Source organism: Apium graveolens, chromosome 11 (genome assembly GCF_009905375.1).
Source record: "Apium graveolens cultivar Ventura chromosome 11, ASM990537v1, whole genome shotgun sequence".
In the NCBI taxonomy this organism is placed as follows: domain Eukaryota; kingdom Viridiplantae; phylum Streptophyta; class Magnoliopsida; order Apiales; family Apiaceae; genus Apium; species Apium graveolens.
In genome coordinates, this window is record NC_133657.1 from 32,352,974 (window position 1) to 32,425,062 (window position 72,089).

Sequence of the window (72,089 nt, forward strand, 5' to 3'; positions counted from 1 at the left end):
TGAAATTGAGATGGGAAAGTCTCTTGTGCCATAGCCAACTCTCATCTGACGATGCCTTTGCATAGAAACAATTGACTTCAAGATTGCTTCCAGAGTTCATGTCAGCTACGAACAGATTTCCTTTCCGGATTCCCATTAAGGAGGGTTTTTTCACTTTTCTTGTGCAGAATCTGACACTTCAGCTTGTCGAATAAAACATTGTATCCGTTGTCACAGAACTGACTAATGCTAAGCAGATTGTATTCAAGTCCTTGCACAACATATACATTTTCAATGATAACATTTCCAGCTTGCAAACAGCCATATCCCTCCGTTAAACCTTTGCTGTTATCTCCAAAGGTAACCACTGGGCCAGCTTTCTCAACCACATTTGATAGCAGGGCTCTATCTCCGGTCATATGTCTTGACGATCCGCTGTCAAGAATCCACACTACCGGTTGTACCTGTTTAATGCCCTGCAATACAAATGGATTAGAACTTCTTCGGAACCCAAGCTTGGCTGGGTCCGGCATACTTGTAAAATTGGCCTTTATCAGGCAAAACAACATTCTTAATTTCACTATTCTCAACATTCTCAATGACTGAACATTTGACCTTTAAAACAGCCTTATCAAATTTCTGTTTAGGCTTAGGCATAAATGTCTCCTTTCTAGCTTTAGGAGGACTAGCAGTCTTAGACCTATCATGCTTTCTATTATTCACATGCTGACGAGGAGTAGTCTTATCATTAGAAACATGCTTACCATTAAAATAAGCAAACAACAGATTAAAAGCACAAGACATACAATCAGGAACACCACGTGCTTTATGAGAAGGATTAACAATAGGCAACTTATGCATGGTAGACATGGCATTTGTGTTATCCAACTCATGTGTGTCTGAGTTAGTCTCAGTTGCTTTCACAACCTTGACTGGAACTTTTGACACACTTGACTTGGAGACAGCTTTCCCATTAGCATTATCTTCAGCACGGATTTCTTCTTGAATAATAAAAGAGGTCTCATCAAATGGTTCAGCAATTGATTCTTTATAGAGGGGTTCATCAACATCCTTAAGCACATGTGGTACTTCCCTGCCTTTAGCACATACATGAGGAGGGGAGTTTATGCCTAATTTTCCAATAGCAGCATTGTAATCATAACCTATTCCATGTGTTTGATTAACAGCTTGCTTATTGTAAAACTCTTTGGACTTCGAACAAGAATTAAAGTAAGCTTTAACCTTAGCCTCAAGACCGGTGATCTTGTCTTTGAGAATAGTTTCGAGTTGTCTATAACAGTCAACTCTATTCTCTAGAAAAAATACTTGTTCTTTTAGTTTATCTTGATTAATGTGCACAAGTCTTAATTCATTGACCTCTTTCTCAAGGTCTTTGATTTGTTGATTTAACAATTCATTATCATGACGAGCACAATCTAAGTTACCTCTTAGATGATAAACCATTTCAGCATCAGAAAGTTTTACCTCTTTTCTTGACGATGAGGTGCTTGCATTACTAGCCATGAGAGCAAGATTCCCAACTTCTTCATCTTCACTGTCAGTATCATCCCAGCTTCTTCCCTTTGCCAGGTACGCCCTTTCAGATTTACTCTTCTGATTAGAATCGTAAGAGTTCTTTCTAGCTTGTTTTGGCTTCCTGCATTCTGTGGCAAAGTGTCCCAACTCATTACAGTTGAAGCATCGAATGGTGCTTCGATCAACCATCCCTGTTTTATACACACCACTGCTGGTGTTAGAGGATTAAGATCCACCTTTCTGGAATCTGTTGTAGTTGGACTTGTACTTGAACTTGGGATTCCTTTTGAATCTGACATTTGAGAATCTCTTGACAATCAGGGCCATTGACTCATCCTCCAATTGCTCCAGTTCTTCCAAGGAATAATAATCATCTCCTGATTGATTTGTAGTAGGAGAATCAAATTCTGCTACTATCACATTATCTTCAACCTTGGAAGACTGTACCATTCTTTCTGACTGTTGAGATTGTTGTTGATATTGTGGTTGTTGTTGTTGTTCATCAGCTACTAGAGCAGTAGACGTGCTGACCACTCTTCCTTTCCCATAAACTTCCTTCTGCTGAATCTGTTCCAACTCATAAGTCTTCAACACACCATAGAGCCTTTCCAAAGAAATCTCACTCAGATCTCTTGCTTCTCTTATGGCAGTGATTCTATGTTCGAGATGAGTTGGCAGTGTTAAAAGGAACTTTTTGTTGACCTCCCTAATGGAATAGTATTTACCATTAATGTTCAGGTTGTTGATCAATGCATTGTACCTCTCAAACACTTCAGTGATTCCTTCTCCTGGATTTGATTTGAAATATTCATATTCAGAGGTTAGGATTTCTAGTTTGTTCTCCCTAACTTCCTCTGTGCCTTCATTAATAATCTCAATAGTTTCCCAGATATGTTTGGAATCTTTACAATTCATCACATGTCTATTCATCAGGGGATTAAGGGAATCTACTAAGATTAATTGAAGGCTAGCATCCAGGGAAGCTTCTTCTATTTCAGCAGGAGAGAAGTCCTCAGGATCCTTCACATAAGTTCTCGCTTTGGTGATCACCACATCATTTTCTATTACCTCTGGTTCCATAACCATAGGAATTTTGGACCCTTCTTCAACACTTGCAAATATTTGGGATTAGCAACCTGTAAAAACAGTAGCATCTTCTTCTTCCACATAACATAATTTTCTTTATCGAAAAGTGGAATTTTAACGGTTCCAACTTTTTGTGTAGTCATTATGAATTTTTTTGAGTGAATAAAAAATTCAAGAAGTGAAAGAAACACAAAAGTCTAGGATCTAGATTTGTACGTTAATCAGAAGGCTCTGATACCAATTGTTAGGTCCCAATTTGTTTGTAGAAGGGGGGGTTGAATGCAAACAATACCGTTTAGTCGAATAAAATGCGGAATAAAATTGTGAAACAAAATTCAAGTTAAATAAAACTTTTATTAAACTTGAAAGGTGTTACAACTACGGTATCGGTTACAAGGGATTAATCTCAAATCAATTATTACAAATTTAGAATAAATTCGACATGAACTTTTTCTATTTTTGTAATTAAAAGATCAAATGCTAAAAGCGATTTGAGATTAAGTTCTAGGGATTTTGATCCGCTAGATTGTTACACAAGAACAAGAGAGTGATTTCTAGTTGATTGGATTTAACTTTACAAGCTAGAAATTGTGATCTTGAATTAGCAGATAAGATGAAATATTTGGCTGCTTTTTCTCTGTTTTGTTCTTGGCTTCTGTTTGATTGCTTTTTCAATGTTTTTCTGTAAATTGGATGCTTCTGCTTCTTTTTAATCAACACAACCGAGATCAAATGAACTGGTATGACAATCCTTTGTCCAATAATACTTTCGGTGTGACAATCTTTTAGAGCTAGCAAGACAATTAAAATGAACTAGCAAGACTTTCGGTATGACTATTGATTGTCATACCGATTGTCCTATTAGTTCAAATGAAATTGTTTTACTGAATTAATAAGTGATTGTAATCTAAATAATAATTCTATCAAGATAATCAACTGAATTAGCATGACTTTCGGTATGACTATCAATTGTCATACCGATTGTCATACTAGTACAATCAGTTGTCTTTTTAGAATTAAAACAGATTTTAACCAATTAAAATTCTGAAAATCCTTAATATTAATTCTAAATTAATTAATTAATTTAATTCAATTAATCAATAAATTAATCCTTGCAGATATAATTTATTTTCTTAATTAAATTATATGACTTAATTAATTAATAGAGAATTAATACTAACCCTGAGCAGCATCCATTCTTCTGACAATCTTCTGAAAGTCACTGAGACTTATGAATCAATTCCGCCACTTCAATGCTGACACTCGATGTACTGTCTGGTTCATGAGTGACTAACTTTCGTGACGTTTCTTCATGTCTTGACTTTGTTGTTCTGATTGAATCCTTGTAATAAATGATACCTTGATGAGATCTCTGTCATTTGATTAAATCCACGATCTTGATTTATATCACTGAGGCATGATCAAATTCTTGAACTTCTTCCAGTGAATCTTCAAGTCTGCAGATGAATAATGTTTCTTTATTCTTTGACAGATGTTACTTTGTGAGATCTCTCTGATGATAGATCCACTATTTACTTATTACATTCTTATTTGAGTTGAGTTAAATACTCGAATAAACGAGTAGGCTATGCCATATGCCTTTCAATAGCCTATTGCAATTAGATGACATGTACAAAAGTATAAATATTTGATACACTCACACATGGTCAGGATTGCTCTAATGAAGTAAGGCTCCATTTTGGATAGATGGCTTTAAGTAGGTCAATAATTCCAGTAACATAAGGGCATGACATTGAAGTGCCTGATACTACTTCAGAGTAAGAAGCTAGTATGGATAATCATAGTGCAGTAATAAGCAAGCTGAAAAAATATCACGAACAATATCACCAAAAGTTCACACAATTTAAGCAAATCCTCACTACTCTTCATTTGAAACCTATTGAGTTGTTTGAAAAATCCTCACCACTCTTTATTTGAACCTATATAGCTTGCAAGAACTGCTAAAGTAGTACATAGAGCACAGAAATGTCAGATTATATTGGTAGAAGATATCCAAAAAATAAATTAATAAAGATAGTTGGAGGAAAAAGAATATTAATAGAAACACTAATGTTGTCGGAATAAGCTAAACATCTTTCTATTACCAAAGTTAAATTTCATAAAAAAAGCTTTACAAAAAAAGTAAATAGAACCAACAAGTTCCCAAAACTCAAGAATGGCATATGACAAACTTATAAAAAAACTAATTGCTTAAATAAATAAAAAATAGAGTAAATAACATTAGGGTAAGTAAGAATATCAATAAATATGTGAAGTATCATTTATTATTCTAATTATAATATGTCTCATCAAATTATCAAGGTCACCGTCAACATCATAATTTATGAGTAATATTATTTCTTAATATTACCTCTTAATCCTGACAATCAGCAAACTCAATGTTGTTGGTTGAAAATATGGCATTCCGGTTTTCAGGCTTGGAGCAATAAGAAGAAAATAACTGCTCATATTCAGACCTAGAACTCAGGCCTCCGAAATTTGAGATATTCCTGCAAAACCCCATGTTTTTTTAGCAAAATAATAATAATACCCACTAAAAATTTAACACAAATGAAGTAAGATTGAAAATGGGAGAGAGGGAATGATTGACTAATTTGTAGTCCTTGCAGTGACCTGTGTTGCTCGTTTAGGGATGCTTGGATATGTACTCGCTTTCTTGCTATTAGTTTTTTTGACTTATTTCGATATCATTGCAGCATCATGTGGTCGAGCCGGAGAAATAATTCTCAACATAAATTGACAACCACTTTAAGTTGATGTCCTCTTCCGACATTTTTCTGCATAATAGACACAAAGTGCGGCTGGTAATTTATTGTTACGAATGTAAATGAACTCATATAAAATACTTTTATATGTTAAAAGAACAAAATTTTAAAAAGAAGAGTGATGCACACATTTTCTAATCAACAACTTAAATCCCATACCTCTAAATAATGCAAACTAAAAAATATCTACCCATACTTTTACACTGACAATAAGATATATACAATAGATCATACAATTTGGCCTACAAATGAGTTCCATCTCTGCTAAAAAGTAATATGATAAACTAACAAAATACAAAGTTAAATAAATTGCTAGTTTGACCAATGACTACATAATTTTTTTTATAAAACAACATAAAGAATATTAAAATCAATTTCATCTTCGCTTAAAATCAATTACAATCATGTAAATGCACAACATTAATACTTTCGAGTTAGGATCAGAAGCATTTCAGTAAACCTGATTTGAGCATTTAGTCAAACACGAAATATGTGAACTCTCAATCCTAAAACTAAAAACTCCAAGAACTATTCATCAGAATGCAATATTACATAAAAATTATGTATTTATATTTCCGCCATTAATCTCACATTCATCAATATACAAAACTCAATCCAGAAAAACATAAAAGCATATAGTTTGTATTATAAAAACACATACCTCCATTGACGATTTTGTAAATACTGCTACATAATTCATCAACATATCATAATTTTCTGTATAAATCGAAACAAATCTAAGTAAGAATATTTGTTCAATCATATAAAATCATTACCAATATCAAGAAAAATAGAAAAAGAAGAAGAGAGAGATAAAGAATGAGATGTTAGATATTTAAATTTTGAGAAAAAAAACGTATTAACAATAAAACATAATATAAAGCATTAATAAATACTTAAAATGGATTAACAACAAAACGTAATACATAGCGTTAATAAATACAGAAAACAGATTAACAACAAATAGATATAAATAAGTTAAAAATTTTATACGAGATTTAATCAAACAGTTGGTTTGCGAACCGTGTGTAAGATTAAAACCGAGAAATCTCTTTTATCTCATATTCAATATCCTGCAGAGCACAAAATTAAAACATGATTAGATAAAAATCAAACATGATTAGATAAGACTTGAAATTGGAGTTTATAAAGAGAACACAGTATGAGAGTTCTGTAACTTGCAAAAAATAGAGTAATAAAATTAGATTAGTTGTATGAAAATTGTATTAGATAATACAAGTATAGATAAAATTAGAACATGCTTTGTTTACCCCACTCTAACCCATCTAATATTTGACTAATAAGCTGCTTAATAGCCGGTTCTAGTTTAATATTGAAATAACAACTATGAATTCTAAAATCATATCACTTTGTAAAGTAATTTTCACAACAGCAGCAAATATGCTTGAAAAACTTAATTGTCACAAGCACAAATGAGCTTACATCTGATTTCACCTGCATAATTTATGCTAATCAGCAGCTTAAGAATGGAGAAAAATATGCAACTCTAATGATAAATTTGTATATGTTATTTTATATATTTTCAGCTTGCAAGAACTGCTAAAGTAGTACATAGAGCACGCAAATGTCAGAATATATTGGTAAATATATCCAAAAAACAATTTAATAAAGAGAGCTGAAGGAAGAATGATACTAATAAAAACACTAACACTGTGAGAATAAGCTAAACATCTTTTTATTACCCAAGTTAAATTTCATAAAAAAAAGCCTTACAAAAAAGTAAAAAGAACCGGCAAATTCCCAAAATTCAAGAATGGCATATGAGAAACTTATAACAAAACTAATTTCTTATATAGATACATATAGAGTAAATAACATTAGGGTAAGTAAGAATATCAGTAAATATGGGAAGTATCATTTATTATTCTAATATAGAATGTCTCATCAAATTATCAAGGGTCAGCATCAACATCATACTTTATGAGTAATATTATCTCTTAATATTACCTCTTAATCCTGACAATCATCAAAATCAAGTTATTGGTTAAAAATATGGATTCCATGCTTTCATCTTAGAGCAATAAGAAGAAAACAATTGCTCATGCTCATACTTAGAACTCAGGCCTCCGGAAACTGAGATATTCCTGCAAAACTCCATGTTTTTTCAGCAAAGTAATAATAATACCCACTAAATATTTAACACAAAGAAAGGAAAAGAGAAAGGAGGAGAGAGAGGGAGTGATTGACTAATTTGTAGTTCTTGCAGTGACCTGTGTTGTTGGTTAAGGGATGCTTGGATATGTACTCGCTTTCTTGCTATTAGTTTTTTCGACTTATTGCGATATCATTGCAACATCATGTGGCGAGCCGGAGAAATAATTCTCAACATAAATTGACAGTTACTTTAAGTTGATATCCTATTCCTGCATTTTTGTGCATAATAAGAAAACCGAAAAAGAGAGTCTAAACTTTCTATATATATACACAAAGTGCGGCTGGTAATTTATTGCTAGGGATGTAAATAAACTCATATAAAATACTTTTATATGTTAAAAGCATAGAATTTTAAAAAGAAGAGTGATGTACACATTTTCTAATCAACAACATAGATTTCGTACCTCTAAATAATATAAATTAAAAGATATCTACCCATTCTTTTACACTGACAATAAGATACATATAATAGATCATACAATTTAGCCTACAAGTCAGTTTCATCTCTGCTACAAAGTAATATGATAGACTAAGAAAACACAAAGTTAAATACATTGCTAGCTTGACCAATGACTACATAAAGAATATTTTTTTTGAAACAACATAAAGAATATTAAAATCAATTTCATCTTCGTTTAAAATCAAATAAATCAACTATAATCATATAAATACGCAATATTTAATACTTTCAAATTAGGATTAGAAGCATTTCAGTAAATTTGATATGAGCATTTAGTCAAACACGGAATATGTGAACTCTCAAGCCTCAAATTAAAAACTCCAAGAACTCTTTATCAGAATGTAACATTACATAAAAATTAAGTTTTGTATTTCTACTATTAATCTCATATTCATCAAAATGAAAAACTCAATCTAGAAAAATATAAAAGCATATAGTTTGAATTATAAAAACACATACCTCCATTGACGAATTTGTAAATATTGCTGCATAATTCATCAACATATCATAATTTCCTGTACAAATCAAAATAAATCTAAGTAAGAATATTAATACAAACATATAAAATCAATACCGATGCCAATAAAAAAAAGAAGAAGAGAGAGATAAAGAGTGAGATGTTTGATATTTTAATTTTGATAAAAGAAAACTGATTAACAACAACATAATATAGGGCGTTAATCAATACTTAAAAACGGATCAACGACAAAACGTAATACAGAGCGTTAGTCAATATATAAAATAGATTAACTGCAAAAACATAGAAATAGTTACAAACTCTATAAGAAATTTAATCGAACAGTTGGTTTGTGAACCGTGTGTAAGATTAAAACTGAGAAATCTCTTTATCTCACATTCAATATCCTGCAAAACACAAAATTAAAATATGATTCGATAAAAACCAAACATGATTAAATAAAACTTGAAATTGGAGTTTATAAAGAGAACAAAGTATGAGAGATATATAACCTGCAAAAAATAGAGTAGTAAAATTAGATAACTATCAGTACAAATTATATTAGAATATACAGTCTAATGAGACATGTATAATGTAATCGATATTAGGTATTTGTGAAAAATGTATACGATGCGTACGTGATGATGTCTTATGTTCGATTCATTGTCTTGCTTTCACAAATGAAACCTGGTGAAAATTCGTAAAACACGTGTAATCTGCAAAAAGAAAGAGAGGATAATGAGATTACTTAATTTGAAATTTGAGAAAATAATACTAATTGATTATACATACGTTTGAGTTGTAATGGTGGTCCATGGTGAAATCTACAGTCAATCGAGAGAGAGATGGAGAGAGAGAAGGGGGGAGAGAGATGTAACAGACCGGAGATAGTCATGCATGATTTGATTTGTTTAAAAAAATTCCATAAATAGCTTTTTTTTGAAATTTAAAAAATAACCATATTAATTAAGATGGGTCAAAATTAAGTTTATTGTATAGTCCATATATCTAGTAAAATGTATAGAAATTGGGTCGGGGGTAAAAAATTTTACTCGTGGATAAAATAAGGAGTAGTCATTAGGTATTATAGATATTTTTTGAGAAATTACCAAGACTAAAATCTTTACGTAAATATAATTCATGATCTTGTTTTACAGGCCCCACTTACATGTATTTCTCTCATCATTTTTATTTTCACTTATTTAATTTCAAGAAAAGTACTACCCTATTACCGTAGCCCCATGTATATATACTTAACTTTTATAATCGAGTTGCTTAAATTTAGTATATATACATATATAAAGGAGAGAATACAGGACATTTACGTGGAACTCTCAAATCATCTTATTCTATTTTTTTTAATTTTTTCATTTTTTGAGTTAATAAAAATCAAAAAATACAATTAACTTATATTCTCCCAAATATATTATCATCATTCTTAATATTCTCCTAAAGATTCTATAACATCTTTCATTAAATTTTTTAAAATAAACTTGACATCTTAATATTTTCCTAAAACTTCAATGTTCTCTTTAAATAAACTTATCATCTTGATATTCTCCTAAATTTCTTTTTTAATATTGTTTCTTCTCCTTCTCCTAAAATCAACTTACTATATTATATTTTCATAAATTTTTACTTTAAAATTTTTGGATTAGGAAAATATTATAAAGACAAGTATATATAAATATTTATCATCATTCATAATATTCTCCTAAGTTTACTACAACATCTTTCATTAAAATTTTAAAATCAACTTATCATAATAATATTCTCCTAAAACTTCTTATATCTCTTTAAATCACCTTACCATTAACATTTCTGCAAAAAAAAAAACTTACCATTAACGTTTTAATACTTCCCTAAATTTCTTTATTTAATACATTTTTTGCTCTTTCTCCTAAATAACTTACTATATCATATTTTCCTATTTTTTTAATTTTTAGTCAATGAAATATTACAAAGACGAGGTCTCTAAATTTGTACTCTTAAAATTTTAGAATCATTATATCATTATATTATATTATACTTATGTAAAGGAGAAGACGGGGACGGTAAGGTGGCACCTCTCATATCGTTTCAATTTATTTTTGTAATATTCTCAAAATTTTATGATATGAAATATAAAATTACTATATTCATTATTAACTAATAAATAATATAATTTTATGATATTAGATTAATGAATAATGAGAGAGCGGCTCACGGAGTAAACATGATTAACAAGAGAATGGCTTTCTAAACTTCTTGATCTACTATATTTATTTATTATTCAAAATTTCAAAATGACCAATATTAGATAAGAAATATAAAAAATTAATATTATTTTCAAAGGCCCCTGCGAAGCGCGGTTAAGTAAACTAGTTTTTTTAATATTGTTGTATAAATTAAAACTTTTAAATATTTTATAAATATATTATAAAAAAATATAGGAACAAGGTGTTTTATAAATTATATATAAATTGTATTATAAATGTTTAACGAAAACTTAATAAATTTAATAGATACTTAAACTTTTGATGGACATATCTAGATTTAAAGATAATATGTTATGCAATAAAGTTGACCAATTTTATTTGGAATCTAGTCTTGTTGAATTCAAATGAAAATATTTTTAAAATGCACATATAGCATCAAAGAGAGACCTTCACTACATCCAATGATACTCAAATATGCCATCAAAGATCTACTTTTTGTTGCATATATCGCCTAAAATAAAGCCCAATAAACACGATCAAAAGTACTCCTCTGATACCAACTATTAGTCCCAAAATAGGGGTTAATAAGTTAGAAGTGGGATTGAATAACTTAAAACCTTTACAAATTCTAGAACTTGTCTTTTTTAACTTTTCTTTACCGTTTAAAATTCGTTACTTGTGAGCAAGTAAATCGAGTGCGGAGAAGTAAAGCGGTAAAGAAATAGAGTACGGGACAGTCAATTTTATCCTGGTTCAGGGTGGCTGACTGCACAAACGGAGTCCACTCACCCTACTAGACTAATCTTGGAACATAACTCCCCGCTACTTCCTCTTAATCTAAGTGGAACCACTGCAAACTTGTCTTGGAACGTAACTCCCCGCTACTTCCTCAAAACTTCGCAATAACCCTTGCGTAGATTATATTACTCACCACTTTGATGATTTTAGATCTTAGGTCTTGGATCTTGGATCTTTTCTCCTTCTTCACGGTGCAATAACACTTAACCCACGTCAACGTTTTAAAGACTTAGGTCTTGGAACGAAGGATCACCTCACCTCACTTCACCTCACAACAAAGTCTAGATAACAAATCTTACGAAAAACTCCCGTTTAAGAAGAAAAGATTTGTTTAGACGAGTACATAATAGTACAAGATGAACACAATATATATATAATTGCCTTAAGAAAAGATATATATAAAGGTGTGTGGGAGAAAGGTGTGTGTCTCCACGGGTATACAAATATACAAGTGTTGTGCTAAATAAAAGCACTAACAAATGCAAGCATATAAGTTCACACTTTAATTATAAATGGCCGAATATAAATAATTAAATGGTTGAATATAATTAAACACGGTTCAGGAAAAATAATTTCGTTAAATGTGAATATTTTTTTTAATGGAACCTAAGTTGGTTTACTTCGAGAATTAAACAAGTAAGGCTCGTTTATAACTAGTGTACATTTTATACGAGAAGCCTTATAGACTTAATATTCAAAGTAATCTCAACTTCTTAAATAATACAAGGAAGCTATTGTGTATATCTCTAAATAATAATATGAGATTTATACAAGCCACTTACAACTCGGATTCGAAAGGATAACTTCAAGAATTAAATAAGTAATGCTTGTGTTAGATATTGAGTGCAGTGAAATATAACACAGAGGGGGGGGCTTAATGTGTTCTCTTGGATTTTAATTAACTTGAAAAGTGTTTGGCTTATAATTAAACAAAGCAGATATGAACTTGTAGTGATAAATGTTTAACTGCAAGCACACAAACAAATTATCAAAGACTCAGTTTAATATATTAATCAAATTTGTTTTGCTACAAATCTGTGTTCTTAGAAATAAGAACTCAACTATAATTCTTGAGAGAGAATACAAGATTTTTCCTATATCTATTTTGTTACATCTAAACTAAGGACCTGTGCATGCTTTATAAACCAACTACACGGGTTTATAAAACTTGCACTAAAATGTGGTAACACAGTTTCTAAAGCTATCTTGTCTATTTCCACTTCTAGTGTTAGCAAATTTGTGCAGAATCTTATAGGTCTGTGATCATCCTTTGTCCAGTAAATTTTAGCCCTTGATCTTGTATTCTTCAAGCTGCATTTGTAGTCTTTTCAATTTAGTGATAAAATTGTTTGTTGGCTGATAATCTTGAATAATCAATTTTTCTGTATTCTGAATTATGAGATAGCTTGTCGAGATCTCTTTTATTCTGTAGAGATGTTACATATCGATAAGTATAATGACTTATCGATATCTTGAGTTCTCTACATGTGTTTTTGACTTGTCGAGATTTCCAGTTCTCTACATGTAGAACGACTTGTCGATATCTCCAGTTCTCTACATAGGCTTTTGACTTATGGATATCTCTAGTTCTTTACATGAAGATTTGGCTTGTCGATATCTCTAGATCTCTACTTGAAGAAATGACTTGTCGATATCTCCAGTTCTCTACATGTTCTTTTTGGCTTGTTGATATCTGAGATATCTACACGTATATTGACTTATCGATATCTCTTTGGACTTCTCTATAAGTCATTTTGGACTTTTTGACAGACTTCTCGATATCCCTTGATCTGTAACGTGTCGATATCTGACTTAGAACATTTTTCCTAGAACAACATTATTCAAATCCAAGTTGCTACACTTCTCTCTGAGGCATGATTAGGATTTGATCTTCTTCCAGAGTTTATTTCTGAGCTTGACGACTGTTCACGGAAAAATCCTCTAGTCTAATTTACTTAACATTTTGTTATACAAGACATGCCTGTATAATAACAAGAATAAGTCATATTGACATCCCTAAGATTAAGTTGTAGGATAATCAATATTTGTATTTTGTAATTGTATTCCTTGAGTCTGTAAAAATGTTTAGTAGATTGGCTGTAGTGTTGAATTTTTTTTCATAAGCAGATTTTCACAAGGTTTGGAATGCCACGAGTAATCATAAATGATGAGGGGTCGCATTTCTGCAACCGTAAGTTCACTTCTATGATGCAGCGCTACAATGTGAATCATCATGTTGCTACTGCCTATCATCCGCAAACGAATGGTCAAGCGGAAGTGTCAAATAGAGAGATCAAGCACATTCTAGAGAAAGTTGTTTGTCCGTCAAGGAAGGATTGGTCTTTAAAGCTCGATGAAGCTATTTGGGCTTACAGAACAGCATACAAGACTCCACTTGGGATGTCCCCGTTTCAACTTGTTTATGGTAAGGGATGTCATTTACCTGCGGAGCTTGAGCATAAGGCCTATTAGGCGTTGAAGAAGTTGAACCTTGATCTAGATGTAGCTGGAAAGAAGGGGATGCTTCAGTTAACTGAACTTGATGAATTTCGACTCCAAGCGTACGAGAACAACAAAATGTACAAGGAAAAAGTGAAAAGGTGGCACGACAGGAAGTTATATCCTAAGTCATTCGTGCCGGGGCAACAAGTTCTCTTATTCAACTCCCGTCTCCGACTTTTTCCTGGAAAGTTGAAATCAAGGTGGTCTGGACCTTTTATTGTCAAAACTGTGTTTCCACATGGAGCGGTGGAGATTTTTGAAAATGATCTGGGCCAAGCATTCAAGGTTAATGGTCAGCATTTGAAGCATTATTATGGGGACACGGCAAACCGGGAAGTGGTTAGTGCCGTTTTATTGCCAACTTGAGCGAAGTACCCTACGTCAAGCTAATGACGAAAAAAAAGCGCTTCTTGGGAGGCAACCCATGATTTGTTGTTATAGGAACCCTTAGAAGTTAGTAACCTATCCAAAACCATAAAAAAATCTGAAAAACCAGGCCAAGAAAAAAATTTCCAGAAGGTCCCTGAGCGGCCCGCTCAGCTCTACTGAGCGACCGCTCAGCAAGCTGGGCGCCCGCTCAGCTTTGCTGAGCGAACGCTCAGGGCCCGACTGCCTAAATTTTTTTTAAGCCTAATTAAAAGCCAAAAAAATCAGAAAATGTAAAAAATAAAAACACAACCCACAACCCACGAGCTATTTTCCCATAAACCCACGTTTTTAACCCTCAAACCCACTCCTAATCAAATTTTAACCCTAATCTTTACGCTATATATACATACAACTATTCCATATACTCCTCCATACACTTTCAACCTTAAACTCTCTCCTATATTCAAAAACACAAATCTTAAGCACTTTTTCTCAGTTTTAATGGCACCCAAGAGATCCAGGACGATTGATAGCAGCAGCACTGTTCCTACTGCTGATTCTTTGAGGGGTACTGCTGCGAGACCTTGTTTGTTTGATAGGGCTGCTGAGGAGGAGTATACTAGGCTTCTGGGTAAGCCGATTTTGAAGGAGAGGGGATTCTTACCATCGGGGAGGGATGGTGAGTTGTTGCTGATGATTGCTGAAAGGGTTGGATTTCTTTTTGTGAGTCACCAGAGGCAGTTTTGATGAGCGTGGTTCGCGAGTTCTATGTGAACGCAAAGGCCGAAAAGAATGGGTTTTCTGTTGTGCGTGGGCTAACGGTGGATTATCATCCTGAGGCGATTCGCCGTGTGATTGGGCAGTGACAGTGGAAGCCCACAGAGGAGAATTGGAATGAGAAGACTGATTTTGACTTGGATTTGATTTGTGCAACTCTCTGTCGTCCGGGCACGGTTTGGATGTTCAAGACTGGGACTAACGAGTATCGTCATTTTCCGGTGATTACGATGAATAGGTATGCCCGTGCATGGAATGCCTTTATTTGTGCTAATATTCTGCCTACTTCACATGCACATGAGATTACAGTTGAGCGAGCACAGTTGTTATGGGGTATTTTGAATGAGGAGTACTATGTGAACCTTGGTGAGTTCATCTACCAAGGAATTCTAAAGTTTTTGAGGCGAGCGAAGCGCATGAACATCCCTTATGCATCTACTGTTACAAAGATTTACCGAGCAATGGGAGTTCAGTGGCCTTCTCACGAGCAGTTGCAGCTGACGGCCGCTCCTATTGATTCCGGGACTCTGAATGTAATGCAGGAGTGGACTGGTGGAGAGCCCGAGGAGCATGGGCTGGCTTATCGTCTTCCAGGAGGATGTTTAGCAGCTGGTGCTACCATGTCGAGACCGGGGCGTGATGAGGCAGGCTCTTCTAGAGCTCAGGAGGGTGCTGGGATGGCTGATGTCCAGTATAGGAGGCTGTCGAGGAGGATGGATGCTATGTACGAGATGCAGAGCACGTTTGCTCAGGAGCTCACCCTTGCACCTGGGACTGCTTTTAGAGGCCATGGAGCTGACATCCAGTGGCCCGTTTTTGGTGAGGACTCTGTGTATCCGCCTCCTGATACTCCACCCTCTGACGGTGATGATGATGATTTCTCCGAGTAGGTATACCCTGTGTTCCTTTCTACTACCTTCACTGGGGACAATGAAGATTTTAAGTTTGGGGGTGGTAGTTAAGGAATATTTTGTGTGTGTGTCATATAGTTGCATATTCATGATAGTTTAGTTCATATAATTGCATATTTTTTCCATATAGTTTTTTTTATTTTATTTCATTTTATAGCTCATGCATATACCATGATCCCTTTTGTGTTGCTTTACCAATTAATTTGTGATGTTGATGCGAGTGTAGTGATAGCGTTAGAGTGATGTTGAGTCTTGTAGGTTGACATGCATGCTAGAAACACTTGTAATATCACTAAGTCTTAGAGAATGCTTAAGGACTAGATTGTTGTCATTGTTTGATGGTTTTTGAGGTTAATCTATTGATTATGCTTAGAATTTATAATAGGTTCTTAGTGATAAAAGGCATGAAAAGAAAAAGTTGAGTAAAAAAAAATTGGAATTCATTGCTAATTGTGGCTAGGCGTCAAATGGCTAGTAGTCGGCTCGTATTTTTATGCGAGTAGTCTAGGGTTGAGCAAGATGGAGCGAAACGCACTTGCTCAGAAATAGAAAAAAAATAATAGAAAAGAAAAAAAAAGAAGAAAAAAAAGAAAAGAAAGAAAAAAAATAATAAAGAGTTAATGCATAATTGATCACGAGTGGGCTCTTTGGTATTCGAGTTATTAAGTTCTTTGGGGACTTTGTGCCTAGTGACCTAAGGCTTTTAAAGTCTGGGATCCGCTAACCTAACACTCGCTACATGGATGCCATTGTATAAGTCTTTTATGGACCTCACTCGTTGCACGGTCAAATAAGCATTTATTTGTGTGTTAAATAAAAAGTATGATTCCGTAATAAGCTCCAGTAATCTTGAAGTGTTATAAGTCATTTTGTGCCTAGAAATTTATTCTTCGTATAATCATGTGATTTCCTTGAGGATAGTCGAGTTATGATAATTGATCTAGTTTCGAAGCATATATGTTAAGCATCTGCACACACCACGTTTCCGGTTGCATGTTAGTTTGCATGATTTGATTGATCTTTATTCACCTAATTGCATTTGTTGAGATGTCGTGAATTGGTTGGTTTGGTCATAGTAAGGGGGATCGCTGCATTTCATATAGATTGCATTCATGCATATTTTTGTTTTGTTTTTGAGTCTGTGACGCTTGAGGACAAACATCGATTTAAGTTTGGGGGTGTGATAAGTGGCATTTTATACCACTTAGAACGTCTTACAATAGCTTGAATTGATGTCTTGAAATCAAGTATTTTATGTATTTGATGCATTTTTCTAGTGCTTGTGCATTTCTGGGTATTACTTGCGTTTGTGGAGAGATTTCATCAAGAATAAGCCTTAGTATGTGCTTGGCATTGCAAGTGGAAAGTTAGCAGCAGAATGTAGCGAAGAACGGGAGCAAAATAAAGATTTTTTCCAGAAAGGGTCTGGGCGCCCGCTCAGCCTGGCTGAGCGGCCGCTCAGGAAGCTGGGCGCCCGCTCAGGAATGCTGAGCGGCCGCTCAGGGGCGTGAATTTAAATTCTGATTTTTAGAGTTCTTATTCTGCTGGATTTCTATCTTCTTGGATAGATGGGGAATTGTGGGCCTTCCATATAAGTAGATTTCAGAGACGTTTCACGTGTGTTGAATCGTAGTATCAATCGAGGAGCGAGGATATAAGGAAGAAGACCGTTTTAGCACACCGCAACGAAGAGGAAGCATAGTTTCTTGAGATTCTTTTATTCGTTGTAACAGTGGATGCTAGTTTTCTTTACTTTGAACCTATTTACTCTTGTGACGTACTCTGGTTTAATATAAGTAGTTTATTTAGTTATTCTCGTGTGTTATTATCATATTTTCATATGAACCCATGGTGACGATGAGTTCAATCATGGGCTAATCATGATCATGGGGTCATAAGGGATTTACTATGGAATTCTTTATTTAGTTGTTTAATACCTAAGTGTGTGATGATTGTATGATATCTAGTATTGGTTGTGCTTATTCGTCTTGTGTGCATCGCGAACATATAGGATAGGGTGTTAATCTCTTGTGAAGCGACAGTGGATCTTGAGGTTTAGAACTTGCCATGCTAGCATAGGTTCATGTATGTGTATGCATGATTAGTGGGTAATTCTAACCGTTTTACTTACACTGTGTAATCATAAGGAATAACTTGTGCTTAAATCGTTATGTTGTCAAATTCTGTAGACATATAAGGTCTCAACATAATTGATGCCTATTCAACTTCTATCTTAATTATGGATGTTTGGTAGAATGGTATTAGTACAACGAAAGTTGGCTTTTATCAGTTTCATGTTGTTCGATTAATATCATCACCGTTACATGCTAAGGGTAATAACAATAACTATTGAAGGAAGTAGTAATGAAGTTGTGATCTCATGTGTGTTTAATATTGTTAATTCAAGTATCAATTAAGTGTTTAATTCTCGTAGTTAATTATAGTTAATAATTAGCTAATCAAATCTAAGTCTTATTGTTTTGACATTGAGAAGTAATCATACATTGGCGAGTGAGTGTAATTGAACATAATTAGTATGAGTCTCTGTGGGAACGAACTAGAAAGTATTATATATTACTTGTGAACGCATATATTTACGTGTATTATTAGCGTGTGTTTTCACTCTAACAATCATCAACATAGGACTCTAATTTTCTTCCAAGCTGGGTCTTGAAGATTTTGTTCATTGCTCTCTGATAGGTTGAGCCTGCATTCGTTAATCCGAAAGGTAGCATGATATAGGCGTAGACTGCTCTATGGGTGATGAATGTTGTCTTTTGGTATCTTTCTGATTCATCTTGATTTGGTTGTAACTCGGGAAGGCGTCCATGAAACTTAGCATGACATGCCCGGATGTTGCATCTATCAGTTGGTCAATATTTCGCAGGGGGTGGGGATCCTTTGGGCATGCATTATTCAAGTCGGTGTAGTCGATACACATTCTCCATTTCCTATTGTCCTTCTTTACCATCACCACATAAGCCAGCCATTCTGGGTACTTAACTTCACATATGATTTCAGCTTTGTGTAATCTCTCAACCTCGTCATCTATTGCTTTTTGTCTCTCTGGTGACAAAATTTCTTCTCTTTGCTTAACTGGTCTCTTGTCTGGGTTGACATCCAAGCTATGCATTGTTGTGGATTCATGTAGCCCAGGCATGTCTCTTGGGCTCCAGTAAAATATAACAGCATATCTTCGGAGCAATGATACCAGATCTTCTCCGAAAATAGTTCCAAGCCCGAATCATATCTTTACTTTCTTAAGAGGATTACTCTCATTGATTTGGATTATTTTTGTTTCTACTGCAGCCTCAATCTTGGCCTGATCCTAGTTTGATACCAACTGTTGGATCCGGTCTTCTACATTCTTTTTCATATAGATTTCCCTTACTTCATTTGTTTCGGGGTTGATTGCTTGCATAGTAGGATTTCCCTGGCCGAGACCGTGGTTTACTTCAATCTCTACCATGACTTGGTTGCTTGATAGCTCTCCCGAGCCTGGCTTGGTTATTTTTGGATCCAGGTTGGATTCTATAACTTGGACGTCTCTTCTTGCGACATCTCTTGAGTGGGGGCGATGTTTCTTGGTGTTCTGCTGCTTTCGAAGGACTGTGACCTTCCTTTTGTTGTGTTTGTGAGTTTCTACCATGACCAGGGCTTGGCTATAACATCTTTCAGCGACTTCGTAGTCTCCTTTAACTTCCCATATAACCGTCGAAGTTGGGAATTTGATTTTGAGGTGTGATATAGAGGTGCTTGCTTGTATCCTGGTTAGGGCTGAGCGACCACTTATTTCATTGTAGGATGAGGGAGTGTTGATCACATAGAATTTTATCACATGGGTGACTTGGTTTGGAGATGATCCAAATATACTGGTAGGTATAAGATTCCCTGGATCGGGACCAAGTTATTCCTGAACCCATAGAGGGGATCCTCCCGGCATTCATTTGAGCGCACACTCCCCAGTTTCATCTGATCCAAAGCTTCATTGTTGAAAATATCAAGTGTTACTACCAAATCTTCATTATGATTGGGATTGACCCCTTCGTAATCCTACTACTGAAAGAAATTATCATCTCTGGGAAGGATTGGATAGAGAATATCTCATCTCCTGAGTCCAGGCTGTGGGGAGGTGAGTGGGAGCCGCCTAGGACCACATTCACTATATCCTTCCCTTTTTTTATCTTTCTTCTTTCTGGTTGGTATCCCGGGATACATACTGGTTTAGGTTATCTTTCTTGACTTTTTCTTCAATGAAGTATTTGAGAGATAGACAATTCTCTATTTTGTGGCTATGCGTTTCATGATAATCATATTTTCTATTACAAGGATGGCTCTCCAGGGGAGTCTGCATGGGCTTCGGTGGGCAGTAGAATGGCTTGCCTTTGATATCTTTCAGTATATCCTCCCTTGCCCTGTTCAGTAGGGTCCAATCTGGCTCTTGCCTAGGCTCCCTAGCTTGCCTAGTTGGTCCTGGGTCGCTTTTAGATTCTGTCTTAGGACCTAGTCTCTGAAATATTAGAGTGTTCTGTACCACATTGCTTTGTTGGCTTTGTTGGCTTTTCTTGAACTTTTTGTCCTGATGGTAACTCCCTTTTGGTCGGTCATCAGAGTTCTTGCTCCTGGATCCTCCGTTCTGAGTCATTCTCATAGCCTGGAGCACATCTGTTTCTTTGATGAATCTATCTTCCATAGAGTAGGCAGCAGCTAGGCTCTCTGGTTCCTTGTTAATCAACTCTATAATATACATTTCATTGTGTTCCTAGTCCAGGTTTCTCCGGAATATGCTTAGTGCCTCTCGCTCATCTAAGTTTGAGATCTTGTTCATTGCTTGATGGAAACTCCTCATATAGGCAGAGAGAGTTTCGTTGTCATACTGGTGTATAGTTTCAAGATAGCACATGTGCAGCTTATGTGCTTGTTTTCTCGGAACCACCTGAGGAAGACCCCTCGAAAATCTTTCCAGTTGTGGATGCTTCGATAGGGGAGCCTGCTAAACCACCTCTGAGCCCCCCCGAGAGTCGATTCGGAGAACCTGGACTTTTTTAAGTCATTTTAGTAGTATATATGCGCAATTTGTTTGAAGTAATTCAAGTGTTCTTCTGGATCCCCCAATCTTTCAAATGAATCGAAGTTGTAATGCTTGAGGTTCATCTGTCAGGGGATGGCTTCTAGAGAATGGCTGAAGGGCGCCAGAGTTTCTCCAACCTCCATTCCAGAGTCCTTTTCCATCTTTTTTTAGAGTTCATAAGTCATATTTTTAAGGTCCTTCTGCCCCTCCTCGTCATCATCATAAATGACCTCGGGGGTGGGTCCCTCCAGGTCCTCTTAGTCTTGGCCTTGGCTAGTAGCCTTTCCTCTTCTAGTTGCATTATTTTTTGAATTTTTAGCTCAATCTTTACTTCTTCTTCTCTTCTTATCTGTTCTCTCATCTCTTCCAGCCTCTTCTTCTTGGTTGCTTCTATCTTTTTCTTACTTTGTTCTTTTTTATTCTTCTTCCCCTTCACTCTGATTCGATCAAAGACGGATCTCCTAGATTGCTGGGAGTCTCCGGACTCTTCTTGATCATCTTCTTGTTCAAATTCTAGTTGAGCCCAGGCTTGTTCTTCCATGTAGAGTCTGATTGCTTCTACCAAATCATTTCTTATTAGGTTGGCCATATGCTCCTCAACCACTGGGACATTGGTATACTTATACTGATTCAGCTCGATGAGGTTTCTGGAATCCCGGGGTGTTACTACCCTTTCCATGACCGGGGTTGTTGTGTCAATGGTTGCTCTTGAGGGTCTTGCGCCTGAGAATGGTCCTGGTCCTGGACCTGGGTACTTGCGGATGGTCTCCCAACCGTACTCTTTCCTGCTCTTTCCATTATCTCAAGTGTACAAACAACAACTGACCAAGATTTGAAGCTAAAAATCTAGATCTAAGGTTGCTTTTTGGAGATAGCAAAAAATTTTGAGAATAACACCAAACAAACTTTCTTTGTTTTTCTAACAATATTGTTGAACAAGTATAGCGGGGTCTCAAACATAAAGACAATATTCAAGCTAAAGCAGACCGGGGTTTGAAAATAACCAAAACTATCTATAGCGCACACAAACGTGGCTTAAAAACAAGCAAAACTGGGCTAACACAAACGTGACCTAAAATAACAAGCACACACAAACGTGGCTTAAACAAACAACATTCATAATTATGAGAGAGGATGGCTGCTTGGTTTCTTACAGGTTAAAGAAATTGACTATTTCAAGAGCTTGCTGATGAAGGTGAATCCAGGGGCACCGTGATCCAAGGATGGAGAGCCCCCTCCTTCTAGCACCAAATGATAACTCCGGTGAGTGGGGCGGCTCCTTCCGATGCCGTGCCTGGACCTTCTTGTGGTGAGTGAGGCGTAGCTGCTGTGGGGCATCTCCAAAATAACACCAAAGGGGGGTTTCAGCCCCACGACGCCGCCGGTATGTGAGTAAGAGATTGCTTGGGGGAGATGAAGATATATAGGAAATGAAGGTGGTTGTGTGTGTATACTTATGTGTAAGAGAGTGTGTGTGTAAAATGTGTCTAACCCTTAAACCCTTTATCTTTGGGGTATTTATAGTCCAAAGGTAGGATTTAAGGGTTGGTACCATTAGATCAGGGTCGTTCATTGTTGGAGGAGGAGGATGCCTGACTTGGGTAGATTGCACACACGTGTCTAGGTAAGAACCACCTTCAGGATGCACCAAAGGTATGCTGACACGCGTCATGCTTGTTTGAGATGTTAGTTGTTGATAGCTGTCACCGTCATGTTCCCACGTGCCCCTCCGTGGTGGGTTGTGTGATATGCATGTGCTTGTTGGGACCCCCCTCTTGGTCTTCCCTAGCTGGGTTGAAATCTAGCTGGGAGGTGATCATGGTCCTGGGTTGGCCCTGAGCCAGGGTCTCTCCACTTGGCTGCTTTGGGTGAGGGGGTCTTGGTCCTTCAACTGACTACGTCTAATCCTAGATCTGGGTCGGAATCTAGCCGGGTTGCTTATACCCTATCAATTAACGGTAGGAAAGTGCCAATGAAGGATAAGGATTTTGTGCAGTACTATTTTGGGTACTTGACTCTGATTTCCATGCTAGTTTGGTCATTATTATTTTGGAATCCGTTATCAATTCTTGAATGAAATACATGCATTACAACATGGGGATGAATCTGTTAAACTGTATTATCCACAAGCTTGCAAGTATGGTTGTAAATGTGGTTCTTTCAAGCTTGATGAAAAATAATAATCCCTCTCTCTCAAATTTTTTGTTTACATCCATCAAGTAGATATACACATATACAACATACTATTTCACCCTTTACGGTATCAGCGCTCTGGTTTACGGGGTCGCAAGTTCGACTTCAAATCGTTCCTAATATTCTCACAATTTATTATGCAACTATGCAGGCGAAGGCAAATTAATGTTCCAAATATGGGCGCTCTAATACACTTTTGAGCCAAAAAATGGGCTTATGAGTGAGGAAAGTGTAAATATAATATAAGATTCAATTGAGGTCTTGCTCTCAAACCTAATATTTAAGAGCGATTAGTTACTTAATATTGTATCAAAGCTAAATGAAAGAGACGAATCAAGCTTGAACATATTGTTCAACGTTTATAAAGATAATTGTGATAAAGTGGGGATTGTTATGTCTTTGATTGATTAATTTGAGATTTAGTTGTTAAAATTAGGTTAGATTCTTGAGAAATTTCATGATATTTGAGTAAAAATGTGTTGTACTTCTTATGCAAATGTTGTGATGGGTGATATAAATAATAAAGAAGAAAACAACTCAGATAAAGGCAATTTTACTAATTTTACTGATGAGATCTCGATGACCGGGAAATAATGATCATTCAGGACTTGTTCTTATATTTAAGAAACTGACTGGGATTGGTAATTTTATGCCTTGGATCAGATAAAAATAAGCTTGAAATTGTGATGTTTGACTTTGTTTCAGATTGAGAGGTAGAGCTCGTGAATTAGCACCGCCGCTGCTTTGAGAGGGAAATCCATTTTGGAGGACATATATGAGGTTATTGGAGCAGGTTTAATAGATTATTTATATGAGCTCTTAGCTAAGATTATAAGGATTTTGAGCAAGAATAGGGTCCTAACCGCGTCTTAGCAATCCCATAAAAATTTAAGAGTAATATTTCTTACCTTATTAATAAGAATCCACTAATCATCCCTTATTTTATTTTTATCAATAAAAAATTCGATTCTTCCTCTTTTTTGACTTTTTTTCTCTCTCTTCCTTCCTTTTTTTTCCAATTCTTTACAGTTATATTACTCCTTCCATTCCAATTTATATATCATGTTGGAATTTTTCAATCAAACTGACCCAATTTTGATTGAATATTTCATATGATATATAACTGAAAATATGTATAAACATTATATCACTAGAAAGTACATTTAATATACTTTAATATGCAATTTTCAGTTTTTAAAAATAATGAAATAATGAGGTTTTATTTACGGTCAAAATTGAGTCAATTTGACCATAAAAAGTCAAACAAGACAGATAATTTAAGACGGATGGAGTATTGTAATAATCTATATATTCTTAATGACTACTCCTTAATTTACCCATTTTCCAAATGGGTACCCATAACCCATATTAAGTATAAAATCACTAGATTCATGGATATATTCACAAAATTTACCCAATGGGTAAATAAATTTACCCATGACCCATATTAAGTATAAAATCTATATATCCATGGATATATCCATTTACTAACCAAGTGTGCACACTACTCTACTTATTCCAGATCCACTATTTAGGCAACTAATCAAGCAATTTACTAATCCTTATTGGTTATATTTTGAATTTCAAATTTCTTATCAAAATAATCACTAATTAATATCTTCCTTAATTTTTCCTTTCATTTGAATTAAATAGATATATAGATATAAACACGTACCCAGTTTCATCATGATGAATGAATCGATCTTCTTCTTTATACAAATTTCTAATCTTTGAATCTCATTCTTCTCTCTCTTTTTGCAGGTTATATGTGCTATACAAATCTTCATCTTTATTATATTTAATCTATGAATGCAACACAATGAATCGAACGGGTTAGTAATTATGTCTCATCTCATCTTCTTTTCCAATTTTTCTTTTCCTTCATCTTTTCAATCTCCGTGTTTCGTGATTTTAGTATTGTTAATTGTATTTATTTTATACGTTTATATGCTTATTGTTCACTTATATTTGTTTTGGTTTTGGCAGGAGATGATGATGTATTGATAAAGTTTAGAGTAATGTTTACAAAATTGTGGTGAATTCATTGTATGTGTGTCTAACCTGTTTTTGATCAATGATGCATGATTTCGAATTTCATATCTCTGTATCGAAGTGGTTAGTTATACTATTTTCTCAGGATTTCGAATTTCGTTAACAATCGTATGGTGTTTGCAGACCATTAATTGATAGATATCTTTCAATTCTTGAAATTATTATTAATCTTGAATTATATCAATTCAACAATGTTTTCAGTATTTGGGAATTTCATATACCAAAGATCTATCCTCTCTGTATCGAATTGGTTAGTTATACTACTTTCTTAAATCTCCATATTCATATATGTATAAATTTTGTTGACAATCGTATGGTGTTTGAAGGCTATTAATGGATAAACATCTTAAAATTGTTGAGGCAATTAATAGATAAACTCCATTTTGGTTTGGTTTGTATCTGTTAATGGCCATTTTGAATCCAAGATCTTTCATCGAAGGTGTGTTTTGGCCGGTGTTAATCAAAAGGAGTTGCAGAAAAGCATATTTATATTACTCTTCGTCTTTTTAATCTCTCGTTTTTGTGATTATAGCATTGTTGTTTATATTACTTTAATATGTTTGTATATTTATTATTTACATATATTTGTTTTGGTTTCGGCAGGAGATGATGATGTATTGATGAATCTTATAGGTATTTCATGATAAGGATCAGATGGATTGATCAGGTAAATTTGTGTTTTTTTACCTGTCTATTCTGGAATTCGATTCGTATGTTGATTCTCAACAGATGAAACAGAATCGGATGTTACCGAGACTTTCTCACGTAGAGCTATTTCAATCAAGCGAAGGTTTATTATAAATGTTTTGCTTTTTTAATATATTTTTTGTTGATTAATTTAATAAACTACAATGATAGGCCCATTATATTTTGTAATGTAGCAATCAGTTTTTTTCATTTAGTCTACTCTCAGGTATATTTTTGTATGGCATTGCAATATTCATGCAACCTTATTTGTTATTCAGACCTGTTTGATAGTCATGTTTAACTTTTTATTATCAGAGTAATTTATTTATGTGTCATATGGATTATTGTGTTGATTTTGTAATAATTCATGATTATTTTTCCAAGTTCAGTATTTATATATCACAAAATTATTAATAAAGAGGTTCTGATTAATGTTAAACGTTATATGCTTCCCGTTAAAAATAAGTTGTGGTTCACCATTCCGATATACAGAATTAGATTTTATTGTCTGCTCAAGATTATTATTGTTATATTGAATCAAAATTATATTAGGAAATGCCAGCTCTTAGTTTTTTTTCAGTCCACTCTCAGGTATGTTTTTGTGCGGCATTGCAAAATTCCTGCAACCTCATTTGTTATTCATTTATTTCATATATATATATGTGATGCTTAATAGAATTCAGGTAGTTTCTAATTTTGTTGTCTTCTTCCTCTTAATATACCAATATTTATATTCAGTAGTGTGAATCATTTTATTCTTGATGGATATCATCGTATATGGAGAAAATGTTGATACTTCAGCAGCATCTAAATGTGAATCAGGTTAAGAATATTTCATATCATTTTTGTTCATGAAAAGTTAATTTTTCTCATTATATATGTATTGTTCAGTTTCTGTATTATAATTTTCAAACATGTTGTAGGTTTCTAGCGGAGGCCTGATTCCAACCAGTTATCACCCTTTTCACCTAAGTCATATATGTATATTAGTAATGTTCTTTGTATGTGCAATGTTATCATTCCGAAATAATGGTTGTGTAATTCTCATCTCTATATTTGTTTCTATTTAAAATATCAGATTGAAAAATTCCCTCTCTGTTTATGGTAGCAATTTTAAAATTACATATGGTTATATGTTTATATGGGTCTACTTGATATAAAACTTTTATAGATGTAAATATGCAGTTTCATTTTTTTTGTTAAGAATCATTGGTATCTTTTTTTGCTAATAATATATCTTTTTAATGTGATTTAGAGCTTTGCGGGCGATGAGTTGTCAAATAGCAAACTGATTTTTGGGTTTCAGATATTGTGTTTGCAGAACCAGGACTCAGTGTTATCATTAGTGTTGTCCAGACCACCCGTGCAATCTTTCAGCATGTGGCCTTGAATTTGCATTGCCAGAGTCTGAAAGGCAATATTGTTGAAAGTAAAATACTGTTTTTAATTTCACCTCTCGCTGTTAGGCATGTCATGGATGATGTCTTTGCTTTTCATGGTCGTGGTGGCAAACTCCTATTTGTTCTGAAAAATTAGAAAACTTGAAAATTTGTGTGCCTTTCATAAATTTATTGGACAGCTGCTAGATGAAACATGCGTGTTTGGTCTTCATGTTCTTGGAAACATCATGGAGAACCTCGACTTGGAGAGGACATGATACTCGATAATAGTTCAGAAGGAAGCCTTCACCGCTTGATCTACGCAAAAGGATTAGTGGTTATACCGTGGTGCGTAATAGGTAGACATGATTGTGGTCTTGCAATCTAAAAGGCGTTTACATCATCCAACAAACAGAGACCTTTTTCTTACTGCGGTAGCTGCAAAGCTGCAAAAAGGTGTTAAAAGGTCCATACCTTACTTATAGCTATCAGACTTGATGTATGAGAATAACTTTTTAAGAGCAAGGCTTTACTGGAAGTTTAAATGTTAGGAAATCACAAGGTGCTTTTACTTTTGTCCGAGAGCTTCTTGATTCATGGTAAGTTTTGATCATTTTATCCTAAGTGGAACAAGTCTAAAAGTACATTTATGCTCCACCTGCACATAGAATTGTCCAATTTGATGTCCATTTCCATAACACAAGTTGCCTCTTAGAAATGATTCTTGATAATTATTTTGTTCTTTAATTGAAATAAATTTTCTATAATTAGAATATTCTTTGCTTAAGAATTGGCAAAGGAAACTAATATGTGTATGTATGCAACTCAATATTGTCAATTTTGCAGTGACAAAAATTTTGTGCTTATCACTTTCTTATTTAGGTACTTAGCATTATTGATTCTTTTATCTTTTAATTTTATATTTTTGATTTCCAAATTACATAGTAATATTGCATCAGGAGGATATATTAAATTTTACATATGTTGGTGTCTATATCCCGATTTAACTCCAAAAGAAATATATGTTACTAAATAGTTATTAGTTAATTACTAATTTTAGTTTTAATATTAATCTGTAAAGAGACAATATGTAAAAAGTAAAATGTTAACTATTAATATCCGATATTCAAAAAATCTCCGATTAATTCTTATAAAATATTTAATTCATTCGATTTTTGTACTCCAATCAATATATATGAATTATTTATTCAATAATGATGTTAATATATTAAATTTTATTAAAATATTAATATTTATTCAATATTTATTTTGATTAATATTTGATTTTTGATTTTTCGATTAATATATAATTGGCACATAGACCACTTAGTTCCGATCCCGTTGTTACAACCATGTTAGTACCCATTGCACCCATTTCAAAGCACTGGGGACTTTTTGCCCGCGCTACGCGCACTCCAAATTTCTTCAATTTTGAATTTTTTTTCACGAAGTTTGTAATTTTTATAACATAAACGGTTATCTTCTATGTGCAATACTGTTATGGGATTAAAACTAATATATATAATTGCTGTATTTAATACTAAGGAACGTGAGCTTCGAGGCTCGATTTGACTGCTCTTGTGTTTCGTGACTCAATCTGCCTTAACAAGATGCCTACATACCTTGCTGATTGCCAAGGATCAAGTCAAAAAACGTAGTTCTGATGTGTGGGGTGAGGCCCCTTATATAGATGTTGGGAGTCCTTGAATTGGACTTGGTATAGGAGACTTGGTGGGCAAGTCTCATAATCAGAATGGACTTTGGAGTCCTAGATAGTAGGAAACTGATTCCTTATCCTTTTAGGTCCCCTTGAGGCTAATCTGTAAGGATTTATATCCTTATCGGGACTCTTCTCAATAGCTGATTTTTTCCTTATTAATTAATTACGAAATTAATTAATAATCAGGGTTTTTGGGCCTTCTTTGTTTCATCAGGCCTGATCTGGTCCATCAGGCCTGATCAGCATGTTAACCTTTCTGGTCTGAATGTCATATATCTTCTTATTGGGCCTAGCAGCCCATACCTTGCAGTATTTAATTATTCTATCATAATTTATTTATCCCTATCATTTGCCCCCCAACTTTTGGGAAACATCGATTAGGTTTTGCAGAAGTTAAGTCTATTCATTCCCTTACAGGGTTTCGTTTTTGCGTAAAGTGTGGAGCGACCTACACATTTATAATGAATTTTCCTTTTATTCAGGAATTATCTTAATTTCCAGGAATTTTTCCCTTATTTCTGGGATTTTTCCCTTAATTTCTGGATTTTATCCTTAATTTCTTGGATTTTTCCCTAATTTTCTGGGATTTTTCCCTAATTTTCTGGGATTTTTCCCTAATTTTCTGGGATTTATCCTTAATTTATGGATTTTCCCTAATTTTCTGGGATTTTTCCCTAATTTTCTAGGATTTATCCTTAATTTCTGGATTTTCCCTAATTTTCTGGGATTTTTCCCTAATTTTCTGGGATTTATCCTTAATTTCTGGATTTTCCCTAATTTTCTGGGATTTTTCCCTAATTTTCTGGGATTTATCCTTAATTTCTGGATTTTCCCTAATTTTCTGGGATTTTTCCCTAATTTTCTGAGCTTTTTCCCTAATTTCTGGGTTTTCCCTAATTTTCTGGGATTTTTCCCTAATTTTCTGGGATTTATCCTTAATTTCTGGATTTTCCCTAAATTTCTAGGATTTTCCCCTAATTTTCTGGGATTTATTTTTAATTTCTGGATTTTCCCTAATATTCTGGGATTTTTCCCTAATTTTCTGAGATTTTTCCCTAATTTCTGGGTTTTCCCTAATTTTCTAGGATTTTTCAGATTTCCAGCCCTTTTTCGACCAGGATCCTAGTCGAAATTTTGACCTGGATCCTAGTCGAAATAGGGGTCAGCCTTGCCATCCTGGTCGAAGGAATTCGACTAGGATCCACGACCTGGAATTCGAGCAGGATCCTAGTCGAATTTTCGACCTGGATCTAGGTCGAAAACTCCCCCACTTTTTTTTAGCTCCTGGTCTTGAGCCTATCGACTAGGATTTCGACCAGGATTCTAGTCGAAATTTCGACCTGAATCCTGTTCGAAAATTCTTTGATTCTCTTGCTTCCTGGTCGAAGGATTTCGACTAGGATCCACGACCTGGAATTCGACCAGGATCCTAGTCGAACTTCGACCTGGGTTATTAATCCCCATTCTTGAAAGATGCTTGGTTTATTCGACCTCATTCCTGGTCGAAGTTTCGACCTCAATTTAGTCCTATTATTTCCGTTGTTTTCGTGTGTCTAGTCGAAAAATTTCGGGCAGGATCCACGACCTGGAATTCGACCTGAATCCTGGTCTTTTTTACCCGTTATTTTCGGGTGCCTGTTCGAAAGTTTTCGGGCAGAATTCACGACCTGGATTTTGGACCTGAATCCTGGTCTTCCACTAGCCTTCTTCATTTGGCTTTAATTTAAGGTATTGTATTTTCCAAATCCTAATTGGATTTGGGCCGGGCCTTCTTTATTGGGCTTTATTGGGTTTTTCCAAATCTTACTGGGCCTCTTTTATTGGGCTTTTCCAAATCTTACTGGGCCTCTTTTATTGGGCTTAATATTCCCTGTTTAGAATCCTCTAGAATTCCTAGGAATATTCTGGAATATTCCTTTTTCTGGGCTTTTTCCTATGGGCCTTTGTCCTTAATGGGCTTTCGTCCCTTCAACTTCCTTTTTCTCTTATATAAAGGACTGAGGAGAGGCCACTACTCCTCATCTTCTCATTTCTAAGTTTTCTTCTTTCTCCTCCTGCTAAGATTCTCAGAGCAATAACAGCAAGTTGGAGCTCAAAGCCTTTTTTAGGAGCGCTTCTTCAGGTAAAATCCCTCCCTTTACTTTTCGTGTTTATTTCTATTGTGTGCCCTTTTAAGATATCCTGTATGTGTCCTTTTTGCAGATGGATGACAAGAAAATGACTCGCTTGGCCAAGATGAACGTGGCTAGAAAGTCCAATGAGTTCCCTATCCGATCGAGGTACACTTCTTTAATTGACATGATCAACACTCGAGGGGACGAGTACCCGTCTGATGCGCATCTGGACGCGCACGATCATATTAGTGCCTTACGGGATCCCAAGGAGCTGGAAAAGTTGAGCAGCTGCTTCAAAATCAAGGAACCTTTTAAGCTGGTTCTTGCAGGTCCGGCCGACAGGGCCGGCCAGTGGAAAAAGGACGCGCTATGCGTCTATAGGGATACTCTAAGGGCAAGTATCAGACTCCCTTTTCATCCCTTCATTCCTTTGTTACTGGCTGATGTGGGCATCAGCCCTTGCCAACTCCCCCCCAATTCTTGGAGGCTTATTCTGTGCTACCTGTCACAATGTGCCAAGCATAAGGTCCCTACTTCCGTTGCCATTTTCAGGAAAATTTTCCAGTTCAAAAACAGCCCCGATAAAAGTCCGGGTTGGGTTTCTCTAAACCAGCGCCCCACTATTCCCCATATTGTGAATGGGAAGTCCATCCCCGACAACAACTTGGGGTGGAAGAAAGATTTTTTGTTCATTGTTTGGGAAGGTGGAGATTGGGGCTCCCTGTTTCGATCGTCCTTTGGGTTGGCCGTGGATGGGAGCCCAAATGATATAACTTTGTCTGAGGAGGAGGCTAGAGCTTTCAACCTCCTTACGCAAGACAATGGGACTTCCCATTCTTGGGACCTTATCCGGGAGACCGTCCTGGTGGAACGCGGCCTCTCGCCCGTTCATAAGAAAAGTAAGTTCCCTTTCTTACCTCCTTTTTATTTCCTTTATTTTCTATTCCATTGATTTTTCAACTGACTTCGTTTATTGCAGTGGCTGAGAAGATTGAGGAGGCTACCAAGCCTAAGTACCTGGAGACAACCAGGATGAAGAGGGATGGGAAGGTGTTTAAAGACCCTCGCCTTGGTGACCACTTCCCTGAGTTTCTCCTCTAGGCAACGGAGCCAAGCGAGGAAGGCCCCAGCCAAGTTTTGCGTACCAAGCAGAGGCCAGGGGCTTATTTTCAACCTGCTTGGGGGATCCGGGGTAAGGATTCAATCGTGGGCAGCACGGCGCTGTCCACGGAATGGTCTAAGCATTCCATCTCCCCGGTGGACTATCAAGACTTTGTCCTTCAACAGGACTTAGAGGGGAATGAGCTTTTTGGAGCCCAGGCTTTGGCGACGGTACGTCCTTTACCTATGCCCTTCATACTTGCCTTTTCATGTTTCTTTTCTCATACTTTTGCTGCTTTTCTTGCAGGCTAACGCCCATTTCCAAGGTGCAATTCACCAAGCTAAGGCTTGGAAGGTTGGCCTGGAAGATGCTAACAAGAAGTTGGAGGAGGCCAACCAAAGAATAGAGGCCCTTGAAGCTCAACTGGACTCTTCCACTTCTGACCTGGAAACAGCCCGGGCCGAAAATGTTATTCTGAAGGCGCAGAAGGATAAAGCCTTTGATGGCTGGATGGACACCCAGGAGTTCAAGGACTTGATGGTGGAGCACGATGCCCTCCTACACCCAGTTAGCTATAAGGAGGGCTGGGATGCTGCTGTGGAGGCCATCCAAGATGAATTTCCGGAAGTCCTAGAGTAGTCCTCCTTCCCTTGCCCTGTACGAGTTCCGGAGCTTGGGGGTGTTACTAACAAGCTAGCTGATATGATCAAAGACGGCCCTTCAGGGAGCCCAGGGCTGCGCCTCAGAATCCAGTGTCTCCCGCATCCTCCAAAGCATTTGAAGGCAGTTCTGATGGAACCTCTGCAGGGACTTCTGAAGGGACCACTGAGACGTCCGAGGAGACCTCGGATAGTGGTTCCGAAGAATCTCAGCCTTCCGAGGCCTAAGTTTTTTTGTATATCTTTTTTTCGAGACAATATGTGAATTTAGTTTGTCAGAAGTTGTTACCCTTCGGGGCTATATTAGATATGCTGTTTTCCTTATTTGCCTCTTTCTTCTTTACAATACTTAATATGCACTTAAACTTTAAGCATCCTTAGATTGAAATAATTTCAAACTCTTTAATACGAAGTCTGGTTTTCCAAAACCTTACATAGCATGGGTTCGACCCTAATCAATAATAACTTGACAATGTAAACTCTAATAGAATATAAAGTCCTACGCAAGTAAAGCTTCAAGGTGCTTTTAAACCTGCTTGTCATAATGACAAGCAAGAATCGTACTTCGACTATCTTACACATAGTAAACCTTCAGGTTTTGTGCATGCCAGGTTCTCAGGACTTCAAAACCATCCATAGTTTCCAGTTTGTAGGTTCCTCTACCCTGAACGCTCTTGACTTTGTACGGCCCTTCCCAATTCGGGGTAAGCTTTCCTTTTTGTCCGACACCAGAAGCTTCTATCTTTCTCAAGACTAGGTCACCTTGTTTGAAAAACCTCTCTTTAACCCTTAGGTTGTAGTAGAATGAAGCCTTTTTATGATATTCTACTATCTTTGCATGTGCCTTATCTCGCACTTCATCGATTAAATCCAGGGCTAACCTCTGCCCTTCTTCATTTTCTTCTGCATTGAAAGCCTGAATCCTTGGAGAGGAATGTGATATCTCTACTGGAACAACTGCTTCTGCCCCATATGCCAACATGAAGGGAGTTGCTCCTGTCGTGACTCTACAGGTAGTCCTGTAGGCCCATAATATTGGAAGTATTTCATCCACCCAATTATTTCTTGACTTCTCGATCCTCTTCTTTAGTCCATCCAGTATTATCCGATTTGCTACCTTCGCTTGCCCATTGGCTTGCGGGTGAGCCACAGAGGTGAACCGTAACTCAATTTCATTTTCTTCACAATACTTCTTGAATTCCTCATTGTTGAATTGTGTTCCATTGTCAGTGACGAGGATACGGGGAATTCCATATCGGCACATAATGTTTTCCCACAGGAATTGTGCAACCTGCTTAGTTGTGATTTTGGCCAAGGGCTTGGCTTCAATCCACTTAGTGAAATAATCAATGGCTACAATCAGAAACTTCCTTTGTGTCGTGGCCATAGGGAAAGACCCTAGAATATCCATCCCCCACATAGCAAAGGGATTAGGCGAGTTGATAGAGGTCAGCATCTCGGGGGGTTGTCTAACAACTGGTGCATGCTTCTGACAGCGATCACACTTCTTCACATATTCTTTGGCATCAGCCATCATTTCTGGCCAATAGAAGCCTAAACGGGTTATCTTATGAGCCAAGGCCCTGCCCCCCAAGTGTTGCCTACAAATACCTTCATGCACTTCCTCAAGAGCCAAGCGTGCCTCATCGGGCCAGAGACACCTTAAGTAAGGAACCACGAAAGATCTTTTATACAGAATCCCATCTATCAAAGAGTACCTTAGTGCTCGAATAGTTAACTTCCGTGCTTCAGTTGCATCGCTTGGCAACCAACCGGTCTGAATGTGAGCCTTGATGGGATCAATCCATGACGTCCCCAGGCCTATGGGAGCCACAAGCTTAACATCTATGCTTCGTGTCTCCACGGACCTTTAAGTTTTTGACTCTAAGTGTTCCAGCTAGGCCAAGGCCAGCTATCAGGGCTTCATATTCTGCCTCATTGTTTGTGGTTGGAAAGTCTAGCTTTATAGCATACTCAATTAAGAACCCATCAGGGCTTTGCAAAACCAATCCTGCTCCACTGGAGTTCGTTTTTGATGCTCCATCAAAATAGAGAACCCAATATTCTTTATCATCCTTCTCTTTGCCCCCATTATCGACTCCCTTGTCTTGAGGTATGGCATCTTCCTGCCCCCCGACTTCTTGGTTGGGTATGGTACATTCCACCACGAAGTCAGCTAGTGCATGGGCTTTTATTGCCGTACGTGGCTTATACTTGAGATCGAACTCTCCCAGCTCTATTGCCCACTTAATCAATCTCCCACTTGCCTTGGGACTGTGAATGATATTTCTCAGGGGCTGATTTGTTAGTACCTCAATCTGGTGAGCCTGAAAATAAGGACGCGGCTTTCTTGAAGCCATTACCAAGGCTAAAGCGAATTTCTCAATAGCTGAATAATTCAACTCAGCACCATGCAAAATTTTACTGGCATAGTATATGGGTTTCTGGACTTTCAGTTCCTCTTTAACCAACACCGCGCTCAAGGCGCTCTCTGAAACAGCCAAGTACAAGAATAAAACTTCACTCAGAACTGGCTTGGCCAACAACGGGGCCTGGGCCATATACTTCTTTAACTCTTCAAATACCTTCTGGTTTTCCTCACTCCATACAAAGTCTTTGATGTTCTTTAGTGACTTGAAGAATGACAAGCACTTGTCTCCTGACTTGGAGATGAATCGTCCTAGCGCAGCAACCCTTCCTGTGAGCTTCTGAATATCCTTGACAGTTTTTGGTGGTTCCATGTCCAGGATCGCCTTTATTTTATCGGGGTTAGCCTCAATTCCCCTCCTTGAGACCATCAATCCCAAGAATTTTCCAGATCCTACTCCGAAAGCACACTTCGTAGGATTCAACATCATCTTGTGGTACCTTAGGACCTCAAAAGCTTCCCTCAAATGGGTTATATGATCAGTCTTTACTAGACTCTTGACTAACATGTCATCAACATAGACTTCCATAGTCTTGCCAATAAGATCTTTAAAAATTTTGTTTACCAACCTTTGATAGGTGGCTCCTGCATTCTTGAGACCAAACGCCATAACAAGATAACAATAAACACCAAAGTCAGTGATGAATAATACCTTTGGAATGTCATTCTTATGCATTTTGATCTGGTTATATCCGCTAAATCCATCCATGAAACTCAGCATCTCATGTCCAGCAGTGGCATCAATCAAAGTATCAATTATTGGCAGCGGAAAACAGTCTTTAGGGCATGCATCATTCAGATCAGTTAAGTCTATACATATCCTCCACTTTCCATTAACCTTCCTTACCATTACAGGATTTGCTAACCACTCCGGAAATTGGATCTCCTCAATGAAACCAGCCTCTAAGAGCTTTTCTACTTCCTGTTTTATAGCCTCTTGTCTTTCCGCGGCAAAATTTCTTTTCTTTTGTTTGACTGTCTTCCGGCTTGGATCCACGTTTAGCTTGTGAGTAATTAACTCCGGGTCTATGCCTGGCATATCAGCTGCTGACCATGCAAACACATCACTATTTTCTTGCAAAAATTTCACTAACTTCCCTCTAAGGGGCTCCTCTAATGTGGCTCCAATGAAAGTCATCCTCTCAGGATTCTCGGGGTCTAAAGGAACCGAAACCAATTCTTCTGCTGGCCTTCATCTATTCTCATCATTTTCTCGAACATCCATATCTTCAATAGGAAGAACCTGCCCCCCGACTCCATCTGCCCTCAAAGAGGCCACATAACAGCTTCTAGCCATTTTTTGATCTCCTCTCTCTTCTCCAATCCCGTTTCGGGTGGGAAACTTCATAACTGAATGGTAGGAAGAGGGGACTGCCTTGAAGGCATGTATCCCTGTTCTCCCCATGATATCATTATAAGTTGAACTAGCCTTTACCACCACGAAATCCAGCATCTGCGTTGCTTGCCTTGGTTCCGTACCTATGGTGGTCGGCAATTTGATTATCCCTTCCACAGGACATTCTACTCCAGCAAATCCATATATCGGCATGTCGGTTGGTGTCAACTGGGAGTCATTATACCCCATCCTTAGAAAGGTGTCGTGGAGCAAGATATCCACAGAAGCACCATTATCCACAAGGACCCTCTTAACCGGGCTATTTCCTATTATCGGTGTTATGACCAGCGGGTCGTCATGGGGAAACTTCACACCCTCTAGGTCGGAATCATCAAAAGCCAATGTTACTTCTGTCCTGGCCCTCTTCAGGGCTTCTCCAACAATATGCATAACCTCCCTAGTATATGCCTTTCTGGAATTTTTGGACAATCCAGTAGCAGTTGGACCTCCAAAGATCGTGTTTATCACAGGTCCTCGAGGGCGTCGCGGTCCTCCAAAAATTGCATTTATAACCGGCCCTCTAGGTTGGGGATTCCGCCCCTGATCGTCTTGGTCCCTCCTACGATCTTCAAAGTTCTTCCTTCCATTATTGTTTCTGTCCCCTCCATCTCCAGTATACTTGTTCAATCTTCCTTTTCGAATCAAAAACTCAATTTCATCTTTCAATTGCCTACACTCATCGGTGTCATGGCCAACATCCTTGTGAAACCTGCAATACTTACTCTTATCTAGCTTGGCGGGATCAGCCTTCAAGGGCTTAGGCCAGCGAACATCTCTATCTTTCTCAATCTCCATCAAAATCTGACTTCTAGGAGCATTCAGCTTAGCGTATTCAGTGAACTTTTGCCCAGGTCCTCCCTTCTTGGGGGTTGAATCAGGGTTTTGTTCGGTTCTAGGATATTTTTCCTTTGCAATATATTCTAAATCAGTTTTCCGCTTCTTGCCTCCAGTGGGCTCATTACTTACTACGGTCTTCCTCATACTTTCTTCAACCTTGATATACTTCCCTGCCCTCTCTTGGAGCTGCAACATGCTTTCAGGGGGACGTTTGGCCAAGGACATCTTAACAAACTCGTCCCTAGTTCCTTGTTGCAGTGCTATCATGGCTACCTTATCATCAAGGTCCGGGACTTTTAAAGCCTCATTTGTGAAACGATTCAGGTAATCTCTCAAGGATTCCTTAGCTCCCTGCACAAGACTCATAAGAGATGCTGAACTTTTCTCATGGACTCTTCCACTGATGAATTGCTTAATAAAAGCCTGACTTAATTCTCTGAATGATCTAATAGAGTTTGGGGGCAGGCGACTGTACCATCTTTGAGCCATACCCGACAGGGTTTGAGGGAAGGCCCGACACTTTATAGCATCATTCACGGGTTGCAGCAGCAGTGCATTAGAGAATGTCCTAACATGATTAGCGGGATCTCCCGTACCATCATAGGCTTTGATAGTGGGCATCTTGAATTTCCTTGAGATATGGGCATTCATTATCTCTTCTGTGAAGGGTGGAGTTGGATCATCAGGATCTCCAAGGGGAAGGAGATTGCTTAGATCAGTTCTTGGGACAACAGCCCTTCTTCGTACCGGACCATCCAGGTCTATGACAGGAGGAAGATTTCTCCCCCTAGGAGGTATCTGGGGTCTGGTGGTCTGGTGAGCCTCCAAATCACGCCTCAGCCTTTGAATTTCAACCTCATGAGCCCTGATCCTTTCCTGCACTTCTTGGGGATTCGCCCCTGGGGTGCTTAGAGGGCGTTGCCTTCCATCGACCATTGGCTCTTTTCCAGGACACCTCCTTCTCGGGGCCACTTCATCATCCGAAGATTCAGAGTCTCTCTCAGTGTAAGGACCAGAAAATTCCCGATCCTCAGGGATAGGAGCCAAACCTCGTATATAGGAGGGCGACTGCCCTCGTGCTTCGCTTCGCCCAGCATATCCACTTCCTCCAACCTCAGGGTGAAGGGGCATCCCATAAGGGGGGTTAGTAGTAACAATAGTTGAATATTCATACCCGACGGGTCGAGAATTCACAGGTATATGTACTTGTTGAACTTGAGGATTTGTACCTTGAATAGTCGGGGGAGTTGTCCCTTGTGGCTGAGGTTGAGTTGCCCCTATCTGGGCTTCCCCCTGAGTAGATGAATAAGTTGAATGGGGAGGAATCTCCACGGTTGATGAAATCACCTGGGTTGTCTCTGATGGTGTTCCTTCCTCTAGAGCTCTAATTGTTCTCCGTGTTCTCGCCATGGTTGTTGTTGTGCTTTCCCACAGACGGCACCAAATGTTATGGTATTAAAACTAATATATATAATTGTTGTATTTAATACTAAGGAATGTGAGCTTCGAGGCTCGATTTGACTGCTCTTGTGTTTCGTGACTCAATCTGCCTTAAAAAGATGCCTACGTACCTTGCTGATTGCCAAGGATCAAGTCAAAAAACGTAGTTCTGATGTGTGGGGTGAGGCCCCTTATATAGATGTTGGGAGTCCTTGAATTGGACTTGGTATAGGAGACTTGGTGGGCAAGTCTCATAATCAGAATGGACTTTGGAGTCCTAGATAGTAGGAAACTGATTCCTTATCCTTTTAGGTCCCCTTGAGGCTAATCTGTAAGGATTTATATCCTTATCGGGACTCTTCTCAATAGCTGATTTTTCCCTTATTAATTAATTACGAAATTAATTAATAATCAGGGTTTTTGGGCCTTCTTTGTTTCATCAGGCCTGATCTGGTCCATCAGGCCTGATCAGCATGTTAACCTTTCTGGTCTGAATGTCATATATCTTCTTATTGGGCCTAGCAGCCCATACCTTGCAGTATTTAATTATTCTATCATAATTTATTTATCCCTATCAAATACCCTTAATTAACCCAGCTTGTATTTCTTCGAAGAGGCATCAAATATATAACTTTCTGTTTCCAGGAAGAAAGATTATCTACAACATTGACAAACAAGTTGTTTTATCCACTTATTAGCTTTAAAGGGTGCTAAGGCTGCAAATTCCAGTATATAAGCTGCAAACTCAACATTGGGTGAATCATGTTGTTCTTATTATACAGTGAATCATGTTGATTAAAACTAATAAAAGAAGTCGAAAAAATTCTTTATACCGGTAGAAATTCAAGTTTACTATATTTTTAATAGCGTATTTCCTCATAAATATGATATTATTGTTAGTTTAGTAGGTACAGATTTTAAATATATAAACCGCCTTTATATTTTTATTAGCCTTAAATTATGAAGTTGAATAGAATTTGTTTATACATTTACAAGCACAACATATATCAATACACATCAAAATACTTTCAAATTTTAAAGAATGGTAAATTATTTAGTTAATCGTAAAAAATGGTTTTATTTTCCTAAAAATACTATATTTAAGTAATTAAGGTGAAGTAATTTGTAAATGAAGAATAAATATTTTAATAGAAAGTAAATTGTATAATAAAATAATTATTATTCTTTTTTAATATAAATGTTTAGTCCATAAACTGTTAAGTATTAAGAATAACTAAAATATGTACAGTTATTAAATCTTTTTCAATTCATACAATTTTATTTTATTTTAAGATAATTTTTTTTATAAATATATCTTCATTACATTTAAAGTTTATTAAATTATAAAGTTTTTACAATTGTCATTTTATCATAACTTAAAATCTCTAAATTCGGTAGAGGTATACTGTTGCAATAATAAGGATAGTAGTATAAACAAAGCACATTATAGCTTTAGTATATTTTAACATAATATTTTTAAAATATTATTTTTTAATGAGGTTGATAAGCTTCAAGTATTATTTGCAACAATTATGTTTTTAAAATTAGTCTTATAAATTTTTAATCATCTATTTTTTAAAAAATAAATTCCTTACAATTTTATATTTTCGGTTAAGTTGGGATTAAACGTATTTAACCGATTAATTGTAAAAAAAATCAGGTCCTCCAATGCAGAGAAACTGAATCTTACTTATTATTAATCTAAGGTATAATTGTTATTCTGGTGTGTATATGGTTTTTGTTTAATTTTTAAAAAAATTATATTTTCAACTTAAGTAATCATTTGTTTTAATTTTTATTTTTGTAGAAAACATATTTATTAGCAGTTAGCTATTTTTTAAATATAAATCAAGGGTTTTGCATTAGTTTTGGTTATTTAAAAGAAAAATTATATGATTAGTTCACGTAATTTTGTTATCTTAATTTTACTATTTTATATAGCCCGTGTTATATCTATTTGTATTAAGTTTGTTTTTTAATTATAAATTATATGATTAACAAGATCAATAATACATATGCTTAATTATTAATTTAAATGAGATCAATTATTATTTGTTGACATATTACTATGCATGATTACTAAGCATTCTCGCTAAATATCTTTTTAACCACTATGTAGTCCATATTCATCTAACAATACAGCTATACATCATTTATGAATAACAATTAATTTTTCATCCTATCAATACACAACAATAATTACAAAACCTCCACATGCCAGAGTATCTTTAGAGACGATTTTCAGAAATGATTTTGGCGCAAACAAGTTTCCTGCCACAATAAATAAAATAATTTATAAGTTTGTAATATTGTAGAATATCCGTAATTGAATCAATTTAAATATAGAATTTAAAGTAGTTAATTTATCACATTACCTCTATCAAGATCTTTCTCATAAACATCATGTCTATAGATGCAAACATTCACATTGTTCATATTTTCTATATCATTATGCATCATGTACATCACTATAGAATCATCAATTGTCTGATACAAAATCAGACCAGGCTTTCCCAAATCTGCAATGGCCTCCAACCCTCTCCACCTCACATTTCCATTCCTTAGTGGTGAACCTCAGACTTACAGAGTTTCCATGTTTGAAGTTTTTGTAGAAATTCTCTGTTTCTGACTTCATTGTCTGTCATATATGCAAAAATTTGTTCAGGTATCCAGCATATACATATTGGTATTAAAGTATGAATGTGACCTGATATGGAAAACAATTGCAAATAAATCTTACCAAATCAATCCCATCACCGTGCAAGTCTGCACTATTTACGCTAATGCGGTAAGCTTCAGTTTTGTTCAAGAAACCATCATATAACATAGTGACAGATTTCTGAAACTGAATGTTTCCATAGAAAACCATGAATTCTTCGTCTTTCCATTCCGGTTTATTTAACATCCACTCATTTGGTTCTATCGTCGAGTAGTTTATCTCAATTGCCGCTTCCTTATATATCTTGACATTAAAGACCCCATTTCCATGATAATCAAATAAAACAAGATTATATATCGTAATTCCATAAAACTCCATAAAGCGAGCAAGACCACATATTTTTCCGATTTCTGAATCATATCGAGCACGCCATTTATGTGTTTTACAATATATATTCAAGCCAGTTGGAATTCTTCCACCACAAAAACTTTTAAAATCCGCGGGCACTCTCTGATCAAGTACCATTAAATCAAATACATTTAAAAATAAACATAAATTTGACACTATATAAATTAGCGCTGTAAAATATACACCATAGACAAAGAATCGATTCATACCTCCATTGGAGAGAAAGAGTTTGATTCTAGTGAGAGTGTTGTCTCCTTGGTGAAAATAAGTTACTTTTTGCTTGAAGAAGTTGAGAATTCCAAAGTCACCGTAGTTTTCTTATCTGGGCTTCTTTTAAGACATGACTTTAATTTTATGTAGACTTCTTTTAAGACAGGAGTTTAACATATCCCAAAGTCAACTTATTAGGATTGTTTGAGTTTTTTAATTATTTTGATATTTTCTCCTTTTAAAATTTTTAAAAAAATGATTTTTACAAAATAGTGTTATATATTATGTTTTAATATAAGTGGGTTTTTGTATTATTTTGATTTTAAAATAAAATATTACAATAAATTGTATGTTATGTAATATTTACTGGATTTTTTAAAAAGTAATTAATTAAAAAAAATATTTACTCAGTTTTGTTGTACATATTATTAAAATATTGACTACTAAAAACGTAAAATATAAATGTTAAAAAAAGAGTTAAGAGACTTTTAATTGGTTAAAATGTGAGAGAAAGAAAACTAAAATAACATACTGAGATTTAACGTTAAACTATAATATCAATTTTATATTTCAAAATAAACGGAACCTAAATAACTTTAATAAATAAATTAAATAAAACTAGAAGATAACCGTTTATGTTATAAAAATTACAAACTTCGAGAAAAAAAATCAAAATTGAAGAAATTTGTAGTGCGCGTAGCGCGGGCAAAAAATCCCTAGTAATAAGGAATGTGTATAACGATCATTATTGGAGTTGAAATATAAAAAAATATCTTAAACCACTAAAACTTATTATTTTATAATATATATAAGGAACCCACTAAGATACTTTTGGAGTTGCTCTTACTAATTAAAGAGAGGGGAAAGCGCAGTCTTTCAGTACCTGTATCACCCTCAGAAAAGGAATCTCCATCAGAATAGTCTACCAGGTGTAATCTCACCCAAACCAGTTGCTACTCAACCTGCCCACAGGTTCAAGCAGGATTCTTGGAAAAGGTTCAGGCATGATTGTAGAAAGGAGGAATCTATTTGTTTTCCTAAAGCAAAGCATTTATGCATAGCACCTCCTAGCTGCACCCAGACCGTGCTTAGAAGTTGTGGAAAGAAAACATAATCAGAGACTAGAGATATGTCAAAAAAAGAACTCAAAAGATGCTTAATTTTAATGCAAAAAAGATCATGCTGCCAGGTGAATGCCAGATTAAAATGTGCGGTTCTCCGCCACACTATAGAATAATACCGGGATAGATTTTGGGGATCTGGTGACAGTGTATGTTAAAAAATTTATGGCAATTAATTGTCCATTGTAGTATATGCTTAAAAAGAATGAGCAACTAAGATGCATAAAATGTTCCCAACTACAGTCTAAATGCTTTCTGCTAATGATCTCTAGTTCATCCAAGCCCTGCGTACACCCTTTGGAAAAATCTGAAGAGAAGTACACGGCAATGCTATCTTTCTTTTGCTCATTGTTTTTCTTTCTAATTAAAGTTCCCCCATGGTGCCAATATCTCCATTTCAGAATAAACACTATAGATTTTCTCCAGGAGGCAACTCTGCAAATTTTGGTGGAGTTCCAAGTACACGTTCCATGTCAAAACGAACCTCGATATTGCGAATACCATATCCTACCACCATCAGCCAGTAAAGCAGTTTCGCAAGTTCTGGTGCAGTCGTCTCTGTTACACTAGTCTGTAAAAATATAAAAGGCCAAACATAGTCCTTCAGTTTCCATTAGTTTTAACAGGGTAGATTAACAATCATAATATTTACTTATCGTACAATAAAGTCAAGAAAAATTCTAGCCCACAATTAGCAGAAAAGGTGACATACCCGTGTTCAGCTACCCTGAATATGAAAATTGTTAAATTTTAAACCCTAATTATAGAATATTAATTGCTCTGTATGCATCTTTATTTCATATATAGAACATGCGAAACCAAACTGCCGCCATAATTTTAACCATGCAACAATGCTAATGTAGTAGCAAGGTTCATTCTTTTCTTGTTTGTGACTGGCCGCGCAGAAAGAGAAATTCCATAGTAAAGAGCTTGAAGATAGGGTCAAAGAATATATCACACCAATCATCAATTACAAGTCACTTTTTTATGGAAATACATACGATGAAGTTGACAACGGACCTTCATCTTATCAGGATCAGACACAGCCAAGAGGCGCTTGATGAACGTGTTCATTGCCAGAACAACATCTTCTCCAGCAGTACTTGTCAAGTCCTGAAATATGATAAATATATTTGCTTTTTGTGGGAAAAATGAAAGTTAATGCTTAAAAGACCGGCATCAGGGTTCTTTAATAATTCATATCATATCCGTTCGGAAGTAAATTGAAATGATTAAATTTCTCAGCCCAAAAGTACGGTAGAACAAAAGCTAAAATTTCACATTTATCAAATTTAATAATATACAATCATAGTGCACCTGCAGCAGAAACTTATAACAAAAAAATATTGGGTTAGCAACCATATTTCGAAACACCCGGAATCGTCAGCTCCTAACCTTCAGATTTTGGGGCTCTAGCGACTTAAGATATTCCAACAATTCATTCTGTCCATTAGCAGACTTCCTTCCTACTTGTCGGTTAAGTTCCTCAATTTCTGCTTCCAGCAACTCAATATACTTTGCAGCATCTATTGTCTCAGGACCAGAAACATTATTCCATTTAATGACTTCACCCGAAACCTTTTTCTGTGTACCTGGTGCATAATCTGGCACATCCTGTGAAGTACTGATATTAGTTAACAAACCGTGGAAAATGAATTTATAGCAATTGGATTAAGTAGGTGTAAGTGTGCTTTTTAGTAGATTGTTAGCAATATTAATTATTGCAAGGTAGCTTCAGATGTAGGCAAAGCAACTCAATTTAGTTCAAAGACATTGAAACTAGTAGACAACATACGGGAGTAATGACTAGCATAAAAAATACTCATTCTCGACATGCAACCCATGATCTGTTACTTTCAAAAACCAGCCAAGGAAATTATAAAAAAAGAACATAATGCACTTGCCTTCTTTTCTTGTGTATCAGGAAGAGCAACTTGTTCTAAACTGTGCTGCAATTCAAGCCTGTACTGAGCATTCCTGAACATATACCCGGTCATTAAGACACTGTACATGAGCTGCGCAAGATTTTCAGCAACCTATACAAGTGCCAGTAGATTCTAGTTAAAGCCAAGCGCCAAAATTGTAAAACCATTCAGGTTTGGTTAGTAAAGTATTTCAGCATCTTTATATACTTACGGTTGTTACTGTAACTGCAAAGAACTGTGGGGGTAGTGTCCCAATCATATTTGTTACTGTTTGACGCATAGCCTCAACTACCTACAGAAATACAAGACAAACAAATTTGGTTGAGCTTTACACGAGCCACTTCATATTTAAATGGATAAAAATGTCTAGAAAAATACAGTAATAACTAAAAACAATATAAGATACCTGTTGTGGAGCTCTTTTAACAAACATCTCCATGAATTCAGGCTGTACATTTTTAACGTACTCCAATAGAATTTCCTTCCGGCTTTTTTGCTAGGGGTCCAAACAAAAATATCAGAACCATGGGTTAAGCTGATATTAACTCCAACTATGCAAACCAAATTTACAGTTTGAGCTAGCACAGGAATATAGTTTTTTTACATCCCCTAATTACCGAAAGGGATTAAAAAGAGGCTGACAAAGCTAATCAGGAAAAAGCACAACAGCGCAAAAAGCCATTCTCAAGTGACGTGCAGCATCTACAATCTACTATAGATTTGTGCATTAAGCGGTCTTTTCTAATCATTGTAATTAGTACAATTTCTTCACACTTTTCTTCAACTCGGAGACAAGACAACCACTTAACAATAACACTAGATAATCAACGCAGGCAAACAATAATAACTGTAACAATACTAAAGCACCTAAATTTCGGTATCAGTTTAAAAACCTCTAAAAAATTCTAAAAATTTGCCAACACATATACAATTCAAACACAAAATCGACGGCAATACAAAAAGCAATAGACACAAAAAATCATAAGAAACATACATACATAACAGCTTACCAGAGTTCCATTAGGGGGTTTAGAATCACTAGAAGCATTGTTATTGTTGTTGTTGTTGTCGTCGTTGTTGTCGTTGTTGTTGTCTGATGATTGAGCTTTGAGAATTAAAGTGGACCCTCTGTGAAATTTTCTTACAGGAAATTTAACATAAAAATTACTATTTGAGATGAAATTATTGTTTGGAAACGATTGGACCAACAATCTCGAAGAATGTGAGCAGACGACCGAGGGTTTTAAGGTTACAGAATACATTTGAATATGTTAGTTTGGGGCTCTCTGTAAAAAAACCCTAGAATTATGTTTTATCATCATTCGTCCATTAACCGATGATGGCCGGGAGAGATTTGTTTGAGTGAGTGTGGGTGCAGGGGGTTATCTTGGCTGGGCCCCATTAATTACACATCCGTCGAATTCAACGGTGTGGATTCATCAACCAATTGTTGTATTTGTAAGTCGGGACCGGTTGGCGTTTACATGGGGCTGTGTACTATGAGATATGGATGCACAAAAAGTCCGGGCCCGAAAATCTGGCCCGGCTCGATCCGGTCAAAACCCGGTCAAGTCTGGCTCGGTTCCGGCCCGAGCTTCGGGCCTCGACGGACCCTATATTTTTAGGTAAAATCCGGCCCGACCCGGTTAAAAACCCGGGCTTCGGCCCGGCCGGCCCGATAAAAAACCCGAAAAAGTCCGGTTATAATCTGATTATTTTAATATATTTTCTTATATATTTATAAATTCATATTTACTATAAATATAAATAATACTTTAAACACATATATATTAACATATTTGTGATTAATAATATTATTTATATACTTCGTTGCATAAATAATGAAAAAAATATAACAAGTACACTATATATATTTGGATATCATTGTTATCATAACAATGATAAAACATATTATTTTATAAACATGTTTATTTTTTTCCGAACTTAAATGTTTTCAACGAAGTAATGTTTTCAACGAAGTAATATTTTCGTAAAATATTCGATCTGATTTAAATTAGAAAAAACCCCGGCCCGATCCGATCCGGCCCGAAAAAAAGCCCGGTTAGGCTCGCCTCGAGGGGCCAAACGGGCTTTGACATTTTCGGAAAGCCCGGCCCGGTCAAAGTCAAAACCCGAAAAGCTCGGCTCGATCAAAGCCCGGGCTTTTTAAGGCCCGGTCAAAACCCGGCCCGATGGCCCTTTTGTGCATTTCTACCCTGACAGCACCCGCAGGGCGGGGTCAAGTTGTACACGTGAACGCGTAAATTATTCAAATGGCTTGTTAGGTAATGAATATAACACAGAGGGTGTGAAAGTATTTTGAATATTTTTAAAAAAATTAAATTTTAGTTGTTTGGTTAACAAAACAGATTAAAAATGTAACTATATTATGTTAATTGAAATAAAACAATGTCCACAATATTTCAAAATTCACTTAATTTTATATTAAAATTAAGCTAGTGTCTTGCTACAAATTCTGAGTTCTTTGTAAAAAAAGAACTCAGCTTCTTCCTTAAGAGAGTTACAAGAAATTTTAGATCTGTTTGATATAATTTAAAAGCAATGGACCCGCGTTTACTTTATAGATTAGTAAACACAGGTTTACACATCATGCAATAAAATGTACTAAACCCTACTTTAAATTATCTCTAAAGTTTTTCATTTCTGGCTTAGTGTATCTTTGTAAATCCTGTGAATCTGTGACTTTTCTTTGTCAGTTAATCTTGGCATTTGATCATGCACTCTTCAAGTTGGTTTTGTAGACTTTTCAATCTAACTGATTAGATCGTTTGTTGATTGATAATCTTGAATATTTAACTTGTCTGCATTCTGTACTTAAGTTTCTTATCGAGATCTCCAGTTTGTTGTTTAGAGAACTGACATCTCGATAAGTATAATGGCTTATCGAGATCTCTTAGTTCTCTATAAGTGCTTTGACTTGCCGAGGTCTCTGAGGTCTCCGAGTTCTCTATAAGTGAAATTGGCTTGTCGAAGTCTCCCAACTTCTACATGTAGAAATCATTTATCGATATCTCTAAGATCTCTATAAGTATTTTAACTTGTCGATATATCTGAGATCTCTAATGAGAGAATTGACTTGTCAATATCTCCAATCTTCATATCTTCATTTTAACTTGTCGATATCTCTGAGTTCTCTAATACAGAAATGACTTGTCGATATCTCTGAGATCTCTATAGGCATTTTGACTTGTCGATATCTTTGAGATCTCTAATGATAATTTGACTTGTCGATATCTCCAATCTTCATGTCTTCATTTGACTTGTCGACATCTCTGAGACTTCTCTATAAGCTGTTTTAGACTTCTCGATAAGTCATTCTGGAGTTCTCGGATGACTTCTCTATATGACTTGATCTGTGATTTACAGTGTTACAGATTTCGGAAATCGGAACTATTCGGTTGAGGTACCGATTTATAATTTATCGGACGATTTTTAAAAAATCAGATGATTAGTCGGCGATTTATCGGAAATCGGTCAAATCAGACAAATATTTTTGACCGATTTTTGAGCGATTTATCGGCGATTTTTGAAAAATCGACCGAATTCTATAACAGAGGTGATTTGTAGATATCTTGATTTAGAATATTTTTCCTAAAACAGATTTATTCAACTCCAAACTTTTTCATAATATCTCTGAGCCATTATCTTTTTGTTCTTCTTCCAGAGTTTATTCTTAGACTTGAGACTGTTTATAGAAAAATACTTCAGTCGAAAATTTGACATTTTTACAAACTCAAGTGATATAATACAAAATACAAAATTAGATTATTATAGAACCAATTCTTAGGGTTGTCAATTTTACTTAGTTTTGTTATAGTACATGCATGTCTTGCACAACAATCTCCCCCAATTTGTGAGAAGATTGTTTATCACAAATTCATGTCTGGTAACAAGACTAACCCCAAGTTACAGTGAACAATAAATATCATATACAAAATTGACAGAAGTACAACTTGTATACATTAAGTGATTACATGAGTTTGAAGGTACATTCATCACACAAATTTCTCATAGCCAGTTTCTTGTCTAATGAGGTCCTTTAAGTCTACAAGTACTTGCAATTCTTCTATGATTTGAGTCCCTCTTAGAGCTTCCACAAGTTTGAGCCACTCATCTAATGAATAACCATTCAAGTAACAAACTTTAAATCTTGAGAATCTGTCAACCTTGATGTTTAGAAAGTATCCATCTTTTGATATTCGGCTCATCCCCTTTACCTTGAGTTCTTTAGATTTTTGGTCAAACATTTCTATCTCTTCAATATATTTTCTTTCCATCTCCTCTCTTTCAGCCTTCTCTTTTGCTCTTCTTTCTTCCCTTACTATCAACCATACACCCAATACAGATCTACATGTTATTGTACCAGTATCCTTATCATTTAGTAAGCTAATCACCCTTTTCATTTCTGTGGTTTAATATATATCCATTAAATTTATGCCAAATAAAGTGTAGGATCCATCTTGATAGTAGATTCTTACTTCTCTCAATGATACAACCCAAACTTTAACCATTTTTTCAGCTAATTGTTGAAAGTAGTCATCATCTGTGATGCACCAGTTTAAGGGTAGAAAATCTTTTTGATTAAAGCAGTTCCAGATGGCCCTCTCAGTAACTTGCAGTTCTTTTGGCTTTCTTCCAACTGATTTGTAATGGGTTTTGATTGGTGGCTTAAAAGAAGGTAGGTTTGAGATTTTCTTTAGAGAAGTTTGGCTTGAAGTGATAGGTATTTTCAGTATTGTGTTAGCAGTGTATTTGTACAAGAATTTAGGCTTAGAGGGTAGAGGTGGTAGAATGTTTAAGTTTGTTGGCTTAGGGGTTTGAGTTTGATTGATTTGGATTGGTAGGGTATTTTTCTTTGGTTCTTAACCATCCTCCTTCTTCTTCCTTCTTCTCTCTTCACCCTTCTTCTCATCATTTTCTTTCTTCTTGGCATCTCTTTTCTTGTCTCCTTCTTTGCTGCTAGTTGTCTTAGAGGATTGACTTGGATTTGAGCCAGAAGGTTTTTGATCATCTTCTTCTGCTCATCAGCATCCAAGTTATCCTTATTAATTTGAGTTTTGGGAAAATTGGCTTCAGGATCTCTCAGATATATCCCTAACAGCTTGATAATTTCTTCATCTTCAACAGTCTTGTATTGCTTAGTCTTCAAGTCTGCCTCTAAAGTCATAATCAGCTTTTTGTTTGCCATGACACATTGCTTAGGAATTTGGAAGTGTTTACAATGTTTGGTGGTTGGACATATGTATGTTACTCCCTTGTTTGGCTGTAAATATGCTTCTGGAAAAGCAGCTACTTAAGCCTTCTTCAATTCAGTTAGCATGAGAGTGTCTTCATGAATCATTCTGTTGACTGTGTTTATCAGAATGTTCAACTCAGATGCCCTTCTTGTTATGAGATAGTTAAGGGACACTTGTATACAACTGTCTACCCCTGAGTCATTTATGTTGACCACAATTCTTCTCTCCTGAAAATTATCCCTTGTCACCAAGATCACCTTTATAGAATTTATTATCTTGCCCAAGGCCTTCTTGTATGTAAATAAGTTGTTGTTTAAAGAAGCCCTGAGAGCCTTGAGCAATTCATCAAATTCCCTGCTCAGACTAGGTCCCTTAGCTGCTTTGATAAGCCTCTCCATTCCAACATCAACTTCTTGATATTTAGCAGCCTGAATAGCTTGGGTAGATTATCTTAATAACCTAGCCTCTATCTCCCCCTAGTCTTGTTAACATGAAAGATGAGAGGTGTAGGGATTTTAGGCCTTACAGCTTCTGGAAGTGCAGGAAGTGGGAAGTTGAGTGCACCCATGATGGCTCCCAAAGACACTGAATTTTGCATTTGGAGGTTCTTGTGAGAGTCCATCAGGGTTTGGATATCAGCCTGTTGACTTTCCACCATTGCTGAGAGTTGTGATACTTGATTTTTCAAGGACTCATTAGCTGATTGCAGAGTGGAGACTTGAGTTTGGAGAGCCTGGATTTGCAAGTTTGTTGATGTTGAGATGGGTTGTTGAGAGCTTGAAGGGAGACAGGTGCCAAAAGTGGCATGCACAGCTTCCTTTATGCCTTTCATCAACAGTGCTGAAGGCTCATATCTGCTTTGATGAATTTGATTCAACTTGAGCTTGGTGTCATTTGAATATGCAATGTGCAGTTGAACCACCTCATGCAAAACCATAAAAGATTTCCTTAGATTTTTGACATTTGTATCTACTGAAGTGAGACCAAATCTTGCCATATGTTCTGCAAAAGTCTGGAATTTTGATTTAATCTGAACTTGTGAAGGAATAATCTGATCCATCTTCTCCCTCACCATCTTTCTGATCTTATCTTGATGACCAGTCAAAGTCATTTGTAGTGCTTTGCCAAATAGGTGAAAAGCTTTGATTTGAGCCTTGTAGACTTCATTGACTGCATCATACACTTCTTGTGGATTGAGGACCTTGGCATTAATCCCCAAAATGGTGACACATTCCTATATGAATCTTGCCAAGACCTGATCAATCTCTAATATGAAGTCCTTAGAAAGTCAAGCATCCACAATGCCATCCTACTCAGCTTCATTCACTATTTTCTGTTTTTTCTTCTTAACATCTTCATTATAAGTGAGCATAATTATCTGATAGTCTTGATTTGTCATGTCTGTAGTGAACAGCTGTTGTGGGATGTTTGCAAGGCCTAAAAGTTGATCAACTAGAAGGTCATCAACTGTGGGTGGTCGGGATTGAGCATTTTGTAACCACTGTTGGATTGGGTGAGATGGTTGTTGTGAAGGATTGGATGTTGAAGGAATATATGTAGGTCGTGAGGTGGAGGGTTGATCTTCAATAGAACCACATGTGACAGATGTCACAGTTTGACTCACAAGTTGAACTTTGGTTGTATCAGTTTGTTGTTATCCACTTGTGGTGGAAACCTCCATTTGAATTGAAGGGGAGTTAACTAGGTTACTGTCATGTACTCTAGTCTCAAACCCTTGTATTTCTTTCAGAATACTGTCACATAAAAGTGATGTACTTGCCTCTCCTATAGCAGGATCATTGGAAATTGAACTCCTAGATTCAATTGTGAGTGCAATCTCAGCTAGGGGTTTGAGGGGAGTTGTTCCTCCAACAGGAACCTCCAATTGAATTGGAGAGGATTTAGATAGCTCCCCCTCAGGATTACTAACCTCAAACCTTACAACCTGTGAACGTTGATTTTCACATTAAGGTGCATTGGAAACTACCACAGGGTCTTCAGCAAAAACTGATGAAACCCATATGTTTGTGTTGGTGACATCAAGGTCTATCCCCGCATGTAGCCTCTCACCAACTAAATTTGGTTCCTGGGTGGTGAGCACAGTTTCATGAACCATGTCACATGAAGTTGGCAACACTTGAGAATCAGGTTCAAGTGCTTCATTGTATGAAGAAGAAATTTGAGAGATTAGAGTTTGAATTTCAGAGTTGTGTGTTGGCAGTTCCCCCTGAATGAATGAGGGAGCTTCAAGAGATGTGCTCTCTTTGTGTGTGCCATCCTATTTCTTCTTTCATACACTTGAATTTGTTCAAGTTTAATCCTCGTTTTATAATTACATCCTTTTGGGAGGATGCAGAGGTGGCTTGAGTGGTCAGCTCAGTTTGTTTTAACTTCTTTGTTTTCTTGACCAAGGGTGACTCTTGTTCAGTTTGATCCTCACTCTCATTTATTACAGCTAAGGGTGTCTGCTTTCTCTTCTTTTTACCCACTTCAACCTTTTGAGAGGATGAAGTGGTTGGTTTTCTCGCTTCTAGTGGTACAAAAGGAAGGGTCTCAGCTTGGGAAGGCCCCTTTTGGTGTTCCTGTGTTTGTACTCCCACAGGTACATGATCCATTACTGTACTAGATTCAATATTAGACCTCATGTCAGGCATAGGGTAAGGGTAAGTCCTAAATCTCTCAATCATAAATGGAGTGATTTTAAGACTTACAAGTATCTTATTTTTAGTAGTAAGTGAACCAAAAAGAACTTTGGACACTTGCTTACAATTGCCTATCTATACCACTAAACATATGAATATCATGCACTTTATGATTTAAAGCACACATTATAAATTTAGAAAGAAAAATTTCTTTAGCTCTTGCTTTCAAAGGAATTATGAGCCTGGTGCTTAGCTCCTCCATGATAAGATGACCTACATTGAGGTGTCTGTTGTGGGCCATTGACAACACCAGCTTCTGGACAACACTAGAGATGTTGTCATACCCTGTCTTTCTGCATGTGAAGGCCTTCACAATAGAGTCAAACAAGAAAGACCATTCTCTGCTGAGAAACTTCTTGTTCAGGATGGCCAGGTTGATTATTTCACTAGAATTGATGAAGTCCATGAACTCAGCTAGCTCATCCAGTGTTAGAACCTCCGCTAAATTTTCAGTTGGGATGCCCAAAGCTACATTGACATCATCTTCAGAAAGTTCCACTTGCTGGCCTCTAATGGAGCAATTAACCACAATAGATAGATCTTGGTTTTCATGCACCACAGTCCTCACAATAGCCGTATTCCAAAAATCCCCCAGAACATCTAAGTACAGAACTGGATTTGCTGTCAAAGCACGTGCAAAGTAAGTTTCAGAAAGAAACTTCACAAAACTCTTGAAAGAATCAGGAGCCTGATTTGCATTAGTAAAAGCGGGGTAATTGGTGCCCTCATTTGGGATGAAAGGTGTAACTGTGTTTGATGCCATTGGAATAGTTTGAATTTGAGTGGGTAAGAAAAAGTAGAGAGAAAGAGTTTGAAACAAGAGAGAGCAGTTGAGAATTGGAAAAATTAGGTCACTTAGAGATCTCGAAAGCGTAAAGAGGTGTATGTCGAGATGTCTGAGTATTTATAGTAAAAGTTAAATGACTTATCGAGAACTAAAAATGGACGTTTGAAATTTGCTTATCGAGAAGTCATATTGAGAGAATAGATACATATTGATATGTCATTTTCCTGACTATTATCGAGAACTAGAAAATGACTTGTCGAGATGTCAAATAAATACCCAGTTTGTCCTGAATGACTAAATTGTTTCTAATTTTTATTTGAATAAATCAAAATAAAATCAGACTGATTCTATCAAAAGTATTTTACCAAAGTAATTTATGAAATTAAATTATCTCATTTTTGAGTCATTGATAAATCTAAAATTTACACTTGTAAAGAACTCTATGAGTTAACACTGATAGAGAACTCTACAATGACTTATCAATAAGTCATAATAAAGCTTGTCGAGAAGTCCTTCGAGAAGTCAGAAAAGTGACTTATCGAGAACTCACTCGAGAAGTCTTAAAATGGCTTGTCGAGAAGTCAATTAGACTTATCGAGAACTCAGTTCTCTATATGCTTTTCATCTTTTTGATTCTGCCTTTTGCTAATTTTACATATTGAAAATGCAAATCAACATTTAGATAATTTTGTTGGAATTTAAAATTTCCAAGCTAAATTTTGAATTTTAAAAGTTAAATATACAGAGATTTCTCAAATATTTATAACTCATATTTCAGTTAATTTCTAATTAAATCAAATTAATTTTGATTTATTAGAAATCAATTTGCTACAACACTTTAGCTGAGTTCTTGCCTTTAGGATGAAGAATATAACATTCCAATTTCACCTACAAGTCTAGTGAAAGTTGCTTCATCCAAAGGTTTAGTAAAAATGTCAGCTACCTGTTTTTCTGTTGGAATAAAAATGAGCTCAATGGTACCATTTGCTGCATGTTCTCTAATAAAATGGTACATTACATCAATGTGCTTTGTTCTAGAATGATTAACTGGATTAGTCACAATAGATATAGCACTAGTATTTTCACACATAATTGGAATTTTGTGTAATACTAGGCCATAATCCATTAGCTAATTTTAAATCCAAAGCACTTGAGCACAACAACTTCCAGCAGTTATGTATTCAGCCTCAGCTGTGGAAGTTGATAGAGATTATTGTTTCTTTCTATACTAGGATACAAGTCTTTGTCCAAGAACTGACAGCTTTCACTAGTGCTCTTTCTGTCAACCCTGCATTCAGCCAAATCTGCATATGTGTATCCAACAGCTTCAGAACCTATTCCATTAGGATACCATAATCCCAAGTTTGGAGTCCCTTTTAAGTATCTGAAAATTCTCTTCACAGCCATCAAATGTGATTCATTTGGATTGTCTTGAAATCTTGCACACAGACATGTTGCAAACATAATGTCTGGTCTACTAGCAGTTAAATACAGCAAAGGTCCAATCATTCCTCTATAACCAGAAATGTCTACACTTTTTCCTTTCTTATCTTCATCCAATTTAGTAGTTGTAGACATAGGTGTAGATGCAGGTGAACAATCAACCATGCCAAACTTCTTCAATAAATCCTTGACATACTTAGTTTGGCTGATGAAGATCCCATCACTTCTTTCACTGACTTGAAGTCCAAGAAAGTAACTTAGTTCTCCTATCATACTAATTTCATATTCACTCTGCATAAGCTTTGAGAATCTTTGACATAGTTTTTCATTAGTAGAACCAAAAATGATATCATCCACATAGATTTGAACAAGGATCATATCATCACCATGCTGCTTGTAAAAGAGAGTCTTGTCAATTGTACCTTTAGTGAATCCATGTTTAAGCAAAAATTCTGACAATGTGTCATACCAAGCTCTAGGTGCTTGCTTTAGTCCATAGAGAGCCTTGAGTAGCTTGTACACAAAGTTTGGAAATTCTGGATCTTCAAAGCCAGGTGGCTGTTGCACATAAACTTCCTCTTCCAACTCGCCATCAAGGAATGCACTCTTCACATCAATTTGATACACCTTGAAATTTGAGTGGAGCAAAAGTCTTGCAACTGGAGCAAAAGTTTCATCATAGTCAATTCCTTCCTATGAGTAGCCTTTTGCAACCAACATTACTTTGTTTCTGGTGACAATCCCATTTTCATCCATTTTATTCCTGAACACCCACTTTGTTCCAATTACACTTCTGTTCTTTAGTGCAGGAATCAACTCCCAGATTTTGTTTCTTTCAAACTGGTTTAGCTCCTCTTGCATAGCAGATATCCAATTAGGATCAAGTAGAGCTTCTTCAGTTTTCTTAGGTTCAACTTGTGAAAGAAAACATGCAGGAAGACATTCATTTGCAGTTGCACTTCTGGTCCTCAATCCAATAGTTAGATCACCAATTTGCTTCTCTTGTATGACTTTTATCCCATTTTCTGGTGTGATTTTGTTGACTTGAGTTTTCTGCATTTTCTTCACCATTGGCTTGACTTGCAGAATCTTCTCCTCTTTCTCCCTATGAGTTTGTGCTATCAAATTCATGTGTTTGAGATGAGCTTCCATTCTCATGATTAACTTGTTTAGTTGACTCTTCATTCATCTGATTTGTGTTGACTTCAGCTTCATCCTCAGAATCACTATCAATGTTGAGATTTTCAAATTTCAGGGTCTCAATTTCATTTTCATCAAGACATTCAATCCTGGACACTTGTCATAATCAATAGTTACATTTGTGCTTTCCATAATTTTCTTTTGTCCAAGCACATAGACTTCGTAGGAAGTTCTCTCCAATAAATATCCCAGAAAATTGGTTCAAAAATTTTAGAGTCAAATTTTCCCACATATTCAGAGTTGTCTTTTAAAATATAACACTTGCTTCCAAACACATGAAGATGCTTCACAATAGTCTTTCTTTTATATAAGATTGTGTAAGGTGATTTGCCAATATTTTTGTTGATGAGGTATCTGTTTTGAGTGTAGCATGCAATATTGGCAGCTTCTTCCCAAAAATTTGTTGGCAATTTGGCATCTTGCAGCATTGTTCTAGCAGCCTCCACTAGTGTTCTATTTTTCCTTTCAACAACACCATTCTGTTGAGGTGTCTAGCTGCTGAGAATTCTTGAACAATGCCCTTATCTTTGCAGAATTTAGTTAAAGTTGTATTTCTGAATTATATGCCATTGTCACTCCTCAATCTTTTCACACAATTCTAATCTTCAGCCTGTTTCTCAATCTTCTTGATGTGTTCAATTATGATGTGTGAAGTTCCATCTTTAGAGTGCATAAATTCTACCCATGTGTATCTTGAGTAGTCATCCACCATCATAAGTGCATATTTCTTTCTTGAAATTGATAAGACAGTAACTGGTCCAAATAAGTCCATGTGAATAAGTTGCAAAGGTGCACTTATGGAATTCACGGTTTTACTCTTGTGACTTGATTTCTTCATTTTTCCTTTTTGACAAGCCTCACAGACCTCATTTTAAGCAAACTGCATATTTGGCATGTCTCTCACTAACTCCTTTTTAACTAGAGTATCGATTGCCTTGTAATTTAAGTGAGAGAGTTTTATGCCACAGTTTGCTTTGTTCTTCAGATGCCTTGGTGTAGAAGCAACAAATTATATCCTCATTTGCTGAGTGATAAGTGGCATTTTATACCACTTAGAACGTCTTATAATGGCTTGAATTAATGTCTTGAAATCAAGTATTTTGTGTATTTGACGCATTTTTCTAGTGTTTTTGCATTTCAGGGTATAACCTGCGTATGTAGGAAGAATTCATTATAATAAGCCTAGGGAATTACTTGGAATCGGTTGCGTGGAGTTGTGCGAATAAATCAGCAAAATCAGGAGCAAAACAATCATTTTTCCAGAAGCATGCCAGGCACCCGCCTGGGATCTGGGGCGGCCGCTTGGAAGCTGAGGCGCCCGCTTGGAAAGCTGGGGCGGCCGCCTGGGGTCATAATTTTAGAATCTAGATTTTTTATAATTTGAGTTCTACTGGGCTTCTGAGACTGCTGATTCTTGTAGAGTTCTATATAAGTAATCTTCAGAGACGTTTCACAATAAGAAGAAATAATCAAGTATCAATCAAGAAAGGAGCAATGAGAGAAGATTAAGAAGACCGTTTTAGCACACCGCAATGAATAAGAGGAAGCAAACATTATCTTGTGATTTTTTTATTCGTTGTAACAGTGGATGCTAGTTTTCTTTACTTTGAACCTTAATACTCTTGTGACGTACTCTGGTTTTAATAAGTATTTTATTAGTTTATATTATCGTATTATTATCAAGTTTTCATATGAACCCATGGTGACGATGACTTCTATCATGGGCTAATCGTGATCATGGGGTCGTAACGGATTTACTATGGATTTTTTTACTTAATTGTTTAATACCTTGGTGTGTGATGATTGTATGATATCTAGCATAGGTTGTGCTTATTCGTCTTATGTGTGTTGTGAACATATAAGATAGCCTGTTAATCTCTTGTGAAGCGAAAGTGAATCTTGAGATTTAGAACTTGTCATGCTAGCATAGGTTCATGTATTTGTATGCATGATTAGTGGGTAACTCTAACTGTTTTACTTGCTTTATGTAATCATAATGAATAACTTGTGCTTAAATCGTTATGTTGTCAAAATTTGTAAACATATAGGGTCTCAACATAATTGATGCCTATTCAACTTCTATCTTAATTGTGGATGCTTGGTAGAATGGTATTTGTGCAACGAAAGTTGGCTTTTATCAGTTTCATGTTGTTCGATTAATATCATCACCATTACATGTTAAGGGTAATAACAATAACTATTAAAGGAAGTAGTAATGAAGTTATGATCTCATGTGTGTTTAATATTATTAATTCAAGTGTGTTTTATTCTCGTAGTTAATTGTAGTTAACAATTAGTCAATCAACCTTAAGTGTTAGTGTCTTGACATTGAGAAGTAATCATACATTGGTGAGTGAGTGTTAATTAAATATAATTAGTCTGAGTTTCTGTGGGAACGAACTAGAAATCATTCTATATTACTTGCGAACGCGTATACTTGCATGAATATTAGTGCATGCTTTGTGCCGAACAAGTTTTTGGCGCCGCTGCCGGGGACTCGATGTTAATTTGTTTAGTTTATGTACTTGCCATCAGTGGTCATTAGGACTCATTGATTAAGACTTTTTACTTATTGTTTCCGGTTGTGTTTCAGGTACTCTAGCGAGCGTTTATGCAAACACGTTCTCGCACTCGCAAGAGGACTCTAGATACGGCCGAGGAGACAGACTCAGTTCTTGATATTTTAGAGAAGATAGATTTTGAAGATCTGGATAAAGAGAGTGAGCAGAAAGAACCGGTAATCATGGGTGATCATATAGTTCCAGAAGATCCAGCTCTTATGGACTTTTCTCGGCCTAAAATTGATGACATTCAGTCAAGCATCATTCATCCGGCTATTAAGGCTAATACTTTTGAAATCAAGCCGGGCACTATTCATATGGTGCAGAATTCTGTTTCTTTCGGAGGTGCTGCAACTGAAGATCCCAACATGCATATCAGGAATTTTGTCAAGATCTGTAGTACTTTCAAATATAATGGTGTTACTGATGAGGCTATCAAGCTGAGGCTTTTCCCATTCTCTCTAAGGGATAAAGCTAATACTGGTTACATTCTGAACCAGCTGGGTCCATCACTACTTGGGAAGATCTTGCGCGAAAGTTTCTGGTGAAGTTCTATCCAATGGCCAAGACTGTAGCTATGAGGAGTGCTCTTACTCAGTTTGCGCAGCAACCAACAGAATCTATGTTCGAAGCTTGGGAGCTCTATAAGGAGATGTTGAGAAAGTGTCCACATCATGGTATGCCTGACTGGATGGTGATCACCGGGTTCTACAATGGTTTGGGGGCCCAATCTCGGCCCATGCTCGATGCAGCAACTGGAGGCGCCTTGTGGGCCAAAAGCTATACTGAGGCCTATAATCTTATTGAAACTGTGGCTGCAAATGAGCATCAAAACCCAACTCAAAGGATGATGCTTGGGAAAGTAGCAGGTATTCTGGAAGTTGATGCAGCTACAGTTATTGCAGCGCAGCTCCAAGCACTGTCTATGAAGGTCGATTCTTTAGCCAACTATGGAGTCAATCAGATAGCTATGGTCTGTGAGCTTTGTGCAGGCTCTCATGCTACGGATCAGTGTTCTCTTGTTAATGAATTTCTTCAGCATGTGAACAATTATCAGCGACTGCAGCAGCTTGTGCCAGCTACTTATCATCTTAATAATAGAAATCATCCCAATTTCAGCTGGAGCAATACTCAGAATACTGTTCAGTAACCATATCAGCAAGCTGTAAGTAAACAATTTAATCCACCTGGATTCTCACAACCTCAGCAATATGCTCAAAGGTAATCATATCCTCAACAAGGAGGTGCTGCTCCACCTTCTAGTGCTGATTTCGAGGAGCTAAAGCTGTTGTGTAGAAGTCAGACCGTTTCTATCAAGACCTTGGAGTATCAAATCGGTCAAATAGCCAATGCCGTGCTCAATCGTCAACCTGGCACACTTCCCATTGATACTGAAGTGCCAGACAGTAAGGAAGCTAAAGAGCAAGTCAAAGCTATTACCTTAAGGTCTGGAAAAGTTGTTGATGCTGAAAAAGCAAAAGATGGGGAAGCTGAAATTGTAGATGAAGAAGAAAAGGAAAAGGAGAAAGAGGCAGAACCAAGGAAGACTACTGTTGAACAAACTCTGCCCGAGGGTAATACAGGGGAGAAACAACTCTATCATCCACCACCTTTTCCTAAGCGATTGCAAAGATAAAAGCTGGATAAGGAATTCGGTAAGTTTCTGGAGGTGCTCAAGAAACTTCACATCAACATACCCTTCGCTGAGGCTCTGGAGCAAATGCCTAGTTATGCGAAATTCATGAAGGGTATTCTTTCAAGGAAGGTGAAACTGGATGATCTTAATACCGTTGCTCTAACGGAAGAGTGTAATGCTGTGCTGCAACAAAAATTACCTCCAAAACTTAAGGATCCAGGTAGCTTCACCATTCCTTGCACCATTGGCAAGTTGTCATTCGACAAGTGCCTTTGCGATTTGGGAGCAAGCATCAATCTGATGCCGTTGTCTATCTTCAAAAAGCTGAATTTGCCTGATCCAAAGCCCACCTATATGTCTCTACAATTGGCTAATCGTTCTATTACATACCCACGAGGCATCGTGGAGGATGTGTTAGTAAAGGTGGATAAGCTCATCTTCCCTGCAGACTTTGTCATTCTGGATTTCGAGGAAGATAAGAAGATTTCCATAATCTTGGGAAGACCTTTCTTGGCTATAGGCCGTACCTTGATAGATGTGCAAAAAGTTGAACTTACTATGAGGGTGCAAGATCAGGATGTGATTTTCAATGTATTCAATGCGATGAAATATTTCCTACAGAAGATGAGGAGTGCTTCAAGGTGGATTTGATTGATTCTGCGGTAACTTCAGAACTTGATCATGTGCTAAGGTCTAATGCCTTAGAAAAAGCCTTAGTGGGGGAATTTGACAGTGAAGATGAGGAAGGCAATGAGAAACTACAATATCTAAATGCTTCTCCTTGGAGGCAAAAGCTAGACATGCCATTTGAATCTCTTGGTACTACTGATCTCAAGAATGCTGAGGGAAAGCTCAAACCATCTATTGAGGAAGCACCTACTTTGAAGCTTAAACCATTGCCTGAACACTTGAGGTATGCTTTCTTAGGTGATGCATATAATTTGCCTGTTATTATTACATCTAACCTTTCAGATAGTGATGAGGACAAACTCTTGAGGATCTTGAGAGAATTCAAATCGGCCATCAGATGGACTATAGCAGATATAAAAGGGATCAACCCTTCGTATTGCATGCATAAAATTCTGCTAGAGGAAGGTAGCAAGCCAATTATTGAGCAACAGCGAAGACTTAATTCTATCATGAAAGAAGTGGTGAAGAAAGAAATTCTAAAGTGGCTAGATGCAGGAATCATATATCCTATTTCTGATAGTTCTTGGGTGAGCCCATTGCAATGTGTACCTAAGAAAGGAGGTATTACTGTGGTAGCAAATGAGAATAACGAGCTCATCCCCACTCGAACAGTCACAGGATGTAGGGTATGCATGGACTACAGAAAGTTGAACAAAGCCATAAGGAAGGATCACTTCCCTCTTCCATTTATTGATCAGATACTTGACAGGTTGGCTAGTCATGAGTATTATTGTCTTCTGGATGGCTATTCGGGTTATAATCAGATTTGCATTGCACCAGAAGATCAAGAAAAGACTGCTTTCACTTGTCCATTTGGAACGTTTGTTTTTCGTAGAGTTTCATTTGGCTTATGTGATGCACCTGCCACTTTTCAGAGATGCATGATGGCTATATTCTCTGATATGATTTGAAATAATATCGAAGTGTTCATGGACGACTTCTCCGTCTTTGGACATTCATTTGATGAATGTTTGCATAATCTTCGTTTGGTGCTTAAAAGGTGTGTGGAAACTAATTTGGTGCTCAATTGGGAAAAATGTCACTTCATGGTGCAACAGGGCATCATTCTTGGGCATAAGGTCTCTATTAAAGGTCTTGAGGTGGATAAAGCCAAGGTGAGAGTCATTGAAAATCTTCCGCCACCTCTTTCGGTGAAAGGAATCCGTAGTTTTCTTGGTCATACGGGTTTTTATCGGCATTTCATCAAGGACTTCTCTAAGATATCTAAGCCGTTGTGCAACTTGCTCGAGAAAGATGTGCCTTTCAAATTTGATGATGAATGCTTGGCGGCATTCGAGACTCTCAAGAAGAGTTTAATAACTGTACCAGTTATTACGACACCTGATTGGACAGAACCTTTTGAGATGATGTGCAATGCGAGTGATTATGCGGTGGAAGCAGTTCGGGCAGCGCAAGAATAATCTTTTTCATGTGGCCTACTATGCTAGTAAGACGCTTAATGAAGCTCAAATGAACTACACCACTACTGAGACGGAGCTCTTGGCTATAGTCTTTGGTTTTAAAAAATTTCGATCTTATCTGCTTGGGACAAAGGTGGTAGTATTCACTGATCACGCTGCCATTCACTATCTGGTCTCAAAGAAGGATTCAAAGCCTAGACTTATTCGTTGGGTGCTCTTGCTACAGGAATTTGAGTTAGAGATCAAGGATCGAAAAGGTACTGAAAATCAAGTTGCTGACCATCTCTCTAGATTGGAGAATCCCGATTCTACTTCACATGATAAGACATTGATCAACGATTCTTTTCCGGATGAGCAGTTGTTCGCAGTTCAGGAAGAAGAGCCATGGTTCGCAGATATTGTGAACTATCTTGTCAGCAATATAATGCCTCCTAATATGAATGCAGCTCAAAAGAAGAAGTTTATGCATGAGGTAAAGTGGTACATGTGGGATGAACCATATTTGTTTAGACAAGGAGCTGACCAGATCATCAGGAGATGTATCCCATTCTATGAGACGGAGGGGATATTACGAGACTTTCATTCCACAATTTATGGTGGACATTATGGTGGTGAAAAGACAACAGCTCGTATTGTTCAAGCAGGTATTTTCTGGCCTCCGTTGTTTAAGGATGCACATTAGTTCATTTTAAGGTGTGATCGTTGCTAAAGAGTTGGAAATCTTACTAGAAAGGATGTGATGCCTTTAAATGTGATGCTTGAAGTTGAGGTCTTCGATGTTTGGGGAATCGATTTCATGGGACCATTTATCTCATTCTGCAATAATCAGTACATCTTTCTGGCAGACGATTATGTCTCGAAATGGGTAGAAGTCAAGGCTCTACCGACAAATGATGCAAAGGTAGTGTTGAGTTTTCTTCATAAGCAGGTATTCACAAGGTTTGGAATGCCACGAGTAATCATAAGTGATGATGGGTCGCATTTCTGCAATCGTAAGTTCACTTCCATGATGCAGCGCTACAATGTGAATCATCGTATTGCTACTGCCTATTATCCGCAAACTAATGGTCAAGCTGAAGTATCTAATAGTGAGATCAAGCGCATTCTAGAGAAAGTTGTTTGTCCGTCAAGGAAAGATTGGTCTTTGAAGCTTGATGAAGCTGTTTGAGATTATAAAACAGCATACAAGACTCCACTTGGGATGTCCCCGTTTCAACTTGTCTATGGTAAGGGATGCCATTTACCTGCGGAGCTTGAGCATAAGGCTTATTGGGCATCCATCCTCCTGGAAAGCCCCATTAACCCACAAAATTCCTCCTACAAACAAGCCACAAACCCCACTCCTATTCAATTTCTAAACCTAAATCCTACCCTATATATACACACAACCTCTCCATATACACTCCCATATACTTTCAACTTAAAAAGTCTCTCCTACACATAAAACACAAATCTCAAACACTTATTCTCAGTTTCAATGGCCCCTAAGAGATCTCGAACTGTTGATAGCAGCAACACCATTCCTACTGCTGATTCTTCGAGGGGTACTGCTGTGAGACCCCGATTGGTGGACAGGGCTGCTGAGGAGGAGTATGTTTGGCTTCTTACGAAGCCGATTCTGAAGGAGAGGGGCTTTTTGCCATTGGGGAGGTATGGTGAGTTATTGTCGATGATTGCAGAGAAAGGGCGGATTACTTTTTGTGAGTCGCCGAAGGCGGTCCCGATGAGTGTGGTTCACGAGTTTTATGCAAATGCCAAGGCCGACAAGAATGGGTACACTGTTGTTCGGGGGCTTACGGTTGATTACCAGCCCGAGGCGATTCGCCGTGTTATTGGGCAGCGACAAAGGAAGCCCCAAGAGGAGAATTGGAACGAGAAGACCCCCGAGGATTTTAATTCGGATTTGATTATTTTTACTCTCTGTCAGCCGGGCACGGTGTGGAAGTTTAAGACGGGATCTAACGAGTATCATTCTTTTCCGGCCCTTGCGATGAACAGGTATGCCCGTGCATGGAATGCCTTTATTTGTGCTAATATTTTGCCTTCTTCGCATGCACATGAGGTTACAGTTGAGAGAGCCAGGTTGGTGTGGGGGATTTTGAATGAGAAGTATTATGTGGACCTTGGTGAGTTCATCTACCAAGGGATTTTGAAGTTTTTGAGGGGGAGGTCGCATAGCAACATCCCTTATGCCTCTGTTATCACGAAGTTGTGCATGGCAGTTGGAGTCCACTGGCCTTCTTTTGAGCAGCTGCTGATGCCTGCCGCTCCTATATATTCATCGACGCTGAATGCGATGCAGGAGTGGACGGGTGGAGAGCCCGAGGAACATGGTTTGGGATATCATCTTCCAGGAGGACGTCCAGCAGCTGGTGCTACGATGGCTAGGCCCAGTCAGGCTCATGGCGAGGCAGGTTCTTCTAGAGACCAGGGAGGCAATGGTTCAGGGATGGCTGATGCCCAGTATAGGAGGCTTTCCAGGAGGATGGATGCGATGTATGAGTCGCAGAGTAGGTTTGCACAGGAGCTCACCCTAGTACTTGGGACTGCTTTCAGAGGCCTAGGAGCTGACATCCTATAACGACTCGTATACTTTTGAGTTATTTAAATATGTAATTGTGGAAGTATTAATTAATTAAAATATGTGTCTTGGTTTTGGCAGAGGTGTGTTATTATATACTATTTTTCTGTGATTTATTGGTGTAAAAGATTGGAATATGTAGTTAAAAATTGAGCTATATTGTTCTGTTTTATTTTAAAGGTGATTTTATTACAGCTTTAAATCTGTAAATACTTGGATTGTCCCTAAAATTAGTTTTATGATTTTTAATTTTAATAATTATTTTTGGGATTTTACAAAATTTAGAAATCAATAATTTATCAATTATTTAACCCTATATGATTTTCTGATTACGTTTAATTGTAAAATCTGTATTTAATTCCAAAATTCTTCAAAAATTATGAAACTCATATTTATTTAAATTTGGAATATTCTGAGAATTTTAAAATAATTTTGGGAATTTTTGAGATTTATTTCACTCGCTCGTCGATTCGTTTAATTAATAAAAGCGGGTATAAACTGCATTTCAGAAATTATTTTAAAATTATGAAATTTATGTTTCTGTAAACTTCAGGATATTTGTAATATTTTGAGATTATTTCCGTAATTTTCTGAATTTGTTTTAAGTGCAGCTTGGATAGTAAATTATAAAATGCTGGTATATTGCGCAATTCAAAAATATTTTAAAAATTACAGAAACTTTAGTTTATTAGTAGTTGAATATTTCGAGAATTTGAAAAGTGTTTCGAGAACTTTTCGGGTTATTGTTACTCGCATTTTGATTCGTTTAATTGGAGAAAATGAATCAGCAATCGAGAGAAACGAAGCCAGGACACGTGTTTTCTCCTTATAATTGTTCGGGTACGTGGCAACTTCTACGATTATAAGAAAGAAAAAATAAAATAAAATATATAATAAAAATATCACCACCGACTTCATCAATTCATCTATCTAATCTCTCACTCTCCTCTCATCTCACTTCTCTCATATCCTCCCTGTCTTCTTCCTCGATTTCTTTGTTTTTCTCCTCCCCCATACTGTTATTCCCTGCTCTGTAACTCTCCGCCGTTGCTTCGAATTCCGGTGAGCAGCCGCTCCGTAATTTCACTTTTTCCGGAGATTTTCGCCGTCTTGCTTCCGTGTTCGGCCTGTATTCTATCTCTCTTGGTGCTCGTGTGCATGTATATACCTGTGTGTGTAATATATGGGTGCATGAGTTATGTGCGTGGTTTGGATGTGTCCGTGTTTATTTAATTCCGGTTGTTGCCGGCTGTTTCTGTGCCTTTTCGGAATATTGTTGGAACGTTGTGCGCGTAATTGTACGCGTCTGTATTGAGTTTCTTTTATTTATTTAATTATTTAATTTTTTTCTGCAGGAAAATTAGTTGAGTGATTTTCGTGAAATAAGAAAATAAACTACGTTCAGGAATTGTAAAAGTTAATCGGCAAAGTTCGCGTAGGAAACCTGAAACTAATCAGCTACCCGCGAATTTTACCGCCGTCGACGATGAGCCTCGGCGAGTCGACGGTGGACCGTGATGATTATATTCCGAGTCCTAATTTAATAAATAAATGTCAAATACGAATAATAATTATTAATAGTACTGAATTGGCATTTGGGAAATTGTGAAAGTTGGTTGTTGTGAATTGTTGTGGTGAAGTGACGTCGAATTGTTCGACGGGTTAGGCCGATAAATAGAGGAGGTGCTGCCCGATTCCCGGGAAACTGAACTACGTAAATACGGGAATGTATCCGATGATTATCGGGATGTCGAGTGACTATATATATATGTGTGTTTTATACAGAACTTGATTGTACGATGTGATAAAATATTTTACCAAAACGATAACCCTGATTTCATAAAATAAAGAGTATATGTATTTTTCGAAAACAAATACCGAACCGATTTTTGAGATTGTGAACCCTACTTGTTGCGTGTATTATTATATGAAGTATGTCACAAGTCGGGTTTTGTTAACGTTCGGGTAGGTTGTTAGCGAGGATATGTCAAGCATAATCGAATGTCTAAGTTAGGGTGTTTCGACCTTGTAGGTTCTAGTCGGAATGCCCGAGAATTGGCATTGGACGAAATATAGTTGGTGGTCAGTCGAAAAGCTCAGTAAGGTTCCAATCAAAAGACTTAAGTGTTGAGGTTGAATCCAGAGTGATCTAGTGGATAGACAATAAAGCCAGAGCGGCAGAGTCGGCTCAGAGTTGATCAGTAATAGTCGTAAAGCCCTGTAAGGCAAGTACATCTAAACCCTTTTCAAGATATAATGCAAATATTTCTAAATTCTCTCGTGACATATTGTGAAGTATTCAAAATAGCTCTCTTTTATGTTGACAGTACTTTGAATCCTTCAGCCTTGAACCTGAGCCACATCATTTGATCTTTGAGCCGTAAGCCTTATTCTTTGTGAACCATTTCTTGTTGATTTACCAGATACTAAACCACACAAACACGATACTGCTCCACAAATATATATCCATTATATACCAAATACTGGAATAGACTTGTTTAAACATACATAAACTTTTATACTCAACCATGCCTTGTGACATCAAAGAACTAAAACCTTGTAAAAACATTGTTCATCTAATACCCGATTCTCCTACAGGCTGGAGGCCATTTCTTTTATATACTTTGACATACCCTTTTGGTACTCATGAATTTTCACCATACTTTTATACAAGTGTTTTATTGTTATTGATTATGATCCAGTTTTATTATATTATATTGTTTATCATATTGAACTGCTTTAGAATTGGATAGTTTTCTTTATGTGGACCAGATTCGTGGTCAGACCATATCAATGGTCAAGTTAGGCCAATGTGTGCCTTGGATCCAGTAGTTAGAGCAGTGCTGTGTGCTTTTCTCGAGGCTAGTGCGTGACTGATCAGCAGCCTAACCTTAGTTTTAAAAACTTAAAATGAATATCCAATTATATTGATTGTTTAACTGGAAACTTGATTCCTTTGAATCATCTCGTTTGATCATTGTTTAGCCTCAGTTATTGTTATTGTGACTTGCTGAGCTAGTTAGCTCACTCTTGTGAATCTTTTTATATATTTTACAGTTTAAAAGGATATGGATGATAGTGAAGTTCCCCAGTCCAAAGTGCGAGCTAGGATTCCAGTTTGAGTCGGATCGAGCTAGCAGAAGCTTCATATGGTAGTGAGATAATAAGATTGTAAGAATAATTTCATTATCAGTTGTAAGTTAAATTAGTTGGGATTTGGTACGTTGTAATAAAAGTTAAGGTTGTGGCTTGTTTTCATACTTTAACCTGTTGCGATCCGTGGTTATGTAAAATAGGGTCATTGCAAATAATATTTCGTATACAGGTTTATATATGGTGTATGTGTTGTGGACCCCAAACTTCTGACCCGGGTTTGGAGGGTGCCATAGGATTAGGAATAGGAAATAGAAAGATAAGACGCCATGAGGATAAGTGTGATTGTATAGTAGGTCTCCGACACGGTTCGTATTGTGATTCGGGATTCTTAGCTTGCGATGTGATTTCCAGACAACGATAATGGTAGATCCTGATTTCCCTACATCATCTGATCGTTTGGAGCTTTCCGTTCGAGAATCATCATCTTCTCCCAGATTTAATTTGTACCTTGCTCCTTCATCAGTATTAAAGGTACTACCTTATGTTATGACAGTTGCACCTTTTCAAGTTAATCAACGCTATTTTACCACCTCTTGATACGAGAATACCTATTTAAGAACCTCCATCTGTTTATTCTTTTTTTACTGGACATTCGGCTGTGAGTGTATCTCTTTAGTTTACCCTACATCCTGTTCTATACCCTCAGTTTAAAACTTGTCCTATAAAGCAACAGTACCTATGATGATGGATTCGGGAGTTACAATAAATGGTGAGTACTTGAGATATAAATAAAGGTGAGAAGAAGTCTAGAAAAAAAGATTCAGGTGTTCCGAAGGATAGTTGTTACCAGATTAAAAGAAGCCAATAGTGATTAGGCCACCCATGACTAGCTTGTGGAATGGATTAAATAAGTATTGAAAAGAGAGTTAGAGGAGATTATGGATATGGAACTTTCATGAGGATAATTAATGGTATTATGACAATGTGATATATTTATAGTAACAAGGTGATGTGACATCAGCCGATGTGTTGACTTTTGGATAGTCTGTTCTATTTAACTACTGCAATGATAATGTCGGGAGTATTACCAGTATGGAAGCTTTGATGTGAAGTTACGAATAAGATAACATGCAACGACAACTGAAATTTTCGTCGATTAAGGAAGGCAAATGGACCCAATAAAGGAGAGAGGGTAGATTGAAGTGAATGGATCTTTATGTGATAGTTTCTTTAATTTGGTACCTTGTTATAAGAAGAAAAGACAACAACCAACTCATATAGTAAGGACAACCAGATTTGTGCTTTTCAAAATTTTAAACAAGTTTTTGAAAAAGATTTTTTTTCTTTTACAAAGTTTCTAAAAGCCTTTTTTGAATAAAATGAGTTTTAAACATTGGTTGTCAAGTTACTACTTGAGTTTCTTGTTTGTTAAAAGACCCGGATTACCTGGAAGGATACTTATTTTAGACTCAGTATTGTTAATTCAGAGAATAAAGTGATCCACTATTATGAAGAAGTTGATTATTCCTAACGGTAAGGTGTAAATGTTGTTTAACAAGGTTAATAACAGAATCAGCATACAGAGCAATTACTCATTCAATTACTAGAACTAGCCAAGTTCAAAGAGTTTATTGATCTAACAGAAGCCTGAGTATGACTGAATGAGATTGAGAAGATTTCCAGATTTTCCTAAAAGAAGAATATTATTAACAAAAGGATTGCTATGTTGAATGATTCAGGGTTATTCTAAATTGAAAAGAGAAAACTTGAAGTTATCTGGTAGGAACGCCATTATGATCGGATTGTTAAAGTACTATACGTGTAGGTGCGATATTAAAAACGCAAGACGTGACAAGTAAGAATCTAGCACAATGTTTAATTTGCGAAGGCATTTCAACGTACTTTCTAAAGTTGTTATATAGAGCAATGGGAATATGATCGATCAAGCTCGAAAGATGAATACAAGTGAAATGTGGATGGTGACCAATGGTGTCATTCTTGTCTTCAATATTACAGCGTATATTCCTTTTTAATTCTTAAAAATGTTTCTTAATAAACTCCCTATGATGATATCAAAAAGGAGGATATTGCATCCCTTTCAAATTTAATTGTTTTTCTCAAGTTTTGCTTTCTGATTGGGATAAACAGTGTTATGGTGAGACACTTTGTCAGAATGATGAAGAGTCGGGTGGGACGCCACCTAATCATGTGATGTATGCCATATGGTATGAAAGACTGACCATCTTAAGTACCAATGTGGTTGTCTCATTTATATCCAAATCATTATTTCTTCCTTCTTTTCAACCTTAAGTTTATCGAATTATGAATCCTTCTAGTTATTTCGTTATATCATCGTTCTTTGCAAAAGTTTTTCAAACAAATCAACGTATTATGGACCAAGCCGGCAAAGTCCCATCTACCTCTCACGCATGGAAAGCAAACAAGGGCATATGATGAGAATTGCAAATCGCTAGCCCCAGTCAGGGATGCACTAAGAATCAGGGGAATCTACTCCAATGAGGAATACGTCTCCGAGAACGAGAAATTGCGATTTTCTTGTGAAATATGTTATTCAGAATACGGATGTGGTGATGAGAATGATTATCATGAATACTTTATGCGTTAAAGTATTGAAATATGTGAGAGCAACTTGATTGTTTAGCTCCCAAGGTTTTGTTGATAAGATGAATTACCCTGTTGAATTGATAAGATTGTGATTAAAGGACTAGCAAGTCAGGAACGTGTAGTTGTTAAATAAGTGAGTACCAATAGTGGAATTGAGATTTCTGGCAATAAGTTGTGAAGAATTGATAGCATGAAAGATAAGAGGATTTGACATTATTCTAAGGAATGGATTAACTATTAAAGCGTGATATCCAGACAGACCGTCGTGATGAAAAGATAATTCTGAGGATGCCAAATGAGAAGGTGATGAGGTGTAGAAGATGAAAGAAGGTAAAGAATTTGTTAATGATGATTACGGTGATCAAGATATGAGCATTATGGTAATTATGAGATACATAAAAGTCAGAAACAAACAAAATTTGAAGATTTTATAGCAATTAAGGAGTTTCAAAATATGTTTCTGGATGAGTTATTAACATTTCCTCCAAATAGAGAAATGAAGCTCGCGATTGATTTAACACCTGAGGCGAAGCCAATGACCAAGGCCTTACACACAATGACACCAGTTAAAATGAGAAAGTTGGCAAAGCAGAGGCAAGAGATGTCAGAAGAAGAAGCGAGTAGACCCAGTGTATCCCATGAGGTGCACCGGTA

At 36.6% G+C, this 72,089-nt stretch overlaps 1 protein-coding gene and 1 long non-coding RNA gene across 2 annotated transcripts; both read right to left on the reverse strand.

Moving 5' to 3' along the window:
* Positions 1-41,288: 41,288 nt before the first annotated feature.
* LOC141695239 (uncharacterized) lies at positions 41,289-42,588 on the reverse strand. Its single transcript, XR_012564421.1, has 3 exons — positions 41,853-42,588; positions 41,488-41,750; positions 41,289-41,383 (listed from the first exon to the last, which is right to left on the reverse strand). It is a non-coding gene; the product is annotated as an uncharacterized LOC141695239 (long non-coding RNA).
* Positions 42,589-43,647: 1,059 nt separating this feature from the next.
* On the reverse strand, positions 43,648-46,792 carry LOC141697769 (uncharacterized). Its single transcript, XM_074502313.1, has 7 exons — positions 46,446-46,792; positions 45,842-45,931; positions 45,647-45,727; positions 45,415-45,546; positions 44,906-45,124; positions 44,531-44,623; positions 43,648-44,081 (listed from the first exon to the last, which is right to left on the reverse strand). The coding sequence occupies exons 1-7, from the start codon at positions 46,695-46,697 to the stop codon at positions 43,920-43,922; spliced, it is 1,029 nt and encodes a 342-aa protein (XP_074358414.1). The 5' UTR covers positions 46,698-46,792; the 3' UTR covers positions 43,648-43,919.
* Positions 46,793-72,089: the final 25,297 nt, after the last annotated feature.

What these genes read in the sequence shown, in the direction of transcription:
- LOC141697769 (XM_074502313.1), bottom strand. Translation starts at nt 46,697, where the DNA reads ATGTATTCTGTAACCTTAAAACCCTCGGTCGTCTGCTCACATTCTTCG. An exon ending in TAGAGCCCCAAAATCTGAAG is followed by an intron (nt 44,624 to 44,905) that starts GTTAGGAGCTGA and finishes ATCATATTTCAG; the next exon opens with GACTTGACAAGTACTGCTGG. An exon ending in CTGATCCTGATAAGATGAAG is followed by an intron (nt 44,082 to 44,530) that starts GTCCGTTGTCAA and finishes ATATTTTTACAG; the next exon opens with ACTAGTGTAACAGAGACGAC.